The sequence below is a fragment of the Mustelus asterias genome, chromosome 16, assembly GCF_964213995.1.
Source record: "Mustelus asterias chromosome 16, sMusAst1.hap1.1, whole genome shotgun sequence".
Classification (NCBI taxonomy): domain Eukaryota; kingdom Metazoa; phylum Chordata; class Chondrichthyes; order Carcharhiniformes; family Triakidae; genus Mustelus; species Mustelus asterias.
Window position 1 is genome coordinate 31,343,775 of NC_135816.1, and position 72,089 is coordinate 31,415,863.

The 72,089-nt window shown below is 44.9% G+C and overlaps 1 protein-coding gene across 2 annotated transcripts; it reads left to right on the forward strand.

Moving 5' to 3' along the window:
* Positions 1 to 9,062: 9,062 nt before the first annotated feature.
* cyp2u1 (cytochrome P450, family 2, subfamily U, polypeptide 1) lies at positions 9,063 to 35,776 on the forward strand. Of its 2 annotated transcripts, none has more exons than XM_078230836.1 (5): positions 9,063 to 9,779; positions 17,794 to 18,429; positions 22,664 to 22,825; positions 27,674 to 27,841; positions 31,107 to 35,776. In XM_078230836.1, the coding sequence occupies exons 1-5, from the start codon at positions 9,143 to 9,145 to the stop codon at positions 31,295 to 31,297; spliced, it is 1,794 nt and encodes a 597-aa protein (XP_078086962.1). In that variant the 5' UTR covers positions 9,063 to 9,142; the 3' UTR covers positions 31,298 to 35,776. The 2 variants fall into 2 exon arrangements, with proteins under 2 accessions (XP_078086962.1, XP_078086963.1); XM_078230837.1 differs by having other exon boundaries at positions 17,800 to 18,429.
* The last annotated feature ends 36,313 nt before the right edge of the window (positions 35,777 to 72,089 follow it).

Genomic DNA, 72,089 nt, shown 5'->3' on the forward strand with positions numbered 1-72,089 from the left:
AATTACTTAGGTTCATGTAAAGCCCATTGAATAGGGTAGTCATTTTTTGTACTGCTAATAACTTATTGTAAACATTTAAATGAGTGACTTTAAATGACTACATAGCTGATTGGAAGCACATTGCCTTTCCATTCTCCACCTCTTCTTGCCCTGTTTCTAAAGGGAGAGATCTGTGCTGGGGTTTGCTCTGCCATCGTTGACAGCTAGTCCATTCCTCATTCGAACTGCCTCATTCTTTGCATGTGAGCCCTGACAGTAAACGTGGGAGGCCAGTTGCTGACTGGGGGCATAAAGGGCCTGAGTCTGATCTCACTTGATCTCAAACACAAATGCCAGAATCACCATCCAACAATCAGCAGCATGACTTTGCCCGATGATCTTCAGTCGCTTCCCTCAATAAGCCTCCGTCTGTCATCCAGTGAGGGTTAAAATAAAAACAATTCTATGGTGTCTGTTTGAAATAACTCCTCAGAGGCCGGTGTCCGTTTACCAGATTCCCTTTATTTACAAACTCAATTCCACTCCTCAGAGTGCCTCAGGTACACAGTCAGAATCCAAAGTGTCAATAGCCCTGACACTCCTCAACATGCCAATTACCAATCTTTTTGGCTAATCAAATAAACTAAATCGAATTAATGAGGGGACAAATTAAAAGGGGCAGCTCCCAAAAGGAAGGGAACCGCCCAAAACAAAAGACGAAGTGGAAATGAAACTTAGAACATCAAATCAAAATGTGATTAAAGCGGTCAATAATGCACCCCAGTCCCTGCGATGCCCAGCGGGCATGGAAGGTATTAACGGTACCCTTGGATACCACATGCTCCCTCTCCAGGGACACCTGGCTGCGAATATAGCCATGGTAGAGGGGCAAACAGGCAATCATGACCTCATTCAGGGAGCTCATACTCCAAGACGGCAACCTCATGGACCTCGTTGAGGTCATGACACTATTTCCATTCACAACTCTTCCAATAATTGAATGCCCCATGGCAACCTACAGCAGGATCTGAATAAGCTCGAAGACAGAGGGTGGTGGTCGATGGAAAATTTTCGGATTGGAGGCAGGTTGCTAGCGGAGTGCCGCAGGGATCAGTGCTTGGTCCTCTGCTCTTTGTGATTTTTATTAATGACTTAGAGGAGGGGGCTGAAGGGTGGATCAGTAAATTTGCTGATGACACCAAGATTGGTGGAGTAGTGGATGAGGTGGAGGGCTGTTGTAGGCTGCAAAGAGACATAGATAGGATGCAAAGCTGGGCTGAAAAATGGCAAATGGAGTTTAACCCTGATAAATGTGAGGTGATTCATTTTGGTAGGACTAATTTAAATGTGGATTACAGGGTCAAAGGTAGGGTTCTAAAGACTGTGGAGGAACAGAGAGATCTTGGGGTCCATATCCACAGATCTCTAAAGGTTGCCACTCAAGTGGATAGAGCTGTGAAGAAGGCCTATAGTGTGTTAGCTTTTATTAACAGGGGGTTGGAGTTTAAGAGCCGTGGGGTTATGCTGCAACTGTACAGGACCTTGGTGAGACCACATTTGGAGTATTGTGTGCAGTTCTGGTCACCTCACTATAAGAAGGATGTGGAAGCGCTGGAAAGAGTGCAAAGGAGATTTACCAGGATGCTGCCTGGTTTGGAGGGTAGGTCTTATGAGGAAAGGTTGCGGGAGCTAGGGCTGTTCTCTCTGGAGCGGAGGAGGCTGAGAGGAGACTTAATAGAGGTTTATAAAATGATGAAGGGGATAGATAGAGTGAACGTTCAAAGACTATTTCCTCGGGTGGATGGAGCCATTACAAGGGGGCATAACTATAGGGTTCGTGGTGGGAGATACAGGAAGGATATCAGAGGTAGGTTCTTTACGCAGAGAGTGGTTGGGATGCGGAATGGACTGCCTGCAGTGATAGTGGAGTCAGACACTTTAGGAACATTTAAGCGGTTATTGGATAGACACATGGAGCACACCAGGATGATAGGGAGTGGGATAGCTTGATCTTGGTTTCAGATAAAGCTCGGCACAACATCGTGGGCCGAAGGGCCTGTTCTGTGCTGTACTGTTCTATGTTCTATGTTCTAAGCTCCTGTCTTGGGCTCACAAGTGGCAGGTGAAATCATGTCACCCAAATGCAAGACAATAGCCATCTCCAACAGATCATTGCCCAGGGAGATTACTTATACTTTAAATTGAACAAAGAAAACATATTGACAACTCTGATACCTCGTTTTTTTCTTTATTCTGTGAATCAGAGCAGTTGTGGTGCTATTATGATATTTTTTCTTGACAGGTGGCCACCAATCATAAGAGTGATCTAAAGGACCTTTGTTTGCATACTCAATCATTCTAAAATATTAAATTAATCCAATTTAATTAGACAGAGAAGTAAATTCTCAAATTGAATGTATCATCCATGCATTTTAAGACATTTATGTTTCCCTAACACTTTGTTGTGAAGCGACATTTTAAAAAATCTGATACCCATGCACAATTGAGGATTATCGTTCTTGAGTTGCCAACCTTTGACACAAGCAGTTTTCAAGGGTTCATGATTGTTCCCGATTTAGGACGTTGGATGCATTTGCATAGATTTTCCAGGCCCATTGAGCAAATGATGGGACAATGGGTTTTCCACCCGTCCATGTGATCCCACCAAGACCTGACAGTATATTTTTGTAAGCAGGAATCCCACATTTGACTGCTTTTCCACTGCTGCAAGAGAGAGAAATTGAGTTGAAGTGCAGCAGTTCAACACTCGCTACGGATTAAGAGGCCAGAAGCATTAGAGGAGAGAAAAAAACAGCTGGAGCCAGAACTCAACTAACAATTTCAGTGACAGAAGGAGGAACAATTTAAAAGCGATTATAATACATGAAGTCCTGGGCTTTTCTGAAACTGTGATAGATATCACATTAACAGAGAGAAAGACAAGAAAGGAAAGCTCTTTGGCTGCCAGTTTGGTCAATAAAAGTTACGGCTGGAGTGTCCATACTCACTTAAAACCTCAAAGTGCAGTATTTACCTTTTATCCCTACAATAAAAATATGGCCCCCACAGACATCACCCCCACCCCTACAAGAGTGTCCATGCAGATACTGGAAGCATGACTCACATCTGTACCATTCACGATCACACATAAAGAGGGATAGATGGACGACATACACAAACTTGCACATATCTAAAAATGGGCAAACTGCATAGACCTAAAAATGATCAACTTGAACTTTATTGTTGGTCTATGTCAACCCAACCTTTTTTTAATGCAGGCAGCTGACACTCTGACAGAGACTGCACCTGCACACATGGAGGAAGTCTCCCACTAATGTTGCGGTACAAATAAACGCACGGGACAATTAATAACATGAGATAGTCAATAAATACAAAACATTTTACAAGATCTACAAGAGGTGATAGCCGCACGTACCGTTCCTTCTAGTCCATCCCATTGTCACATATCGTATGCCCTTCAGTGATTCAGTGAAAAATGTAAAGGGTAAAAATTGCAAGATTGACTCAACCTGGAAGAGTTATCACAATGGACTGCTTGAAAGTCATGGACACTTTCAGCCTCCATCTTTAATGATGGAATAGTCGTCAACCTTGTACGGGCAGGTACCCTTGTACTTCTAACAATCATCCAGTACTTGCTGACAATTCCAGATAACAAAATAAGCACAGTTGCTTCCTGGGCATGCATGTCACTCACCATCTGCAGAATCTGAGAATGAAATTCCTTTCAGTTTTTGAAGTAGATGGCATTTTCATAGGGGACCTTTATTGCCGCATGGGTGGCATAGACGACACACTGTATCTGGTGAAATACAGCCACTCAAAAGAAGCTGATTGCTGTTGCTCTCTTTCAGCTTTGCTAGGTCCATGGGCAGTTGTCACTCTGCAATATACTGCGCTGATTGACTGAAGTGATTACTTAGAGGCTACTCAGACACACCAGTTGCACAAAAGATTATTACTTTTATGACCAATGTGCTCCTAGTGCTGGAGTCAGCAACTTGTGGCTTTGAAAGCACACGTGGCCCTTTAACATCTGATTTGTGAGTCCCAGACTTCTGCATTTAGATTGCAATTTCATGAAAAAGATCCTAAAAAAATGTTAACTAAGAGCCATATTTTTATTGTAGGGATAAAAGGTAAATACTGCACTTTGAGGTTTTAAGTGAGTATTTAAAAGATACTCAGACACACCAGTTGCACAAAAAATTACTGCAACAGTTACTTTTATGACCAATGTGCTCCTAGTGCTGGGGTCAGCAACTTGTGGCTTTGAAAGCACACGTGGCCCTTTAACATCTGATTTGTGAGTCCCAGACTTCTGCATTTAGATTGCAATTTCATGAAAAAACCCTAAGAAAAATTAACTAAGAGCCATATTTTTATTGTAGGGATAAAAGGTAAATATTGCACTTTAAGGTTTTAAGTGAGTATTTGAACAAAAATGATCAATGTGCTCGAAACCTATTTGAGTAGTATGCCGCATCTTCGTCCTAAATGGGGCCCCTTATTTTTAAACTGTTTCCCCTAGTTTTAGTGTCTCTGATAAAGGGAAAAAAATCCTCTCAGCACCTGTCAAGTCTGCTCAAGACCTTATATTTTTCATTATGATCATCTCTTTTCTTCTAAATCCAATGAATACAAGCCTCACCTTTCTTCATAAGACAACCCCTCCATCCCAGAAATAAATCAAGTTAACCTTCTCTGAACTGCTTCTAAAGCAATTGTACCCTTTCTTAAGGAGACCAAAACTGTATGCAGTGTGGTTCTCATCAATGCCCTGTACAATGGCAGCAAAACTTAACTTTTATTTCATTCCCCTTGCAATAAACAACAACCATTTGCCATTCTAATCACTTCCTTTACCTGCATACTATCTTTTTACGATTCATGTGCCAGGGCATCCAGATCCCTCTGTACCAGAGAGTTCTGCGATTTTACTTCTTGATTGGCAAGTATTTCAGGGATGTTCTTTGTGCCTTCTATAGTGAAGACGGACACAAAATATCTGTTCAATGTTTCTTCCATTTCCTTATTTCCTGTTATTAATTTGCCAAACCCAATCACTAGAGGACCCACATTCACCTTATTACTTTTCCTTTTTTAAATAGTTACATAGAAAAGTTTCTGTTTTTATATTTCAAGCTATCTTTCTCTCACACACTAATTTCTTCCTCTCTTTAGTCATTCTTTGCTGATTCTAAATTCTGTCCAATCTTCTGACACACCACTAACCTTTGCAGAATTGTATGCTTTTTTTTTCAATTTGAAACCATCTTTAATTTCCTTATTTAGCCACGAGTGGTGCATCATTCTCCTAGCCTTTTTTTCTCACTGGAATATATCTTTGCTAAGTGCTATGGAACCTTAAATGTTTGCCGCTGCTCCCGATTGTTTCATCCTTTAAGCTAAGTACCCAGTTCACTTTAGCCAGCTCTGTCTTCAAATTCTGTAATTGCCTTTATTTAAATTTAAAACACCAGACTTAGACCCACTCTGCTCTCTGAATGCAAAATTCAAATCATGTTGTGATCACTACTACTTAAGAGCCTCTTTTACGATGAGGTGGTTAATTAATCTTGCCTCATTGCACACTACCAGATCTAGAATAGCCTGCTCTCTGGGTAATTCTAGAATGTGCTGCTCTAAGAAAGTGGCCGAAAACATACTATGAACTCATCTTCCAGGCTCCCTTTGCCAATCTGATTCATCCAATCTACGTTTGAATTAAAATCCTCCGTGATCAATTACCATACCTTTCTTCAAGCCCCCATTATTTCTTTGCGTATACCCCATCCTACAGTGTAGTTACTATTAGGGGACGTACAAGCCATTCCTTTTCTCTACTCATCACCTTGTAACACCTCCCCCCCCATCCATAAAGCTATAAGAACCTCAAATCTCAAGGGAAAGCCATAACTTTCTTCAATAAAATTTTCTTTTGAATTGCCACCAAAATTCAGGAGATACCTTTCACAAAATTACTGTCTTTAAAGATTGCAAATCATACGCTGTAGCAGAATTACTACACTGTACAACATGACCTTGCCAATTCTTTCCTTCCATTAAGACATTGACTCTGACCCAAACCTGTCAGCAGTGATTTCTAGGGGTATAGATGGTAAATTGTGAATTTCTATGGATAACTTTACACCTGCATACATTGAGACAGGCAGATCAGCTTACCACCTTATTTGCCAGAGGCACCTCTATAACACAAGAAAAACTGAAACTTTAGCGAAGCCAAAGATGTGCAGGTTAGGTTGATTGGCCATTCTAAATTGCCCCTCAGTGTCGAGGGGACTAGCAGGGTAAAGATGTGGGGTTACGCAGATAGGGCCTAGGTGGGATTGTTGTTAGTGCAGACTCGATGGACCGAATGGCCTCCTGTAGGGATTCTATGATTCAAATCCAAGCCATTACGGAAGGATAACAACTGATCAGGCCTGAGTTTAAGATACAGTGGTCTGATACTTAAAAAGTTTTCTTTGATTTGTTTAGTGTGGGTACCTCAAATTATCATGCTGAGTAGTTAACTATATCTTGAACCAGTTTTTGTTTCCACTAGATAATTATCAGTTTTGAATAAATATGCTTTTCTAAATTTTCAAGTTTAATTTAAATTTAATTGTGTTTTTGTTCTGCTAGAACAGCAAACCTTAAAATACTATTCTGGGTTCAGGTACTGGTGATGTGGAGATGCTGGCGTTGGACTGAGGTAAACACAGTAAGAACTCTCACAACACCAGGTTAAAATCCAACAGATTTATTTGGTAGCACAAGCCACTCGCTTTCGGAGCGCTGCCCCTTCATCAGGTGAGTGGGAGTTCTGTTCACAAACAGGGCATATAAAGACACAAACTCAATTTACAAAATAATGGTTGGAATGCGCGTCTTGACAGGTAATCAAGTCTTAAAAGGTAAAGACAATGTGAGTGGAGAGAGGGTTAAGCCATGATGTGGGGATGCCGGCGTTGGACTGGGGTAAACACAGTAAGAAGTCTCACAACACCAGGTTAAAGTCCAACAGGTTTATTTGGTAGCACAAGCCACTAGCTTTCGGTGCGCTGCCCCTTCATCAGGTGAATGGGAGTTCAGTTCACAAACAGGGCATATAAAGACACGAACTCAATTTACAAAATAATGGTTGGAATGCGAGTCTTTACAGGTAATCAAGTCTTAAAGGTACAGACGATGTGAGTGGAGAGAGGGTTAAGCACAGGTTAGAGAGATGTGTATTGTCTCCAGCCAGGACAGTTAGTGAGATTTTGCAATGCCAGGCAAGTCGTGGGGGTTACAGATAGTGTGACATGAACCCAAGATCCTGGTTGGGGCCGTCCTCATGTGTGCAGAACTTGGCTATCAGTCTCTGCTCAGCGACTCTGCGTTGTCGTGTGTCGTGAAGGCCACCTTGGAGAACGCTTAACCGAAGATCAAAGGCCGAATGCCCATGACCTCTGAAGTGTTCCCCAACAGGAAGAGAACACTCTTGCCTGGTGATTGTCGAGCAGTGTTCATTCATCTGTTGTCATAGCGTCTGCATGGTCTCCCCAATGTACCATGCCTCGGGACATCCTTTCCTGCAGCGTATCAGGTAGACAACGTTGGCCGAGTTGCAAGAGTATGTACCGTGTACCTGGTGGATGGTGTTCTCACGTGAGATGATGGCATACATGTCGATGATCCGGCATGTCTTGGAGAGGTTGCTGTGGCAGGGTTGTGTGGTGTCGTGGTCACTGTTCTCCTGAAGGCTCGGTAGTTTGCTGCGGACAATGGTCTGTTTGAGGTTGTGCGGTTGTTTGAAGGCAAGAAGTGGGGGTGTGGGGATGGCCTTGGCGAGATGTTCGTCTTCATCAATGACATGTCGAAGGCTCCGGAGAAGATGTCGTAGCTTCTCTGCTCCGGGGAAGTACTGGACGACGAAGGGTACTCTGTCCGCCGTGTCCCGTGTTTGTCTTCTGAGGAGGTCAGTGCAGTTTTTCGCTGTGGCGCGTCGGAACTGTCGATTGATGAGTCGAGCGCCATATCCTGTTCTTACGAGGGCATCTTTCAGCATCTGGAGGTGTCTGTTGCGATCCTCCTCATCCGAGCAGTTCCTGTATATACGGAGGGCTTGTCCATAGGGGATGGCTTCTTTAACGTGTTTAGGGTGGAAGCTGAAGAAGTGGAGCATCGGGCTCTTATAGAGCCCTGTAAGATAATGAAGGGGCTGGATAGGGTAGAGGTGGAGAGATTCTTTCCACTTAGAAAGGAAGCGAGAACTAGAGGGCACAGCCTCAAAATAAAGGGGGGTCAGTTTAGGACAGAGTTGAGGAGGAACTTCTTCTCTCAGAGGGTGGTGAATCTCTGGAATTCTCTGCCCACTGAAGTGGTGGAGGCTATCTCGTTGAATATGTTTAAATCACGGATAGATGGATTCCTGATTGGTAAGGGAATTAGGGGTTATAGGGATCAGGCGGGTAAGTGGAACTGATCCACTTCAGATCAGCCATGATCTTACTGAATGGTGGGGCAGGCTCGAGGGGCTAGATGGCCTACTCCTGCTCCTATTTCTTATGTTCTTATGATAAATGTGATTTGTTTGGTAGTTGATTTCTTCGCTAATTGTTGACCCCAATTGTCTAGAGGGCAGCATGGTGGCACAGTTGCACTGCTGCCTCACAGCGCCAGGGATCCAGGTTCGACTCCTGTTTGTGCGGAGTCTGCACGTTCGCCCGGTGTCTGCGTGGGTTTCCTCCAGGTGCTCCAGTTTCCTCCCACAGTCCGAAAAGACGTGCTGGTTCGTTGGATTAGTTGTGCTTAAATTCTCTCTGTGTACTCGAACAGGTGCCGGAGTGTGGCGACCCGGGGATTTTCACAGTAACTTCATTGCAGTGTGAATGTAAGCCTACTTGTGACAACAATAAATAAAGTAAACTAATGTGGTTCTTCACTGTTTGTCCTGTCTGGTACACATTAAGGCTCCACTGGTGCGTGGCAGCGAATTATTTGGTAAATGTGATTTGTCTGGTGGTTGAGTTCTTCACTAGTTGTTGAGCCACTTGGCCATTTGCTGTCACTAGGCCAGAGGTGGAGGAAAGACATCTTTGCACTTTGACCCCGGCCGCTGACGTCACGGGCAGAGCCAGTCGGCGGCGACAAAATGGCGGCGATGGGACAGTGTCCGGGAGCCGGTCACTCCCCCGCGGCCGGACGGTGTCCGGGAGCCGGTCACTCCCCCGCGGCCGGACGGTGTCCGGGAGCCGGTCACTCCCCCGCGGCCGAACACTCCCCCACGGCCGAACACTCCCCCACGGCCGAACAGTGTCCGGGAGCCGGTCACTCCCCCGGGGCCGAACACTCCCCCGCGGCAGGACGGTGTCCGGGAGCCGGTCACTCCCCCGCGGCCGGACAGTGTCCGGGAGCCGGTCACTCCCTCGCGGCCGGACACTGGCTGCCGCCTGTCTTGCTGGCGCTCGCCGCCCTCCTGCTGAGCCGCTACCTCCTGAAGCGCTGCCGGACCCGGGCCCGCTGCAGGCTGCCCCCCGGGCCGCCCTGCTGGCCGCTGATCGGCTCGCTGCCCTCCTGCAGGCCGGCCTCCGGAGCGCAACTCCCGCCGCACCTGCAGCTCACCGCCCTGGGCGAGGAGTACGGCGACATTTGCAGCCTGTACCTGGGCAGCCGGCTCCTGGTCGTCCTCAGTGGTTTCCGCATGGTTAGAGATGCGCTGCAGCGCAACGCCGAGGTGTTCTCCGACAGACCTACCATCCCTCTGATCACCATCATAACCCAGCGTAAAGGTTAGAGAGAGAGCACTAACCGATTAAAGAGAATGCTAGTGGCTGACAGAAACCAACTGGTTAAAGAAAGTGCTAGTGGGTGCCTTGTCAGTGGCTTGACACCACCAACCAAGATAAAGTCGCCAACTAAGGAAAGTGCCTAGAGGGTGATAGTAATGACTTGGTTAAAGAAAAAGACTGTCAATGGATGATAGGGTACCCATTGATTAAATAGAAAAAAACAAGCATATGGAAATATGAAATAAGAGCAAGAAAAGATGGACATGCCCAGCAAATCAGGTGGCATTTGTGGAGAGAGAACCAAAGTCATTGTTTCAGGTCAGTGACCTATCATCTCAAACTGGGGGGAAAAAGTAGCTATCTAACAGGTTTTAATCAAGTACAAAGACGGAAAGCAGTGAGGGGAGGAAAGAACAATACAGCAGGTCTGAGAAAGAATGGAAGGCAGGAAAGACTAAGTGATAAAAGGATAATGATGTCTAGCAAAAGGCATGCTATGGGACAAGTAAAGAAAAATAGGTCTCGAGGAGCTGTCAGTGGCAGTGACAGAATGATTTCAAATAGTTGCCATGCAAAGAAAAGTGGGAGTGGTGCTTATGATCTGAAGTGGGCATGGTGGTAACTGCAGTGGCTAGCACTGCTGTCTGGCAAAGCCAGAGACCTAGGTTAAATACAGCCATGGGTAACTGTCTGTGTGAAGTTTGCATGTTCTCTTGTTTGCGTTGGTTTCCTCCCACATTCCAAAGATGTGCAGGTTAAGTTGATTGGCCATGCTAAATTGGCCCTTAGTGTCCAAAGATGTGGAGGCTAGGAGGATTAACAGGGTAAATACATGGGGTTACGAGGATAGAATCGAGGTAAGATGCTCTGTCGGAGAATCAGTGCAGACTTGATGGGCCATATGGCCTCCTTCTTTAGGGATTCTATGAGTTATTCAAAATAAATTATTCAACTCAAACATTGTCTTAATTGGACAACAATGCCCTTTTTCTTGAACTTTACAGGAGAGTAGTAGGCCAATATGCGTAAAACTTGGTACCGATCAAGATGTTAATATGGTGCGGTGAAGTCATCCCTATTGAGGATCTGTTGAATGCTTGATGTTGCTTGTGAATGAAATAAATGCAATGGATTGTACAATATGAGTATATTTAGATGAACATGATATAAAGCGGTGTAATTTCTCAATAAAAACAATACAGTAGTCTATTTTCCTCTGCAATTAATGACTTGATAACACAATTACATTCTCATAAAGCCCACATTGTTAAAGCTGTACAGTTGCCTGATCATGTTAATTGGTCTATAGTTAGAGAAAAATTAACTTAAATAAGAGAATTTCACCCAGTCAATTATGAAATTTTAATAAAAATAGGCATGAATCTCATATTATTCCACATTCCAAATACGGACAAGGGATTGTTTTCTAAATTAACATTTTCATTGTCACCTAACTTCCTGAGTTCTCCCAGATTACTGTGTATTTCTTTTTATATGGTTTGCTATTTAATCATTTGTTCTTTGGGGATTCTTAAGAGAAGTAAGGAAAGGAGTTTATTTTTGTTTTTATTCCAATTCAATCAAGTCAAGTCCAATTCAGAGTCTCAACAAGTTGAGACATTCCCGATCCAAGCTGACAAGACAGGGCTCTCACCGCCTGTCGGGCTTGATCTACATGATCCAAGCTGATTGGAGTAGGCATAGCTCCTCCTCCAAGGCTTGATCTCATTTGCATCTTAGCCAAAAGGCCGAGATGCCGCTTTTTAAAATTGCTTCAAATGAAGCTAAAATGTAACCTAATTACTTCAACCAAGCACAGCATGTCCATACTACATTGATCTTAGCCAAAAGGCCGAGAGTTAAACAGGACAAAAACAAGAAGTGATTTAAAAACAGCAACAAAGAAAGCTGAGAGAGAAACACGAAGTGACAATGTATCACTTGATCTTCCATGCAATATGAGCTTTACATCTTGGTTGCTAAGCTAAGTGGGATGTCAAGGATTTCCTAACTGGGAAAGGAAGAAACTGGAAAGAAGCAATGAAATGAAAGCAGAAAATGCCTGCCAGTTCTGAAAAGACTATAAACAGTTACAGCATTAAATACCATATGCTTTAATTAAATAGAATATTTGAAGCCCTGAAAGGCCAGAATCATGAGCACTGTTCACTTAAAAAGACAGAAAAAGTTGGGAGGTGGAAAGATAATGCAAGGGAAGTTCTTCAAAGGGACAAAATAAACAGCAAAAACCCCTTCCCCCAACCAAAAAACCCAAAATGTAAAAAAAATTAAAAAAAATTCCAGTGGCCTCCCCTCATAAACCTAAAGGGAAATAAAGCTGTCATCACCCACCTCCTGCATCAAAAATATCGACTGGTTCCTGAAAAATCAAAATTGATAAAGAACTAGCACGGTATAAAATCACAGGGTAATTTACAGAATAGATTAGAATCAATTTCTTGTGAAACTAATTCTGTAATGACTTGGTGTAATAATAGTTTGAAGACTACTGTGGGGGCAGATTGCAGTCATAGCTGGAACTCTGCTCCATCCAATAAACGTACAAGTCACGAGCCATGTTACTGTTCAGCCTGGTTGCTGACAAAGATTAGCTCTCCTGTGCTCAGAGGTGGAACGTGATTCATCACACAGTGACTTGGATCAAATGGACAGTTGGGAGAAGGTGAAGGTGTATGGATGGTGCAAAAGCATATTGGAAATAAAGAATGCAATATTGTGCTGTTTGGAGAATTGTTTTGTGTTATTATGGCGGGACAACATAATGTACCAACATGCCCCAGAGTTATGTCATAGTTATAGTTCAGCTAACTCCCAATTTGAACAAACAAAAAGGCTCTTAGATTGATTTGTCTACAAATCAAGGCACTGTGGTTAGCTTTGCTGCCTCACAGCGCCAGGGACCTGGGATCGATTCCTGGCTTGGGTCACTGTCTGTGTGGCGGTTGCATGTTCTCCCTGTGTCTGCGTGGGTTTCCTCCCACAGTCTGAAAGACATGCTGGTTAGGTGCATTGACCCAAACAGGCACCAGAGTGTGGTGACTAGGGGAATTTCACAGTAACTTCATTGCAGTGTTAATGTAAACCTTACTTATGACTAATAAATGAACCTTAACTTTAATATGGATAGCCTGGCATGGAACTTGATTTTGTAATTTTGGTTGAATCTTTTGGGCAGAAATGAGGGAGTCCTACATTTTCAGAGATGCTGTTTTTTGGCTGAACATATCAGCCTGTACATGTTTATTTTTAAAGGTCACGTAGATTTCTTCACAGTGAAGAAGATCAAGGAGCTCTCCTGGTATCTATGCCTATATTTCTCTCAAAACAAGTGGATGCTGAACATCTGAGATATAAATAGAAAATGGTGGAAATACACAGCATGTTAAGCAGCTTCTGTGGCGAGAGTATTAGATTAAAAGTTTCAGATTGGTAATCTTTTATTTGATATATTTTTCAAAATAGGCTTGCAGTATTTAAGTAAGTAAGGTTATTTATTAGTCACAAGTAAGGAGTCAGGAGGGGCACTATTGTTCTTCGTTCTACAGAAACAAAATATAAAGAAGTTAGTTATGTCTAAAAAAGTTAGGCTACCTCCAGCAGTTCCCTTATATTCTGCTGGTTAGACTGCTGTGGGCCCTGAAAAACTGAGTAGCACTGGTCTACCCAGCTGATGATGTTCTTTCAAGCAGAATCCTAAGACAGGCACTAGGACCTTAATTTTCATGTTCACAGTGTGTAATACATAATTTATGCAGATGCCCTGGACATTTAGAAGTTATTGGCTTTCAGTTTGGTACCCAAGAAATATTTTGCTCAGAAAAATGAGTGCAATAGGGACCAATCTCACCCCCACTATTTCCATATATTTTTCCCAACATGCAAGGGACAAATTATAGTATAGAATCCCTGCAGTGCAGAAGGAGGCAATTCAAGTCTGCACCGACTCGCCAACAGAGAATCCCATCCAGGCCCTATCCCTGTAACCCCATGTATTTACCACACTAATCCCCCTAACCTATGCATCTTGGAACACTAAGGGCAATTTAACACAACCGATCAACCTAACCTGCACACCTTTGGACTGTGGGAGGAAACCTGAGCACCCGGAGGAAACCCATGCAAACGTGGGGAGAACATATAAACTCCACAGTGGCAGTGACCCAAGGCCAGGATTTAACCTGGGCCTTAGGTGCTGTGAGGCAGCAGTGCAGTCTCACTGCAGTTGAGACTGTGCCGCCATCATATCCATGAGTATTCTTTTAAAAGATAATCAGTTCATAAAGGTTTAGCAACAATCAACTCACTACCACAGAAAGCAGTTGAGGCCAAAATGTATGTTTTCAAGAAGGAGTTAGATATAGGTCTTAGGGTGGAAGTGGAATCGGGCTGTTGAGTTGGATGATCAGCCATGATCATACTGATTGGTGGAGCAGGCTCGAAGGGCCAAGTAGCCTAGTTCTGCTCCTATTTTCTATGTAACTGATGTCATGGGCTACTTTTCAATGTTGGCACCATATTTGTGGAACACTTTCAATTTCTGTCCATCAATGTGTGAATCACTTGTATCTAAACTTGCACATTGAGATGGACTACACTGAGCTTTAGCTAATTCAGTGAAGATCACCCTACATAGGATCCCCTGATCAAAAACAAACCATAACATAGGCTAGAAATTTGAAATAAAATACAGAAAATGTTTAAAATACTCAGCAAATCAAGGAGCATCTGTGAACTTAAATTGGTACACAAGAGGCTATTACACAGAATTAGGACTGGTGGTATTGGGGATTGTTTTCATGGATTGCGGATTGGTTAATGAGCAGAAACAGATGGAAGGGAAAAAAGGGACATTTTCAGGATGACAGGCTCTTATTATCAGCCTACCACAAGGATTAGTGCTTGGACCTCAGCTATTTATAATCTGCATTTATGGTGCAATCATTCCATCTTGTTGGAGATATTCATTGCTTGGCACTTGTGTGGCATGAATTTTACTTGCTATTTAATCCGCCCAAGCCTGAATGTTATCCAGCTCTTACTACCAGCAGCCACAGACTGCTTCATTATCTGATGAGTTGCAAATGGAACTGAACGCTGTGGAATCATCAGCGAACATTCCCACTATGGAGGGAAAGTCATTGCTGAGTCAGCTGATGATGTCGTAGAAATCATAGAAACCCTACAGTGCAGAAGGAGGCCATTCGGCCCATCGAGTCTGCACTGACCACAATCCCACCCAGGCCCTACCCCCACATATTTACCCGCTAACCTACGCATCTCAGGACTCTCAGGGGCAATTTTTAACCTGGCCAATCAACCTAACCCGCACATCTTTGGACTGTGGGAGGAAACCGGAGCACCCGGAGGAAACCCACGCAGACACGAGGAGAATGTGCAAACTCCACACAGACAGTGACCCGAGCCGGGAATCGAACCCAGGACCCTGGAGCTGTGAAGCAGCAGTGCTAACCACTGTGCTACCGTGCCGCCCCTAAGGGGATGTTGTCGAAGGGGATGTTGCTCTGAGGAACAAGCTTGCATCCATAACACTCTGCTCTGTTGGACAATCCAGCTGCCCCGGCTTGTGCGCCAAGTGGACGGTCGTGTGACTGCTGTTCCTGGTGGCTTCTTTGGGCCGCTCCACCATCTTGACCCTCGTGCTGCTTTAGGAGGCTGGCACCTGCACCTGAGGATAAGAGAGAGCACGGCCAAAGGCGGAGAGAGAATGCACAACTTACTTTCACACTGCTCACTGCTCTTCCATTCACAGCCTGTTTCTCTCCTGCATTTGCTGCTGAGATCAACAGCAATTGTGGGAAAGAACCGGCCTGTGATCAGAGGAGCAGTTCTTTGCAAATCTATCACTTCCACTTATCTGTATTTTGAACAGTGAGTCAGCAGAGCAGGATAGAAAGTCAGATTGTGGGCTGCAGGTCATATCTTGTAAGAAGTTTAACAACACCAGATTAAAGTCCAACAGGTTTATTTGGTCGCAAAAGCCACACAAGCGCTCGGAGCTCTAAGCCCCTTCTTCAGGTGAGTGGTCATATCTTGGACAACCCTGTTCTATGTTTTAGAGATCGAGGGTTTGGAAGGTACTGGTGAAGGAGCTTTGATGAATTGCTGCAGTGCTCTTGCATATGGTGCACTCAAGGGCAACGATTGATGATAGACTGACGAGTTGATAGTTGACTGGATTGGATTTGCCTTGCTTTTTGTGGACAGAACGTAGCTGAGCAGTTTTCCTCATTGTTGTACCAGTGTAGCTGTACTGGAACAAACTAGTTCTAGAGCACAAATCTTCAGCACTACTGCCAGGATGTTGTTTGGGCTGACAACTTTTTCTATATCCTGTGCACTCATTTTGAGATATTATGTGCAGGGAATTGAATTGATTGAAGACTAGCTTCTGTGATGGTGGGGCCCTCAGGAGAAGGCCATGATGATCATCCACTCAGCACTTCTGTCTATTACTGGAATTGTAATGGATCTGGAGCTATAAATGTACCAAAAAGCACTGTACAATGGAAATATTAACTGTTGCATGATGTGATGCTGGAAAATATCATGATTCATGATGTCGGGAAGCTTGTAAATCATTTGTCTTTGTAGCTAGTGAGTTGTCTCTTCCTAAATAATTTGTTAATGTCTTCTCCAGTCCTGTCTGTCAGCAACTATTTAAGTATTAAAGATAAAATATTCAACTAAAAAAAAATACAATCAAATCTTATAAAGGTGCGGTATATACATAATAGACTCGTTCTAAAGATAAACACAAGGGCTGACTAAGTTCTACCATTTTGAGTGGAACATCTCTGCTTTAAAAAAGTGCCACTTAAGTAACTACTTTCAATTGTTGTGAGCAACTTTATTCATAATGTCATAAAAGAAGACCTTTTTCATAAAGCGGCTGAATTTTCATGGAGTCGGGAGACTTAAGGAGGGATGAGAACGGCAGGAGAGAGCCAATTCCGGATTCCTGACCCCATTCCCAAGATTTTCAATTTTCAGTAGAGCGTTTTAAGGGCACGGGCAGGCTCAGGTCGCAAGCTTGCATCCTTCACTCCTGACCTACCTGGTTCCATTGCAGGGATAGCCATGCACTAGGCTTCCTTAATTTTCATGGAACTGGGCCAGCTTTTCAATAAGTAATGGTTCACAGCACCTCGGGAATGTTGCAAACCATAGTGTGAATGAGGGACCCTTTTGAAAGGTAAGTTCAAAAGGCCCCCCCACCACCCACTACGGCCCCTCATGCCCACACCATGCCAGGGCAATGCACTTACGTGCCCACTCACCCACTGTACACTGTACAGAACCAATGAACCATATAGTGACAATAGGATGTATTAAAAAAACTTTTAAAAAGTCACTCATTTATAGCTTTTCACTTTCATCAAAAATAAACCCCTTTATACTACAGGCCAATAAAAATGTCAGTCATCCAGCCCATTTAAAGTATCAATAGCAGACACTATAAGCACTTGAAATCCCTTTATCTTGTGTAAATAAACATTGTAGAATTGACAGAAGAAAGCCAGAGCTGCCAATCAGGCAATGTTTTTTTCCTGGGGCTCAGCTGTTTCAATAGTGTAATGGATTTCTGAACTCTCAGCCAAGCCTCATTATTTTGTCTTGGCTGAGAGCTCAGAAATGTGTTAGACTGTTGAAAGAGCTCAGCAGAGCACCCAGCAATCATTTGCCTCCAAACATTTTCCCAGTTGACTAGCCAGACTGCAGCCAAGCCCAGAATAGAATCCCGTCTTTTCTGAGACATTCTCTCGAGGCGGGCGGTCTGACTCCGCCTTTAGAATGAAAATCCAACACACAATGGTTCCCCTTAAATAGTGGTTTTCAAACAATGTGAAATGCAACCGAAAGATAGTGAGCAGTGCACAAGCATCTGGCTTCAGAACCTTTAGGATGATGTAACCATGTGGGAAATGCAAGTGCTCTTTAAAGTAATAATAAGTACATATGTGATTATTTTCAGGAATAGTCTTTGCACCATATGGCGTGGTCTGGAAGCAACAAAGAAAATTTTCTCTCTCTACACTGAGACATTTTGGCTTCGGGAAACTTGATCTAGAGCCTAAAATCATAGAGGAACTGCAATTTGTGAAGTTGGAGTTTTCCAAAGCACTGGGGACCGCCTTCTCTCCTTTTCATGTCATTAATAATGCTGTGTCTAACATCATTTGCTCAATGTGCTTTGGGAAACGGTTTGAATATGAAGATGAGGAATTTAGAACCATGCTGAGTTTGATTGTCCGAGGGATGAAATTAGCGTCAAACAGCCCTGCAATGCTCATTAATATAATTCCTTTACTTCAGTACTTACCCTTTGGGCCTTTCAAGGAGGTTGCCCAAACAGTAAAAGATGTAACTGCATTCCTGAAAAACATCATAGCTCAGCACCGAGAAACTATGGACCCTGAAAACCCCCGTGATTTTGTTGATTTTTACCTGAAAGAAATAGACTATGAAATACAAAGAAATCAAAGTACAAGCTTCAGTGAAGATTACTTATTTTATATAATTGGAGATCTCTTTGTGGCAGGAACAGACACAACATCTAACACTGTGTTGTGGACTATTCTCTTCATGGCTGCACATCCGGAAGTTCAAGGTACATAACTGATTCAATATGATTAAAACAAGGGATCACTGGAATAGGGCTTGTAAATATTGGGTCAAAAAATCGTATTTATTACGTACAAGTAACACTTCTATGCTTTTCAATACACGTGAAAACTTGTCCAACTCTTTTCTCCCCATTCTTTTTTAACTATAGAAGCATACAAAGGTGGCACAGTGCATTGACACTGCTCTGTGTCATGAGCTGCATGATACACTTGCTGGTTGCCCCACAAAATGTGTTTAAACTCTTGGGCAATGTATCATGGAATGATAGAACAGATAAGGGTGCACTGTTTGGCTCATGGTGCCTGTGTAGGTTCTTTGAAAGATCTTTCCAATTAGACCCATTCCCCTGCATTTTTCCCATAACTCTGCAAAACTTTCCATTTTAATTATTTATCCAATTCCCTTCTGAAAGTTATAATTGAACCTGCTTTCACCACCCCTTCAGGCAGTACATTCCAAATCATAATGCATTCTCCTCATTTTACCTGTACTTTTTCTACCAATTACCTTAAATTTGCATTTTACCCTTCTATCCCTGGAAATAGATCTCCTTATTTGATTCTTACAAAAGCTCATCATAATTTTTAAGACCTCTATTAAATCTCCCTTTAATATTCTTTATTTTAAAATGACAATTAGAACAGTTATAATCAAGAAAATTGCAATTGCTGTTTGCAGCATGTGGGGCTGCGTTTTACCATACCATGCTGGAATAGACTTGTAAAAAGGAAGAGGGAACCTTACGTAGGGATGAGGAAACAAGGTTCAGTTGGCTCGATTGAGGGTTACAAGTTAGCAAGGAATGAGCTGAAAAAGGGGCTTAGGAGAGCTAGGAGGGGGCATGAGAAGTCCTTGGCAGGTCAGATCAAGGAAAACCCCAAGGCTTTTTACTCTTATGTGAGGAACAAAAGAATGACCAGGGTGAGGTTAGGGCCGGTCAAGGACAGTAGTGGGAACTTCTGTATGGAGTCAGTAGAGATAGGAGAGGTGATGAATGAATACTTTTCTTCAGTGTTCACCAAGGAGAGGGACCATGTTTTTGAGGAAGAGAAGGGGTTACAGGCTAATAGGCTGGAGGAAGTAGATGTTCGGCGGGAGGATGTACTAGCAGTTTTGAATAAACCGAAGGTCGATAAGTCCCCTGGGCCTGATGAAATATATCCTAGGATTCTTTGGGAGGCAAGGGATGAGATTGCAGAGCCTTTGGCTTTGATCTTTGGGTCCTCACTGTCCACGGGGATGGTGCCAGAGGACTGGAGAGTGGCGAATGTTGTTCCTCTGTTTAAGAAAGGGAATAGAAATGACACTGGTAATTATAGGCCGGTTAGTCTTACTTCGGTGGTTGGTAAGTTGATGGAAAAGGTCCTTAGGGATGGGATTTACGACCATTTAGAAAGATGTGGATTAATCCGGGATAGTCAGCACGGATTCGTGAAGGGCAAGTCGTGCCTCACAAATTTGATTGAATTTTTTGAGGAGGTAACTAAGTGTGTTGATGAAGGTAGGGCAGTTGATGTCATATACATGGATTTTAGTAAGGCGTTTGATAAGATCCCCCATGGTCGGCTTATGATGAAAGTAAGGAGGTGTGGGATAGAGGGAAAGTTGGCCGATTGGATAGGTAACTGGCTATCTGATCGAAATTATGTGGAGATGCCGGCGTTGGACTGGGGTGAACACAGTAAGAAGTCTCACAACACCAGATTAAAGTCCAACAGGTTTATTTGGTAGCAAATACCATAAGCTTTCGGAGCGCTGCTTCTTCGTCAGATGGAGTGGAAATGTGTTCTCAAACAGTGCACAGAGACACAAAATCAATACTGATTAGAATGCGAATCCCTACAGCCAGCCAGGTCTTAAAGATACAGACAATGTGGGTGGGGGGAGCAATAAGCACAGGTTAAAGAGATGTGTATTGTCTCCAGACAGGACAGCCTGCAAGTCCAGGAGGCAAGCTGTGGGTAACCCCACAGTAACCCCCACAGCTTGCCTCCTGGACTTGCAGAATCTCACTGGCTGTCCTGTCTGGAGACAATACACATCTCTTTAACCTGTGCTTAATGCTCCCCCCACCCACATTGTCTGTACCTTTAAGACATGGCTGGCTGTAGGGATTCGCATTCTAATCAGTATTCTGTAACTTGATTTTGTGTCTCTGTGCATTGTTTGAGAGCACATTTCCACTCCATCTGGCGAAGGAGCAGCGCTCCGAAAGCTTATGGTATTTGCTACCAAATAAACCTGTTGGACTTTAACCTGGTGTTGTGAGACTTCTACCTGATCGAAGACAGAGGGTGGTGGTGGATGGAAAATTTTCGGACTGGAGGCAGGTTGCTAGCGGAGTGCCACAGGGATCAGTGCTTGGTCCTCTGCTATTTGTGATTTTTATTAATGACTTAAAGGAGGGGGCTGAAGGGTGGTTCAGTAAATTTGCTGATGACACCAAGATTGGAAGAGTAGTGGATGAGGTGGAGGGCTGTTGTAGACTGCAAAGAGACATAGATAGGATGCAAAGCTGGGCTGAAAAATGGCAGTTGGAGTTTAACCCTGATAAATGTGAGGTGATTCATTTTGGTAGGACAAATTTAAATGTGGATTACAGGGTCAAAGGTATGGTTCTGAAGACTGTGGAGGAACAGAGAGATCTTGGGGTCCATATCCACAGATCTCTGAAGGTTGCCACTCAAGTGGATAGAGCTGTGAAGAAGGCCTATAGTGTGTTAGCTTTTATTAACGGGGGTTGGAGTTTAAAAGCCGTGGGGTTATGCTGCAACTGTACAGGACCTTGGTGAGACCACATTTGGAATATTGTGTGCAGTTCTGGTCACCTCACTATAAGAAGGATGTGGAAGTGCTGGAAAGAGTGCAGAGGAGATTTACCAGGATGCTGCCTGGTTTGGAGGGTAGGTCTTATGAGGAAAGATTGAGGGAGCTAGGGCTGTTCTCTCTGGAGCGGAGGAGGTTGAGGGGAGACTTAATAGAGGTTTATAAAATGATGAAGGGGATAGATCGAGTGAACGTTCAAAGACTATTTCCTCGGGTGGATGGAGCTATTACAAGGGGGCATAACTATAGGGTTCATGGTGGGAGATATAGGAAGGATGTCCGAGGTAGGTTCTTTACGCAGAGAGTGGTTGGGGTGTGGAATGGACTGCCTGCAGTGATAGTGGAGTCAGACACTTTAGGAACATTTAAGCGGTTATTGGATAGGCACATGGAGCACACCAGGATGATAGGGAGTGGGATAGCTTGATCTTGGTTTCAGATAAAACTCGGCACAACATTATGGGCCGAAGGGCCTGTTCTGTGCTGTACTGTTCTATGTTCTAGACCTCAAGTCATTCACAAACTGAGACAATAAAATCGACTTATCTCCACCTTAAATGGGATGCACCTACTTTTTAAACTGTGTCCCCTAGTTCTAGACTCTCCCACAAGGGAAATATGTCACAGCATCTGCCATGTCAAATCCCTCAGAATGTTCTATATTTTAACAGGATCACCTCTCAGTCTTCCAAGTTCCAATGGGTATAGACCCAACCTGCTCAATTTTTCCTCATACGTTCACCCTTTCATCCCAGGAATCAATCAAATGAACTCTCTCTGAAATGTTTCGAATGCAACTGTATCCTTTCTTAAGTAAGGAGACAATACACAGTATTCGTGATGTGGTCTCACAGAAGCCCTGTGCAGCTGCAGCAACACTTCACAAATTTTATAGTTGATTCCCCTTGCAATAAACTGTTCATTTGATCGATTCCTGAGATGCAAGAGGTATCGTATTAACCTAGAACTTGTCAAGCAATTTTGCCGAATAGCGTTTCACTTATTTTATTGATGTGCACAATCTCTTTTTAGAGGCTTGCATTTTTAAAGAGCAAATATTAATTTTCATGCAGTCTCAAATGTTATGCCCAAAGTAGATAACGAACTCCCTTTGTTGTCCTTATTTAAACTCTAGAATAATTTGTTCAAGCTCTTTTAGCTATTGGAAGCTTTGTGTAGGACTTATTCTTAAATCATTATGATGTTTTGCTCCAGTCAGATCATAATTACAATTTTGCTCTCAATCTACTCCCATTCATTATCTAACTGGAACAGAATTCTTTTGACTTTGTGCATATAATGTTTGCTCCCAGAATGTCTGTAGCCAGATATTCTAGTGCAAGTTCTGATGGAACATTCTGTAAACATGCCCTTAATTCCTTCTTCTGTAGAAAGGGTTCAAAGAGAGATCAGCACTGTTGTTGGTGAGTCCAGACCTCCTTCTCTCAAGGACAAGCATCACATGCCCTTCACTGAAGCAACAATAATGGAAGTTCAGCGGATGACCACGGTGGTTCCACTTGCCATTCCACATATGGCATCAGAAACTGTTGGTAAGGGTGCTGCAGAATTAGCAGTTATTAAGCGGGCAAATTCAAACATATGCTGCTAAAGGTATTCATGACAGATCTGCCAGATCTTACGTTGGAACAGGGTCAGAGTTAACCAATTTATGTTTGACATGCTACAGTCTTACATAATTATGTTCATAGATTCTCACAGATTCTAAATCCCACTCCGGACAAAGTAAATGGGCAGGTGAGCATTGTAAGTGAGGGCAGTGGCTTACCCCCTTTGACCTTTTGATTTGATTTGATTTATTATTATCACACGTATTAGTATACAGTGAAAAGTATTGGTTCTTGCACACTATATAGACAAAGTATACCATACATAGAGAAGGAAATGAGAGAGTGCAGAATGTAGTGTTACAGTCATATCTACGGTGTAGAGAAAGATGAACTTAATCCGAGGTAGGTCCATTCAAAAGTCTGATGGCAGCAGGGAAGAAGCTGTTCTTGAATCGGTTGGTACGTGTCCTCAGACTTTTGTACCCTTTTCCTGACGGAAGAAGATGGAAGAGAGAATGTCCACGGTGCGTGAGGTCCTTAATTATGCTGGCTACCTTTCCGAGGCAGTGTAGACAGAATCAATGGATGGGAGGCTGGTTTGAGTGATGGACTGGGCTACGTTCACGACCTTTTGTAGTTTCTTGTGGTCTTGCCTTATTGCCATGTCCCCATATTTAGATGCTCCTTTGAGTAGGCAGGCAGGAGTCATCTGCTGGAAGGCAGTGGAGTTCTTCTTTAAATATGCAGATTGAATCTAATTATGCCACTGTGTCCTGACCTGCAATTTTAGTTGGAGACCAGATTACAAACTGTGAACAAAAAACGAGTCTAGCAAGGCTAGTTTTGATACCTTGTCGCCGGCCCCATCATGTTGATTGGGACCAGAACACTTCCACAATCACTTGTGATTGGTGGGACTGTTTCATGGCTGTGGTCTCCTGCTGCCAAGTTCCTCCTCCTGCCCATTGGCCAGGTGGTTCTGTCTGGGTTTGCACTGTAGAAAATGTATGGAAGTGGGGCCCAGCTGTTAAAAATTCTTTTGAGGGTCGGAGGGTCGTTGAATAGCAGCAAACCTCAAGTTCACTGTCATTACGGTGGCACAGTAGTTAGCATTGCTGTGTCACAGCGCTAGGGACCCGGGTTCGATTCCCAGCTTGGGTCATTGTCTGTGCAGAGTCTACACGTTCTCCCCATGTCTGCGTGGATATCCTTAGTGTACTCGAACAGGCGTCGGAGTGTGGCAACTAGGGGATTTTCACAGTAACTTCATTGCAGCATTAATGTAAGCCTACTTGTGACACTAATCAATAAACTTTAAACTTTAATCTTTAAAAAACTTTAAAACTTTTTTAAAAATCTATTAATATATTTTAAAAAGAAATGATAGCGCATGGTTCCTGTGTATAGCGCATCATCATGGAGCTTCTTTGGTTGAAATAAGAACAAACCATAACATGATCCAGCTAGATAACAAGGACACCTATGTCAGACTCCTATTTATTGACTACAACTCAGCCTTCAACACTATTATTCCCATGAAACTCATCTCCAAACTCCGTGGCCTGGGCCTCAGCACCTTTCTCTGCAACTGGATCCTGAACTTTCTAACTCACAGACCATAATCAGTCAGGATAGGCAACAACACCTCCTCCACGATCATCCTCAACACTGGTGCCCCACAAGGCTGTGTTCTCAGCCCCCTCCTATACTCCTTGTACACCTATGACTGTGTGGCCAAATTCCCCTCCAATTCGATTTTCAAGTTTGCTGACGACACCACCTTAGTGGGTCGGATCTCAAACAATGACGAGACAGAGTACAGGAATGAGATAGAGAATCTGGTGAACTGGTGCAGCAACAATAATCTCTCCCTCAATGTCAACAAAACAAAGGAGAATGTCATCGACTTCAGGAAGTGTAAAGGAGAACATGCCCCTGTCTACATCATTGGGGACGAAGTAGAAAGGGTTGAGAGCTTCAAGTTTTTAGATGTCCAGATCACCAACAAGCTGTCCTGGTCCCTCCATGCCGGCACTATAGTTAAGAAAGCCCACCAATGCCTCTACTTTCTCAGAAGACTAAGGAAATTTGGCATGTCAGCTACGACTCTCACCAACTTTTTCAAATGCACCATAGAAAGCATTCTTTCTGGTTGTATCACAGCTTGGTATGGCTCGTGCTCTGCCAAGACTGCAAGGAACTACAAAAGGTTGTGAATGTAGCCCAATGCATCACGTAAACCAGCCTCCTATCCATTGACTCTGTCTACACTTCCCATTGCCTCGGAAAGGCAGCCAGCATAATTAAGGACCCCACGCCCCCAGACATTCTCTCTTCCACCTTCTTTCTTCGGGAAAAAGATACAAAAGTCTGAGGTCACGTACCAACCAACTCAAGAACAGCTTCTTCCTTGCTGCTGTCAGACTTCTGAATGGACTTACCTTGCACTAAGTTGATCTTTCTCTACACCCTAGCTTTGACTGTAACACTACATTCTGCACCCTCTCATTTCCTTCTCGATGAACAGTATGTTTTGTCTGTATAGCGCACAAGAAACAATACTTTTCACTGTATGTTAATGCATGTGACAATAATAAATCAAATCAAATCAAATTTAGTTGTTGCTATGAGGTCCAGAAATATCTACCAAACAAGCCATAAGCCTTTCAGGTTGATTAAAATATTTTCAGTGTTGAGACGGCCACTTTTTCCCTCGGGGACTGGAGTTTCTAATGTCCAAAATAAAATGTTTTACAGTATGAAAACACATACTTCAGAATAAATAACTTACTACATGTGTATTTTGAGTATTTTCCACTTGCATTGTATAAGTATGGACGTAAGTTATCTTGCTACCTTTTTGACATCAATGAGACTAGAAATGTAAATCGTGATCCAATTTAAAAATCCATTTCCCAGAAGCCAATGGTAATGGTTCCAAATTTAATATTGCTGAGAATAGCTTTTTAAAATTTATTCTTTCACAAAATGTGGACATCACTGGCTAGGCCAGTATTTGTTGCCTGACCCTAATTATTTTCTGAATGGGGCGGCACAGTGGCACAGTGGTTAACATTGCTGCCTCACAGCGCCAGGGACCCGGGTTCGATTCCTGGCTTGGGTCACTATCTGTGAGGAGTCTGAACGTTCTCCCTGTGTCTGTGTGGGTTTCCTCCGGGTGCTCTGGTGTCCTCCTACAATCTGAAAGAAGTGCTGGTTAGGTGCATTGGCCATGCTAAATTCTCTCTCGAAGTGTACCCGAACAGGGGCCGGAATGCGGCAACTAGGGGATTTTCACAGTAACTTCATTGCTGAAGTTAGCCTACTTGTGACTAATAAATAAACTTTACTTTGTAGTTCTTTTCTTTTCAGCTTGTTTGCTTCTCTCAAAAACTCAGGCTTGATGTTAATATTTTGCCCCAGATGATCAGCTTCAGGGAGTTGGCAGGCTGAGCATGCTCCATCATATGTCAGAGGGATAGCTAGCTTTCTGTCTGCTTCCAAATAAGTTTTCTCAGTGCAGGAAAGAATTTTCAGTTTCCTTCTGAATTACTTGGAAAGCTCGCTGTAGAATTTTTCAGGTAAATTTTCAGTTGTTTGTTTAGCTGAAAGAGACAGAAAGAAGCTGTCGTAAACTTTGTTGCCTTAATGTTTGTTTCTCCAAACAAGAACGCATTAACTTATTTCAATTAGTCCATTTTAAAATCTTCCTGGCTTTAATTACAACAACCTGCGTTTCCTTGATAGATAATGTGAGCAGTTCAATTAATTTTTACCTATACTAAATATTTTTCAGCATGCAGTGGGCTAACAAAAATGATCTGCATCTTGTAGTCCTCAGCATTTTATTTTCCCAAATGCTGATTTCCAAACCTTCATATTTCCAACTGTCAACTGCTTTGCATGTATTCACCCTTTACGTTACTTAGTCAGCTCTCAACTGTCCCATAGTATCTACGCTTCTCAATTATTTATTACCCCCATAGCCATTAACTTCCTCCCAAACACTTCACCCGTTCAGTTAATGTCGACACCACAAACGTTTACTTGCCACAGCCATGAACCCAAATTCACCATCCCTCACCCAATCTAAAGTGCTCACCAGATCAACACCTTCCCCACTTCCTCTTCGCCCCCACATTCAAATTTACAAATCAGCCCCATTTTCCTAAGCATTTATTGTAATGCTATAGAAGACATTTCCATATAAACAGTACCCTCCAGTTTCTGAAGTGCAATGTCAGAGGAGAGTAATTAGTAATATGTTAAAACCATACCTCAACACCCTCTATGTCACATATTGCTACAATCTTAAAATCCTGTGCATTTGTCAGAAGCAAAAGGGAAGTGGCCTGCAGATTCTAGTCTCTACATTTCCCAGGCAACAGTTAAACTTGTTCTGCTCATATGTGGCCAGGATGAGACTCAAAGGGCTGATGTGATTTTGTTGCTGATTTGTGGTGTCATTAATGAGAGCCATGCTTTTAAACCATTTGGGCCAGTCCTCCCAGTAAGCTTCAACAGTCATTGAACTGTTTGGAACCACTCCAGGATGCATGTGGCTATGTTCTAACCAATATTACAGGAATAGCCAACAAGGATAAAATGGAGATGGGGAAAAGAATAAAATCTAAAAGCCCTCAAATATCTTTGAGAAAATATAAATGCACTGAAACCAAAAATTACCAATTTTAATTTATAAGTATATAAAATGTTAAACAGACAGGGAAGATGGAACTAAAATAAATAAAAATCAGATTGAATTCAAGTTCTGCTACTAATCCCTCCCCCTCATGTATGATGCTAATTCATATTTTGCTTTCTTTCCAGACTTTAAAGATTACACTATACCCAAGGGAAGTATAGTGGTTGCAAATCTGTGGTCAGTACATAGAGACCCAAGCATGTGGGAACATCCTGATGAATTTAATCCTTCTCGCTTCTTGGATGCAGATGGAAACATTGTGAAAAATGAAGCATTTATGCCATTTGGAATAGGTAGAGCTTACTTATTTGTCAAATGTTCCCCTTTAAACTTTCTTTTCATATTTCTGCGATTTGAGCACACTGCTATTTGTCAGCTGATAAGCGGACAGCCCGTTTGTGAGTGCCACTCCCATGTTCAATGCTCAACCGGCTGAGCAGGTGTCCCAGAAAAGCCCAGTGAATCCTGTACTTTTTCAGCTCACTTGTCTTCATCTGTAGCAAATGCAGCAGAGACTGCCGTACACAGTGGGATTCCTGCAAGGAAATACAGAGAGAGGCAAAAATTATAGAGTCGTTACAATAGAGACTTCAATTATTTGAATATTGACTGGGATAGTAATAGTGTAAAAGGCAGAAAAGGGCAAGAGTCCCTCGTACGGCAGTGTTGTTTCCAATCCAACAAGAATGGAGGCACCTGGTCCTTGGGAATGAGGTGGGCCAAGTGGATAAAATGTCAGTATCACCTGCAAAGTGCCCTCCAAGCTACACACCATCCTGACCTGGAACTACAACGCTGTTCCTTCATTGCAACTGGGTCAAAATTCTGGAACTCCCTCTCTGACTGTACCTACACAACATGGACTGCAGCAGCTCAAGAAGGTAGTTCCATCTCAAGGGAAATTAAGGATGGGCAATAAATGCTGACCTAACCATCCTATGAAAGGATCAAAAAAAAGTAGGGGAACACTTGGGGGGCAGTGATCATTGTTTCATAAGGTTTAGGCTGGCTATAGAAAAGGACAAGGAACAACCTAGAATAAGAATAACCAACTGGAGGAGAACCAACTTCAGTGGGATAAGAATGGCTCTGACCCAAATAAATTGGAACCAAAGGTTGACAGGTAAAACTGTACCTGAAGAATGGGCTACCTGTAAAGAGATATTTCAAAAGGCAGGGCAAACAAATTCAGAGCTCCCTGGATGAGAAAAGAGATAGAGATTTTCATGGAGAAGGAAAAAGTGCTTACGACAGATGTCAGGTGGTTAATACAATTGAGAACCAGGCTAAATATACAAGGCACAGCGGGGAAGTGAAAAAGGAAATAAGAGAAATAAAGAGAGTATAAGAGAAGAGACCAACAGATAATACAAAAAAAGTTAAAGTTTATTAGTCACAAGTAGGCTTACATTAACACCAGGCGGCACGGTGGCACAGTGGTTAGCACTGCTGTCTCACAGCCCCAGGGACCCGGATTCGATTCCCGACTTGGGTCACTGACTGGGTGGAGTCTGCATGTTCTCCCTGTGTCTGCATGGGTTTCCTCCGGCTGCTCCGGTTTCCTACCACAGTCCAAAGATGTGCGAGTTAGGTGGATTGGTCATGGTAAATTGCCGCCTAGTGTCAGGGGGACTAGCTAGGGTAAATGCACGGGGTAATGGGGATGGGGACTAGGTGGGATTATGGTCGGTACAGACTCGGTGGACCGAATGGCCTCCTTCTGCACTGTAGGATTCTATAAGAGAACACTGCATTGAAGTTACGGTGAAAATCCCCTCGTCAACACACTCTGGCGCCAGTTCAGGTACACTGAGGGAGAATTTAGCATGGCCAATGAACCTAATCAGCGCGTCTTTTGGACTGTGGAAGGAAACCGGAGTACTCGGTGGAAATCCACGCAGACATGGGGGGAATGTGCAGACTTCGCACATACAGTGACCCAAGCCGGGATTCAAACCCAGGTCCCTGGCACTGAGAGGCAGCAGCGATAAACGCTATGCCACAGTGCTGCCATTTCCAAAAGGGAATCCCAAAACCTTCTATGGGCATATAAATAGTTCAAATTCGGTAAAATGCAATAAAAGGAGGAGTGAGGTCTATCAGGGACCAAGAAGGGGATTATGCATGGAGGCAAGGGACATGGTTAAGGTATTAATACTTTTCAACTGTCTTTATTGAGGAGAAAATGCTGTGTAGGCCATGATGCAAGGGCATCAAGTTCAGACACTTGAACGGTTTTAAAATTGATAAGGAGAAGATATTAGACTGTACTTCAAATTGATAACGCACCAGAAACAGATGAGATGTATCCAAGGATTCTGAGGGATGTGAGAGTGGAAATTGTAGAGCCTGTGGCCACAATTTTCTGGTCTTCTTTAGACTCAGAGCTGATTCCAGAGAGCTGGAGAATTGCAAAGGTTACACCCTTGTTCAAAAAGGTTGTAAAGGTAAACCCAGCATATACAGCCAGTTTAATCTTGATGGGAAAGTTTTTATAAATGATAAATTTGGACAAAATTAATAGTTACTGGTGCAAATGTTTAGGAGCACCAGCATGGATTTGTTAAAGGAAAATTGGGTTTCACTAATTTGCTTAAGTTTTTTGAAGGGGTAGCAGAGAGGGTTGATGAGGGTAATGTTGTTGATGTGGTATACATAGACTTCCAGAAGGCATTTGATAAAGTGTTGCACAACTGCCTTGTGAGCAAAGTTAGAGCTCCTTGAATAAAAGGGACTGGAGCAACATGGGGCAGAATGTTACAATCCTTCCTGCCTATAGGCAGGGTTTTCCGGTCTCCTGAAGTTGATAGGCGTTTGACTAACTCACTGCATTTTACGGCCCCGCCACTGTCGTGACAGGACCATAAAATTCCACTCATGGGTACAAAATTGGCTGAGTGACAGGAAATGGAAAGAAATGAATAATAGGTGTTTTTTGAACTGGAGGAGGGTTTATTGTGGAATTCCCCAGGCATCTGTGTTCGGACCCATGCTCCTAATAATAAATGACCTAGACCTTGGTGTAGGAATGAGGCACCCACACTTATAAATTTAATTTTCAGTGCCAGTGAAGTTGTTTGGCAGCAATTAAAAGTAAAGTACACAGTAGGACAGGCTGCTCGGTGGAGAAGGATGGGGAGAAGGTCTCTCAGCAGGGGTCCATATCGGCAGAAGCTCTTTCGGGAGCAGATGTGTTAGAGAACAGATTTCAGGAGTGTTGTGACATTCTGAAAGCTCCTTTGCACACTTGTACCCACAGCCATGAAGGCATCACTTTAAACTTCCGCTGCAGCACACAGATGCTGAGTACATGTTGCTTGTGCTGCTGTGGAATTAAAAATTCACTTACATTAGAATAGTCAAGAACCTTTTCTCTGATGTGTTTAGTTCTGTGTCTGCACAATATAGAGGGCAGTATGCATTATGAAAGAAATTTGGTGCATTTCAGCAGAGATGGAAATGGAGCCATGTTTTAGTGTATGTGTGACCAGGAATGATGTTATGCTATGTTACAATCCCAGTGTGTTTTATACTGATCAACTCTGTTCCTTTGATTAGGAAAACGGATCTGCATGGGAGAGCAGATGGCAAAGATGGAACTTTTCCTGATCTTCAGCACCCTCCTGCAATCATTCTGCTTCAAACTTCCTGAAGGCAATGAAGCACCAAACATGACTGGCCGGTTTGGTCTAACGCTGTCTCCTCATCCTTTTGAAATCATCCCTGTCAGGCGTCAAACTACTTGTTGAAATGAGTCACAGTCTAGCAAGGTTTTAGAATCTACAATACAGACAAAGGAAGGCTTCATCTGTCAGACACTCCCTGAGTATTATACCCATTATAACTCACTAACTGCCCTTACTATGTTGACAGTTACTTTGCCTAATGTGCCAGTTTCTAACTTTGTCTCCTTTATTTGTGGTGCAATATGAATAACTCCGATGTGTAACCTGTGACGTTACATTGCTGCTACTTTCTACTAACAAAACAGCTCCAATCAATACCAACCTCATTCCTTGAATATCTTGAAGATATTCCTGTATAGAATGTGATCAAATGCTTGAAAATTTCCCATTTTCTTTGTCAGCCTGGATTTAAGACAATCCAGGGCTTAAGACAATCAAGATTATTTTATTTTACATATTTAACTTCTCAAGATTGTCTACCATATACAGTGAACATATGGAACACTGCAAACAGTTCAGTGGAAATAACCTCTTGGCCTTTGTGAATGTGATTCTTTTACACCATTCAACATTCATTCAAGAAAATGCACAAGCCTTGGAAATTAGGATCACGGGGCTGAAGGGTGAAGTGTATTCTCTCGTATTTGGATTTCACAGAAGGAACTAAATGACAATTAGCCATAGAAAAAGGTTGCAGCAGCTGATTCATTTGAAAAATACTTCTTTGCGAGCTAAGTGGCTTACTATCATGGCACAAGAAGCCTCATATTCTGCAAAAGGTGTGCAATATGCACATCTTCGGGGGCAAAATTGTACTCAGCAACACCTTTTCCAAAACTTCCCTGTAAATCCCAGAATGGCATCCACAGTCATCAGTCACACACTGATGCAAAGTGAGCCGAATACCATGTTGGTAAAGGGAAGGCACCTGCACTAAAGTACGCAGAGCAATCAGATCATTATTCTGATTAGCTCGCAACACTGCTTTTTTTAAAATACTTTTCCAATTCAATCAAATCAAATCCAATTCAGAGTCTCAACAAGTTGAGACATTTCCGATCCAGGCTGACAAGACAGGGCGAGCGACCAAATCACCCTGTCCTGGGCCTGATCTACATGAGCCAAGTTGATTGGAGGAGCAAAGCAACACCTCCTCCAAGACTTGAGCTCATTTGCATCTTAGCTTTGGCACCAAGAGCTTCAGCTTACACTCTTTTAGCCATCTACAGCTGAACATGCATTGGGTGGTGTGAGACAGCTTGTGCTACATTAGGACATCATCAGCTACTTCCACATTGGTAGCTGAATTAGTTCTTCTGGTTGTTGCAGTTTTCCACACTTTACCGTCCTTGTTCGAAGTTTCAGTAATGTACAGGTTGGTCTGGTTAATGTTCAGGTTGGTCTGGTTAATGTTCTAGGTTGGTCTGGTTAATGTTGAAGTACTTTTTTCACGACTTAACTGCTCGTGCACAAATCAGTTGCTTCCAGAGATGGGTGGCCTCACAGGCTTTCCCCTTGCATCAGCAGAACTGGAAGAATGAGCAGAGGCCGTACGCCGTATGATAAGCGGAGAAGGATGGGGAGAAAGGCTCTCAGCAGGAGACCCATACCGGCAGCTCTTTAACAGGCAGATAAGTTGGGGAACAGATTTCATGAGTGTTATGACGCTCTGGAAGCTCCTTTACAAACGTACCCACAGATGTGAGGGCAGCAGTCTGAGCCTGCACTCACAACATGCCTTGATGCAAAATCTGCTGGTTATTGTCTCCGCTATTGAGTATATACTGCTTGTGCTGCTGTGGAAACAGCAGCTCTGCCTGAGCTGACACCTTTGTTAACTTGTGCCTGGTGTTCTCACCTCTAACCTATCCTCTAAATTATGCACCGTGTCAGTCAGTATCTGAGCTGGGTGACTATGATTGGAATAGAGCGATGGTGTGTTCTCATCTTCAATGACTTCATGCCCTTCCTTCACGACCTGGGTAGGTTGTATTTCTTGTGAAAGGAAAAAGGGACTAGGGTAGAGTTGAGGGGAGAAAGTAAGAAGTACTTCTTACATCATTAGCAGCTTCTCAATCAGAAGAAATTGTGGAGTGGGGGTGGGACATGTGGAGAATCAAGTCTGCAGAAACTCTCACCCTCAACATCTTCTGCCTCACTATTGGCTAAGTCCTCAGCAATTGCCCTTCCCATAATGGCAAATACCATCTCTTCCATGGGGACTAGGATATGCAAGTGTGCCTTTCTCTCTCTGTTTAGTTCCTGCCAACTCAGGTTGTGTGTCACCATCTGCAAGAGAAAAGGAGAGTGTCATAAAATGTACCTGGCTGTTGTAGCAGTTGGACTAGCTGTCAGTGTTTGCAAACTTTGAGATGTGGGTTTGAGGTTTGCAGCACAGGTAAGTGTGTGAGGATGAGGTGAACTGAGCAGTAGTTGAAGCTGGTGGTGTGAGGTGATTGAACCTTTTGTAACACTGCATCCAGGGCCTTCGATCTCTACTTTTGACATTGACCTTCATAATCATCTCTTCCAACTCCTCTTGCATCTGAAAAAACAAGATGGGCGGGATTCTCCAGTCGTGCTCGCCATAATACCAGAGAATCCCACTCGAGGTCAATGGACCTTTGCTTGGTCCGGAGGGAGAATTCCACCCGACATCTCTCCTTTCCACCTGCTCAGAAAGCTCTCCAGTGTTACATCCAAAACCCTGATGGCACGGTTTCTCCTTCAGTCAAACATTGATCTCTCTTTCCCAGGTCGGAGACAGCTGCAGATTGTCTTATGAGAAGAGACTAAATCGGTTAGGATTGTATTTATTGGAGTTTGGAAGAGTGAGAAGGGATCTCATAGAAAATTCTAACAGGATTAGACAGGGTGGGTTCAGAAAGAATGTTCCCAATGGTGGAGGAGTCCAGAACAAGGGGTCATAGTTTAAGGATAAGGGGTAAACCTTTTAGGATTGATGTGAGGAGAAATTTCTTCACCCGGAGTGCGGCGAATGTGTGGAATTCACGATCACAGCAAGTAGTTGAGGCCAAAACATTGTGTGATTTCAAGAAGAAATTTGATATAGCTCATACGGTAAATGGATCCAGAGATATTGGGGGAAGGCAGGATCAGGATATTGAATTTCATGATCAAAATGAATGGTGGAGCAGGCTCGAAGGGCCAAATGGCCTACTCCTGCTTCTAGTTTCTATGTAAACTTCTTTTAAAAAATGAATCTTAAAAGAGACCATTCTTTAAAAGAAAACTTTAGGTGAGTTAGATTTCCCCTAACTTCATATAGGTGCCATTACAATATTTTATTTCTGGATGTGTTTTTCTGCTTGGAATTAATTTAATGTTGGAACATTTTTGACCATTAAATTTTAATGGATCATTGTTAGAATTTTCTATTTTGTATTCTGTTAAATAATGGAAGATTTCCTGTACACACAGTTAATGGTCCTTGTCATTTTTGATGCATATGTATTATTTTTGACCCTTTTTCTCACAAATATTTTACTAAGTCATGTGGTGAAAATTAGGCCCTTTGCTTCCTTAAATACTGCAGTTATTTAATTATTCTGAATCGTCATCTCTAATTGTGGTGCAATTTTCCCTTGAACAAGATTACTAAGTATTTCAATCGTGATTATCATGGTCACCTTACGGAAGCTAAAAACCTATTTCTAAATAAAGATCTAGAATTAGCCTCCCTAAGAAATAATTTTTCCCACCAGATCCCTCAAAGGGGTCTCACCAACAGGAACAGTTTTCTTATATAGAATGGATCATATCCTGGCTCTTTCTAAAAAACAAAGTTTTCCTAGCAAAACATCTTTCAATTCATCATCATAGAATCTCTACAGTGCAGAAGGAGGCCATTTGGGCCATCAAGTCTGCACAAACCGCAGTCCCACCCAGGCCCTACCCCCACAACCCCATGCATTTACCCTAGCTAGTCCCCCTGACACTAAGGGGCAATTTAGCCAATCCACCTAACCAGCACATCTTTAGAGTGTGGGAGGAAATCGGAGCACCCAGAGGAAATCCACGCCGACACGAGGAGAACGTGCAAACTCCACGCAGACAGTGACCCAAGCCGGGAATCGAACCCGGGTCCTTGGCGCTGTGGGGCAGCAGTGCTAACCACTGTGCCACGGTGCCACCCAAGTGTCGAAGCGCCCTCAACTATCATGGCTAGAAGCAGAAGGAACAGGTCTTGATTGTTTTTGTAAGAGTTTAAGTGTCTCAATGCTTTTTAAAAAGATAGCATCAAAGACATAATTGCACGTTCGGGAGTTTTTACCACCATTCAAAACTGGATTATGAGCTAGAAAATCACAAGTTCAGAGCCTCCCTGGATTCTTCGCTTCTGTATATCCGAAAATTTCCCAACATGTGCCATCTTGCACAATTAATGAGACCTTTGTTGTGAGTCACTATTAACATCAATAAGTAAAATTGAGCAGCCATCAAAATTCCTGTTTCCTTGCCCGTTCTTCAAGGCAGTCATTTCACCAATTTAAAATTAACATTTGAGACCTTTCAGGAAGGACCCCGTGAAGCCGCTACGTAAAGAGACGAGATTCAACATTCAACATTCGTTCTTGCCTTACTGTGAAGCTGGGATGAATAAGAGTCAAAGGCAGTTAAATTCCCTTCTCCATTGCAATCAACAAGCTGCCTAGGGCAGACCTGGGCACGAGCAGCTCACCAGTAATAAAAGAAATGAGGCTAGCAGACCAATTTGACATGGCCCTGCCAGCATCTTCATTGAGTGTGCTGGGGGTGGGGTGGGGGGGCGGGGGGTGGGAAATCGTGCCCTGTTTCAGTATTTTTCTCTCCCAAGAGTTCTTTTACTTTTAGTTTTGGCTGCTGGCTAGTTCGAAGCTGTTGGACTCCAGACTGAAAAACAGTGTCTCTCCCTGGTATTAGAAATTCTGCGGGCTAGCTGGAAGCAGGTTTTCTTGCCTTCCCGGAGTGAAAATTTTGCCGTTGGTGGTTTGCTAGCAAGAGGTCAGCATCGGCATTATCTGTACCTCGAGGTGTTGAGACTTCCAGAACGGAGAAGCCAAAGTTTCAATTCTTTGTTCAAAAGACTAATTCACACCCGGTAGTGAGTGCATAGCTGCAAAACAACATGAGCATCCTTGTTTTCTGTGTTAAACCTGGGATGGATGTATGTTTGTAAGGCTTGTTTGGTTGGAACAATGCATTTAGTTGTTAAGGTTTATACAATATCATGGTTGTTGTTTTTTCTTGTTTGTAATTGGTAAAAGTTATTCCTAATTTTCTCCCTACATGTTAACTTTATTGCAAAGAACAAGGAAAATTATAGCACAGGAACAGGCCCTTCGGCCCTCCAAGCCTGCACCGACCGTGCTACCCGACTAAACTAAAACCCCCTACCCTTCCGGGGACCATATCCCTCTATTCCTATCCAAATTCATGTACTTATCAAGATGTCCCTTAAGAGTCACTACCGTATCCGCTTCCACTATCCCAGCAACGGGTTCCAGGCACCCACTACTCTCTGTGTAAAAAATCTGCTTCGTATATCTCCTTTAAACCTTGCCCCTCGCACCTTAAACCTATGCGCCCTAGTGATTGACTCTTCCACCCTGGGAAAAAGCTTCTGACTATCCACTCTGTCCATGCCTCTCATAATCTTGTACACTTCTATCAGGTCTCCCCTCAACCTCCGTCGCTCCAGTGAAAACAAACCAAGTTTCTCCAACCTCTCCTCATAGCTAATGCCCTCCATACCAGGCAACATCCTGGTAAATCTTTTCTGTACTCTCTCCAAAGCCTCCACATCCTTCTGGTAGTGTGCGACCAGAATTGAACACTATATTCCAAGTGCGGTCTAACTAAGGTTCTATAAAGCTGCAACATGACTTGCCAATTTCTAAACTCAGTATCCCGGCCGATGAAGGCAAGCATGCCGTATGTCTTCTTGACTATCTTCTCCACCTGGCATTACCACTTTCAGTGACCTGTGTACCTGTACACCCAGATCCCATTGCCTATCAATACTCTTAAGGGTTCTACCATTTACTGTATATTTCCTGTCTGTATTAGACCTTCCAAAATGCATTACCTCACATTTGTCCGGATTAAATTCCAGCTGCCATCGCTCCGCCCAAGTCTCCAACTGATCTATATCCTGCTGTATCCTCTGATGGTCCTCATCGCTATCCGCAAATCCACCAACCTTTGTGTCGTTCGCAAACTTACTAATCAATCCAGTTACATTTTCCTCCAAATCATTTATATATATTACAAACAGCAAAGGTCCCAGCACTGATCCCTGAGGAACACCACTTGTCACAGCTCTCCATTCAGAAACGCACCCTTCCACTGCTACCCTCTGTTTTCTTTGACCGAGCCAGTTTTGTATCCACCTTGCCAGCTCATCTCTGATCCCATGCGACTTCACCTTCTGTACCAGTCTGCCATGAGGGACCTTGTCAAAGGCCTTACTGAAGTCCATGTAGACAACATCCACTGCCCTACCCTCATCAATCATCTTCGTCACTTCCTCGAAAAACTCGATCAAGTTAGTGAGACACGACCTCCTCTTCACAAAACCATGTTGCCTCTCACTAATACGTCCACTTATTTCTAAGTGGGAATAAAGCCTGTCTCGAAGAATCCTCTCCAATAATTTCCGTACCACTGATGTAAGGCTCACCGGCCTGTAATTACCTGGATTATTCTTGCTACCCTTCTTAAACAAAGGAACAACATTGGCTATTCTCCGATTCGCATTCCAACCATTATTCATGTAAATTGAGTCTGTGTCTTTATATGCCCTGTTTGTGAACAGAATTCCCACTCACCTGAAGAAGGGGCTTGGAGCTCCGAAAGCTTGTGTGGCTTTTGCTACCAAATAAATCTGTTGGACTTTAACCTGGTGTTGTTAAACTTCTTACTGTGTTGACCTCCCCTGTAGCCAGTGAGGATACAAAGATTTCTCTCAAGGCCCCAGCAATTTCCTCCCTTGCCTCTCTCAGTATTCTGGGGTATATCCCATCAGGCCCTGGGGACTTGTCTACCTTAATGTTTCTCAAGAACCCCAATACCTCCTCCTTTTTGATCTCAACATGACTCAAACTATCTACACGTCCTTTCCCAGACTCATCATCCACCAAGTCCTTCTCTTTGGTGAATACTGACGCAAAGTACTCATTTAATACCTCGCCCATTTCCTCTGGCTCCACGCATAGATTCCATCCCTTGTCCTTGAGTGGGCCAACCCTCTCCCTGGCTGCCCTCTTGCTCTTTATATATGTATAAAAAGCCTTGGGATTTTCCTTAATCCTGCTTTTTCATGACCCCTTTTAGCCCTTCTTACACCTTGCTTAAGTTTCTTTCTACTTTCCTTGTATTCCACACTTGCTTTGTGTGTTCCTAGCTTCCTAGCTTTGACAAATGCTTCCTTTTTCTCTTTGACTAGGCTCACAATATCTCTCGTTATCCAAGGTTCCCAAAACTTGCCATCCTTATCCTTCATCCTTACAGGAATGTGCCGGTCCTGAATCCCTATCAACCTACACTTGAAAGCCTCCTACATGCCAGATGTTGATTTGCCCTCAAACATCTGCCCCCAATCTACACTCTTCAGTTCCTGTCTAATATTGTTGTAATTAGCCTTTCCCCAATTTAGCACCTTAACTTGAGGACTTAACTTATTCCTAAATAAACTTTGATAAAAGCTCCCTGGTGGTCATTTGAATCATATCTGGAGTGAAACATATTGTGCTTACCTGCGGCAAATTCAAAGTGCAAAGCTTATGGTCTAGATTGACTTCATAAAATATCTTGAAGTTTCTGACCTGGATTATAACATGATTATATGAAGAAGAATGGTGTTAGTGTCAGCTTGGTTCAGTTGATATACTGTTCGTCTCTGCCTCAGGACGCTGTGGATTCAGAACTTTCACACATAACCTTGGCTGATACTCTGTGCAACTTTAGTGCAGTAGTGAAAGAAGTGCTACATTTCTAGAGGTGGCACCTTTCGGTTGAGATGTTGAACTGAGGTCCCGACTGCTGCCCAGATGAATCTCACGGTATGATCTGAAAAGCAGGGAATAAATCTGGGATTCAGCCAATGTGCCTCCCTCACCAAACAATATTAAAACCTTCCCTCCTCCTTCGGGGTTCCTGTAGACCTCTGGGTCACTCCATGGGATGGTGGCAGCAAGGATCAGGCATGCGAGGGCAGCAAGGGAAGCCCTCATCACCACGCACTTTGGTAACCAGGGACCTGTGTTGTCACACATGGGTTCCATTTCCTGCCCCCCTCCCCCCTCTCTTGGAGCCCGACAATCTCCTGCAACATTGTAGCACCAGAGTGGTGGGCCTGGGTACGCTGTTTCTTTGGCAGACAGGAGGGTGATGACGACTCGCTATGCGCCATTGTGATGATGCCCTTGTGCAAACTAGTCTGACTCCTACCTGAGCTCCGCATGGCACCTGGGCCCACATCTAGGTGGTGGGTAAGGGAGCACTAAACGCCCATGCAGGGCCCGGGGGCAGGTGGGGTGGGAGGGTGGAGGGAATCTCTTGTGGGTTCTGGAGATGCCTTGGCAGATGCTGTAAGTTGCTGCCAATGCATGCCACCCGCTGTAGCCAGTGAATTATTTGCGCGCCTTGATTTTCTCAGTAAGAGTGCATTGAGGGGCCTCCCCCACTGACATCAACATGCAGGGTCCCTCCAGCAACCGTCAGGGTAAGTATATCCCTGTCAGAGGCTAATTAGAGACAGGTTAGCCACACGTGTGGGGTGAAATAACATTTATTGTTGCCAATAATAGTGCTGTCATAATAAGTGAGAATGTAAAAACGTGAATGCGACACTTTAAAGTGCCTAAATGTTCTAAAAATATCATGTTGCCCTTCACCCGTGCCATCTTAGTGCCGCTACAACTTCTTAACCTTACATGGCCTACCATTATGTCTCGATGTCCCCCCAGGATGTACATTGGAGGTGAAGGTAGACCAGCTGCCTACCATGCCCTGTGGCCTGTGATTGCCTTGGCGAGTGTCCTCTGGAGGACCTGGACCTTGAGGGCCCAGGCTGGCTTCCAGGTGTCTGGGACGTATCCAAGACACCCTCTTCATCCCGCTGCCCCAGAGATGTCCCAGTGTCAGGAAGGGGGGAGTCAGAAGGTGTAACCACAGCCGCAATCTCTTGAGTGGAAGGCCCGAGCACAGGCTCGAGCCCTCCCTCCTCCCTCGGGGCTCCTGCGGGCCCCAGGGTCACTCCATGGGACGGTGGTTCTTCTGCAATGAGCTCCAGCATCACCTGTCCCTGCCAGTCCTGGAGGACCACCTGATTTCTTGCCATGGTGGTTGAGCCCTCTGCGATGGACCTCTAAGTTGGGGGGCACCTGTCAATGGCAACAGCAAGTGCCCTCTGAGACTGAGTCACGCTCTGCAGCCCATCAGCCATGACTCTCTGTGACTGGGCCACATTCTCAAGGGTTGCTGCCATAGCCCGCTGTGTCTCAGTGCTGTCCTGCTGGGTCTCCTGCAAGATCTTGAACCTCTCAGCCATGGGCTGCAGAAACTCGATAAGCCTGTTGAGGCCCTCAGCTGTGGCTTGCTGTGACTTGACCATCGTTGGAACCTACCACTCATGGTGTGAATCTCCTGCCCCATGCTTTCCACCACAGACGCTACCCTTGCAGTGTTGGCCTGGGAATCATGCAAGATAGGCAATAGCTGGCCCACCTGTAAGCTTTGGGACTCCTCCCAACAGCCTCACAGTCAGTCCTGTGTTGCTGTCAGCCCCTCCTGCATTCCCAGCAGCTGAGGGAGAAGTGATCTGAGAGGCCCAGCCTGGGGCCAGCTGAGTCCTCGCTTCCGGCAGTTCCCTTCTCCACCCAACGTACATCAGCAGATGTATCGAGTGCACCAGAGAGTGACCCAGATCCTTGCCACTAACTTGACCCTCTGGATGATGAGTTGCAAGGTGGAAGCTGGCGCAAAACTGGTGCTGACCTTGGAGGTCCCTTCATCCGCATCCTCCAAGGCACCTTCAGAGCTGTCAGGGGCAGGATGGGCGGGAGCAGCAGTGGGGGCCACGATGCCAGATGGCCTGGGCGTGTCAGGGTCCTTTCCTGCAACACAGGACACAAGGTTAAGTGCAAGAGAGAGTGAGGAATCTGGGCTGCATGCAACTTACTTGAAATTTCCCCAACAAGTGAAGGATCGGCAGGTGCTCACTTCTATGCTCCAGCCCAACCATGCTGTCGTCAATGGACCGCATGCCCTCCTCTCCCGCAAGCTCCAGAATAAAGGACGCTGTGAATTTGTCTTCTTCATGGCGGAGAGAGAGAAACCATTTTGAACAAACAAGGCAATCTACCGGGGGCGGGGGGTGGGGGGGGGGGGCGGGGTTGTCGGGGGGAGCTAAAAGGGCAAAATAAATGAGAGGATCCATTTTGTGTACTTCACCACCCAGATCTTGACACAAGTAGTACAATCTGTGTAAAACTGAATCATCACTCACGTTTGCTGGCATTATGGCCACATCTTAACTCCTCGCCATGCCCGTCGATCGCGCATCCCTGAGGTGTCTTGCGATGCTAAAAATCAGATTGGTGCCTGACGCAAATGGTTTGATATCTTCCCAGCCCCGTTTTCATGGCGTGAACCACTTTGTGAAGTTTATCAACATGGATTTGACTGGATTTCAGTATCATTAGCGAGTTCGGCATGCAAGCTTCCCCCCTCTCGGATGCTTCCCACCTCTTCAACACCCGCCAGTGTGAATCACTGCTGCTCTATAAACGACTGGGCCAGGTCCAGCAGCAGCCAGGAGGTGAGCACCACTGAGCACCAATCCTCGGGGTGCAGGGGATGGGGTCTCAGCTGCAACCATGTTGCGGGGTGGAATGGGGGGCTTGCATGAGTGAGTGGTCTTGGGGGGGCTCAGGCCAGTCCGGGGGTCCTTGGGTTGGGGGTTGCCACTGGCTTGGAACCTGTGCTGTGCGCATTCCGCTGGCCACTGAACAACCCCCGAGGGGTAGCTTATGTAGACAGGTGCCAACCCCACCAACATCGCTATGGTTACCCTGCCATCCATCTGCTGGACAGGCTCTGTGGTTTCTGCTGATATTTCCCCTCAGGCCCCACTAACAGTAACAAAAACCAGGCTCGGCAGCTGTTGCCCCAGTCAAGGGAGCTCGACAGGTATTAACATGGTACCTCAATGCAGCATAGACTCTGCAGTGCTCCTTGCGATGGAAACCCGTTGCACGAAAGCCATCAGGGTGCTTCCCCATCGCCTGGCTGAACTTCAAGCCCTTCCTGGAAGCCAGTGTACCAGTCGTTCAGGTGGGTAAACTCATGTCCATGCTTGAAGGCTTCCCAATGGGGACCCCCTCACAGACATCCTTATGATCCACGTGCCCAACAGTCAACAGCCCATTGAGGTGGCGCTTGGCACCGGGGATGGTGTCGGGTTGTCAGCGTGCAGACTCATGGGGACACGGGTTGCTAGGAGGGAGGGTGTGGTCCGGCATGGATAACCTTACAGACTGTCTCTCTCTCTCTTTCCCCTCCTCCCACACCTCCCACCCCCTTTGCCCCACACACACACATACCCCGCAGAGCCGTGATGGATTTCGCATTGGAGCCCAATAAACCAGTGATTCTCGTGGATGCTGAGGAGGAGGATGGAGACATCTGTCCACTTCAAGGCCAGCCGAGCCCAGCCCTGGCCACAGGCCGCAGCAGGAGAACAGGGGCAAGGCCACGGCTGCTTGAGGGGGGGAGAGGGGCAGAGGATGTTGGAGATGGAGACCCAGGGTGTACAGGAGCTGTGTTTTTCGATGGGCTGCAGGACACTGTGTGCCGCCGCAGACTTGTCTCACTAAGGAGACAGTGCGGCACCTGTGCCAGGCCCTCCACAAGTGCAGCCATGAGGTGACGGATGCCCTGTATGCCTAGGCAGACCCCCACTACATCAACTTCAATGTGGGCCAGGCCCAACAGGAAGTCCGGGCTGCAGGCTTCACTTCCATCACTGGGATGGCCCATGTGCAGGGGGCTATAGATGGATCCACATCGTCCTGCGGGCCCCCATGTGATCAAGGGCTGTCCTTTATTAATTGGAAGGGGTTCCACTCCCTTTTCGTTCATATTGTGTGCGACCACTGGAGGAACATCATACAGGTGTGTGCACAGCACCCAGAGAACATGTATGATAGTTACATCTTGCACAGCTCAGACATCCCCGGGCTCTTCGAGGATCACCTAGGCTTTCGAGATGGCTCATGGGGACAAGGGCTACTCGCTGCAGTCAAGGCTGATGGCACCAGTGCAGAGGCCCGAGATCAAGGCAGAGTCCCGCAATAGGGAGGCCCACACTGCCACCCGGTCCATTGTCGAGCAGTGCATTGGGCTCCTGAAGATGCCATGGGTCCCATTGATGTCACACCAGGGTGGTGGGCCTGGGACTGCCGTGTCAGCGAGTTTCCTGTCCAGGCAGGAGGGTGATGATGACTCGCTATGAGGCACAGTGTGATGCTGCCCTGGGTGCAACACAAGTCTGACTCCTACCTGTTCTCTGACTGTACACTGGCGCGTCTGGGACCACATCTGCGGGGGTCTGGGGCACCACCATGTGGCCCAATGCCCCAGGGGTGGGGGGGCGGTGCTGTGCGAGCCGGTTCTAGGGTCCGGTGGGTGTATAAGATGCCATCCCAGGCTGTCTGTCACTGTGGGTCTACAGGGCTCCCAATGCTGGGACTGTTTGGGAGGTTGGTTGTGTCTGGAGCAGAGGAGTCAGACCGCTGGGTCACCCATCAACGGTGGGGGCCGGTGACGCTGTGGCCCTCACGCGTTTTCAGATAAGCATTTGGAGTACCACAGCAGTCAGCGGTCTGGCACAAGTGCTGGGAACTGGCAGACTCAGTGGGCCGAAGGACCTCTCTCACGGACAGCGACAGGTTGAGCCTCTATACGGTCGGGGTACGGTCATCCCTGTGGGAGGCAGACTACAGACAGAGGAGTCACAGCTGTGGGATGCAATAACATTTATTAGTGATCGTTTGCAGTGCATATTACCCTGTTCTTTTTGGGATTCTTCCATCCCGAAGTAATCTGGTTCATGCTCAGTGAGGGGGTGAACCATATTAGCATATTTAAAGAATCATTTAAATACGCAGGGTTGGTTCGGAGCTGGATTCTCCCAGCTCCTGCAATTCTCCGACCCTCAGCACAGCGGGAACCCGGCACAAACCACTCCTGGCTTCCACAAATGGAGACCAGTGGTGATGGACACATGGGGGGGAGGGCACAAAGGCAATTGAAGTCACGGATGGTTGGAGAAATGGTTGGGTAGCAATGTGGCACTGTGCTTGGCACCCTGGCATTCCCAACTTGGCATTCCCAACCTGGCAGTGTCAAATAAAGCCAGCTGATTTTTTTAGTTCAAACTTTCAGCTCCTTTAGGATTCCTGCTGATTTGATTTGCCTTCTTTTGATGATCTTCCCAGCCAGATCGGCCATTGTGTGCTAACCTCACCAACCTCCTCACCTCACTCACTCATTCTGCCTGCAGATAAGCAACCAGTGACCCTTTCTGCATGTCTCACCAGAATGCCTGTTCATTTAGAACCAACCCTTGCTATCCATGACCTTATTGTGGACGGTTATTTTTTCATTTCCTAGCTTTGACTGAAGTTTTGCGTGGAGCTGATTACAGCTCACATCTTACTGAATTCTCCCCAACTGCCCTACCTATACTGCCCCATAAACTGTCACCAAACCATCACTTCATTCCTGTCAATGATCCTTTGTTGTTTCTCCTCCTGCCCTTGCCCCAGGCACTTCCATCGCACGCCCTCCCCATTAAAATCTACATTGTCTACCACACCCAAATTCCACCTGAGTCTAGCCTCTACTTGCATGGGTATCACTCTGCATGAGATTGTCCACATTTGTGTTTCCTCAGTCAGTTTTGGTGCTGGACACTTCTGTTGCATGACTGTCAGTAAGAATGCGACAGCAATGAGAGCTTTAAACCCCTGCCTCAGAATACCTTCAATCTGATTCCTTCACATGCTGAAATTGGACAATAGAGCCTCTTGCAGACTGGAGTCTGAGGCTTCTACGTTGGCAGTGTGAGCATTTGTGAGAGATCCTCCCTCCCGCTGTGCCTACGATCTGGTTAACAGATGACTCTTCCAAGATTAATGTGAACGTGGGATTTCATAATTGAAAAAATTGATGCAGAATTGTGACGGCTGCGTACAAAAAAAGAATTGTAATTTTTTTCTGAGTAATCTTTTGATTTGTCTGCTGCATCTGAGCTAACTAGCCTCTCCTAAATATTTTGCTTTAAAAATTTGAATATACATACGTTTTAAATTTGCCCTTCATGGATTTTTGTGGACGGTGATGATATACAGAAGTGACACAGTGAATTTGTTAACCTCACCGTTACCACTTATGAAGGATTGGATTTCATCTGACTGTATTTGACTTTCTTTGTTGACTACGTTAGAGTTACTGCCAAAACCAGAAAATTCATTATCATGGCGGCACGGTGGCACAGTGGTTAGCACTACTGCCTCACAGTGCCAGGGATCCAGGTTCGATTCCCGGCTTGGGTGACTGTCTGTGTGGAGTTTGCACATTCTCCCCGTGTCTGCACAGGTTTCCTCCGGGTGTCCTGGTTTCCTCTCACAGTCCAAAGATGTGCGGGTTAGGTTGATTGGCCATGCTAAATTGCCCCTTATGGGGATTAATAGGGTAAATAAGTAGGGTTATGGGAGATAGGGCCTGGGTGGGATTGTGGTCGGTGCAGACTAGATGGCCGAATGGCCTCCTTCTGTAGGGATTGTATGAGAGGTTTGTAATTAACTTTCTTCAATATGATTCTGCTGTGTCGGACTATAATTTAGACTGAAAACGCCATGAAGCGGGTGATGTAAGTCAGCCCGCTCAGGAGAGGAAAGAATACGTTAGACTGATTTCAGAAACAACGGCCGCAATCTTTGTTCACGCCGGCAGGATTTTCCCATCCCCCTGCAGTGACTAGAAATTTGTCTGGGTGCCAGATTATCCGACCTTGCTGCCAATAAGATCGTGTCCCACATATTTAACTGTTAAGGATTTGACTCAGTCCACAAGCGGGTTAAAAATTTAACAGATAAACATCCTTAGCAAAAAGCAGAGGGAGACAACACTAATCTCAATAAACGGAGGCCTGAATTTTGTACTCGTCCTGCATGCTTGACCAGCAGGTCTGGAAGTGGCCGTATTGTCCACTTGCACCCGCAAACAAAGAAATGACCCAGTTTCGCGCTGTCTGGCCAATTCAGGGCTGGCCAGCGGGAACTGTCGCCGGACACTGGTGCAACACTGCCAGCGGGGGTGGGTGCTAGGTCCAATGGTGAGCTGGAGGGGTTTAAAAATGAGCCCAGGCTACTCCCGGTCGGCTGCCTGGAGTTGCGGAGGAGAAAGCTCCCAATTTTGCAGAAATGATCGTCTCAGCAGCCGGTGGGCACAGCAGGCGGGAGGGCAGTGTCACTGGGTGTACCGCACCATCTTTCTCTGACGACTGTCTGTGTGCTCTGGTGGAGGCAGTGAGTGCCCGGCGTTAAATACTAATGCTGCAAGAGGGGGGCCACCCCACCAGATGAAGAAGGCCTTGGATGGAGGTGGCCCAGGTGAGCCGGCATGATGTGGTGCGCCGAATTTGGATCCAGTGAGAGAAATAGCTCAATGATCTTCTGCATTCCGCAAGGGTGAGTGCCAACTTGGCATGGAACTGAGCATAGATGTCTTGGAGGGTGGACAGCAAGTCTGAGAGACGTGCTGGTTAGGTGTACTGACCCAAACAGGCGCCAGACTGTGGCGGCTGTGGGAAATTTCACAGTAACTTCATTGCAGTGTTAATGTAAACCTTACTTGTGACTAATAAATAAACTTTAACTTTTAATTTCAGTGCTCAGGGGTGAGAGATGCTTAGTCCCAAAAGGCACATATCCCTGTTCATGCCAATGGTACGAGATTCAGCCAATCACCTGTGTATGGAAGGGCAAGGAGTCCCAACCTGATGGGCACTTGAAACTGGCACTTGTGGGGAGGTCTGCGAGGCTGGATTGGTGCAGCAGGTAAAAGCTGGGTCAATGAATGCATTTGTCCGTGATCAGGGGAAGAGAAACCATTACGTGCCGAAGCGCACATGGATGGGTGATGGAACGTCGAACATTGTGATCCTGTCTAGGTTTGAGATAGACACATTGGACATGGAAGGCAAGTGAGGAGCACGGTCATCATGTATTAGAGAGGCAGGGATGTCAGAGGATGGTGAGAGTTCAGTGGACAGATAAGAGAATGCAGAAAGAGCTGGGTTGTGGCATCTCCAGTGAGAAGGGAAAATCCAGAATTCCCATCGATTGGCCACTCGCAGTGCCTCAGTGAGGCACTCAGTGCTTGCACAGACACTGAGTGAGGATGTTCCTAATTACATAATCTCCCTTAGAAGCATCATCCTCAGGATGCACCGCTGACCCCAGTGGAACCTGAGGAGGAACGATCGAACACTCATGTCATGGTAGCACAGTGGTTAGGACTGCTGCCTCACAGCGCCAGGGACTCGGATTCAATTCCAGCCTTGGATCACTGTCTGTATGGAGTTTGCACTTCTCCCTGTGTCTGCGTGGATTCCCTACAGGTGCTCTGGTTTCCTCCCGCAGTTCAAAGATGCACAGGTTAGATGGATTGGCCAGGATCAATGTGGGGGTTACGGCAGAAGATGGGGGAGTAGGCCTAGGTAGATCGCTCTTTCAGAAATTTGGTGCAGATTCAATGGGCTGAATGGCCTTCTTCTGCACTCTAGGGATTCTATGAATTCTGTCCTCTCTCCGCACCAAGCACCAACACAGCTACAGGCATGTTGATGGGCTATAGTGTGTCAGTTCAGTTTGGAGTGCACTGTGGTGAGGGTACATCACCCTCATTGGAGGAGCTGGCGAAGGCAGAGAGTGCCGAGGGCACCAGCAGTTAGAGGATTGCTGGAGACCTGGACCATGCTGAGTCTGAGGCAGATGCCGAACCTCTGGAGTCAGACGACAGATGTTGGATGTCTAGTGGGATGTGTGGGAAGATCTGGCAGAGATCCCTGAGGGTCTGCGTGTCATGGTATCTGTCATGGAGGAGTCCATGTGGAGCTTGAGTGCTGCATGGACCCTGAGCACACAGCCTCCTCCATTTGGCAGACAGCTCCAGGGCAGAATCAGGGCTTCCTGAGATTGCTTTCTGACCTGTAAGCCCTCACAAAGACAACGGCCCCAGGAGGTCACTGCCAGTCTGAGAGATGGATGAGACACCTAATCTCTCTCTGCAAGATGCCCATTTAACATTGGCGAGCAGGGAGGTCCAGACATGCCTCGCGCTGGCAGACGAGCTGCCATTCATCTCCGTATGCTCCAGCTACCGTGCTCCGGATTAGGGTCACAGCTCCTCTGCCCCTCTGCCAGTAACAATGGCACCTTAGACAGTGACAACTGAGGAGTGCCCAGCATGTTGCTGGTTGCACCGTCCCAGGCAGAGGCTGCTCAGGCCCCACCAGCCAGAGGACAGCTGCCAAGGTCAACACAACAGCAGAATCAGCAATCTGCCTCCAGTACCTATGCCAGCGAGCGAGGGGGACACCAAAATGTAGCACTCGCAAGTGTATGCTTAAGACACTGTGAGCACAGGATAGGGTTTTCACAGGTGACCTTTGTTCATTTAATCAAAGTAATGTTTTGTTCCTGTGTAACTGTGTCAACCATTTTATGTTCTGTTCTTTGTTTGCAAGCCTGCTAAAGATATAAATAAGTATCGTGTCTCAATGAGCTGTGTGTCCTTTATAGGTGCAGGCCTCATCACTGCCTTATGTTGAACATCAGAGACAGCAAACTTTATTACAGAAGTTGTGAGCTGACACTGAGGTCATGGCCTTGCCATCTCAGGAATGTGTGTGTAGGAGGTGGTGCCCTTGAGATGGAAGCCAAGCCGTGGCACCTGAGCTGAAAGAGCATAGAATCGAAGCCTCCCTGGTGCCCCTTTCTCACTGAATGTTAATCAAGTCTTCCTCCTCGTCCTTCTGTACATGCCCAGCCCCCTCTTCAGGTTCGTCAGTGGAGTCTGTCCTCTGAGGCACGTGGAGCTGTCTTGGTGTCCTCATCCTCGAGTGGGTTGCCCCTTGCCAGTGCCAGATTGTGCAGAGCGCAGCACACCACAACGGATAAACCACATACAGTCTGGAAGACATGGCAGGGAGCCCCGGAACAGTCCAGGCAGCAGAACTTAGTCAGCAGTGGCCCTAATGCCTCTTGACCACTGCTGCTCTTGTGAAGGCAAGACTCTGATTTATCTCTCTTCCATCTCTGCCCATATCTGGCAAAATAGTCCTCAGAACAAGGTTAACAATGCAGATACCTAACAAGAGCAAAAGGTCTGAGACCTCAACAGTAACAGTAAGCATTACTGTTAGCAAACTCTAACCTGAACTCTCAACAGCTCACATAGCCAGTGCTCCACCCCCCTTTTATCCTGTAAAAAAAATAGCGATGGCTGCCTGTTCATACTGCCTGCACGCCGAACTAAAAATCGCACGGGCAACATAAAATTCCAGTCAATTGGACTGTTAATCCCCTTAACCTGCTAATTAATTATCAGCGGACGTGCATAATTTCAAGCACTTCCGAGTCAGGCACGTGCCTACTTGTGATGCAATTCTGATCACAGTAAGTAGTCTCACAACACCAGGTTAAAGTCCAACAGGCTTATTTAAAGCACGAGCTTTCGGAGCGCTGCTCCTTCATCAGGTGAGTGCAATTCTGATCACATAACATATTGCAAACCAACGAAATGATTCATCAATTTATCATGAGATGGGGGTCCTTTATAATATTAAATTAACACATTATTAATTACCCACAGGACCATATTTCCCCAAATTTCATTTGAGCTTTTGGAAATCCCAGTCTTAAAGTACGTTCGCCAGTGGGTGGACAAAGACAGGAATCAGAGAGTTTACATTTCAGCAAAAAAGAGTTGGATAACTTCAGACATCAAACACAGGCAGCATAAAAGGAGCAGCATTGATACCTAATTTTAACATATAATCTTTTTCAATAAGTATATGTCTTCCACATGGCTCTTCAAAGAAGAACATTTAAATTGGTTATGCGGTAATTATAACTCATATCTCATGTTTATATATGCTTTGTAGGTTAAACATCTTTTATGTGCAAAACACTATGATCAGTCTGAAGCAACAAATAGATACTAGGGATGAAAGTTGGTTGATTTCATTTAATTATTTAATGAAACATAGCTTCTTGAGTTCTAAAACTTTCATTCCCCCTCAGGAAACAGACTCAAACTGTCAAGTTTTTTTGATAGTGATATTCAAGAAAGTGTAGCACTCGGTTAAGTCCCATCAGAGTTTGCATACAATGCTCGGGATGTAGTGAATTATAGGCTGAAATATTGACAAATTATCTGACTTCTTTTGATGTGGACTTAGGAAATATGCAGTAAACAAACAAGACCTAAGGGAACCACAATGGCTCAGTCGTGTTTTTATTTGTGGCTAATGTTGATGCAGCCCATTTCCAGGAGGGGTTGCTGTTTACAGTTCTCCTGCATCCTCAGCGTTTCTCTGGTCTAGTTTGAGAGACTAGCATGTGTTACTGTGTCCACACTCACTTCTCCAAAGGAAATGGAATACTTGTAACAGGTTTTTTTCTCTAGATCCCCCCCCCCACCAGTGTGACTGTACAGCACAATCCAACATCAGGTTTCCAGACCCCTTTTTTAAAATTCCCTGGTGGAACCTCTGAGCAGCCTGATAGACAAAAAGGGCCAAAAGAAAGTGAGAAAAGGGTGGTGTGAAATTCTGATTCGCACAACAGCATTTTGCTTTGCTGATTTCTTTAATTGAAGCAATCAAAAAATAAAACAGAAAAGGAGACTCGAAGGGTAGTGATTAGGTAATGGTAAGCTTGAGCTCTAAAGGCCTGTAGGAAGATCAACAACTGGAGGAGAAATGGAGGCAAGTTTTAACTTTGTTGCCCAGGTGCTAACATGGTAGATGGGATCACTTGCCTGTTACAGAACTCATCTGATTTCACCCCATATCAATAAGAAGTCTCACAACACCAGGTTAAAGTCCCACAGGTTTATTTGGTATCACGAGCTTTCGGAGCGCAGCTCCTTCACCAGGTGAGCACCTTCATCAGGTGTTGCTCCTTCATCAGCACGCACATGATGAAGGAGCAACGCTCCAAAAGCTCATGATACCAAATAAACCTGTTGGACTTTAACCTGGTGTTGTGAGATTTCTTACTGTGCCCACCCCAGTCCAACGCCGGCATCCCCACACCCCATATCAATGGTATGATAATTGGATAGATTTGCAACAGGCAGACAATCTTTTTCATCACATTAATGTCTGGGTGGCGACCTTGAAAATTACTCAGAAAGTTAACCCCACGCAGACTCATATTTCGCCAAATGTGTGGAAGCCCTGATGCCAACGTTGTTTCTGGGTTATTTGGCTGCATAGATGGATGGCGGGCCTTCCTTGGTGATCTTCTAATCTTGAAGTGGAGATGCCGGCGTTGGACTGGGGTAAGAACAGTAAGAAGTCTCACAACACCAGGTTAAAGTCCAACAGGTTTATTTGGTAGCAAATACCATAAGCTTTCGGAGCAGAGACTCCATCTGACGAAGGAGCTCTGCTCCGAAAGCTTATGGTATTTGCTACCAAATAAACCTGTTGGACTTTAACCTGGTGTTGTGAGACTTCTTACTGATCTTCTAATCTGGCAGGTTGGGGGTGCTGGCCAATTGCAGGTGGCACGCAGGGCGTACTGCAATCAGGTCAATGAAAAGTACTATTTTTAAAGGCCTGGCAACCACCTCCACACAGGCTGCACATAGATGGTGTTGGAAAGGGTACAGAAAAGGGCAACCTGTGGAGGAATGGGTGAAGTCTAGAGGAAGGGAGGCCCCATTGTTCAGTGACATCTCTCTGTAAATGCTGCCACAGGCAATAAGAGAGGGATTCTTTCCAATGGATGGGAAGAGCAACCTCACAAAGTAGAAGGCATGGCCGGAGGTGGCTGAGGAGGTCGCTGGAAAGTCGTGCAAACTTTGGTGCAGTGCTGGAAGCGATTCAGTGATATCGTACTGTCTTGAAAGGTTGTTGGAATTCACAATTGCAAATTCGTACATATACAGGTGCTAAATGGCACCCATGAGATATGTGATGAGGTGGTTGACCTATGCATCAGGCATCTGGCACCAGTGTCCACAGTGAGATGCAGATTGGCCTCATAGCCGAGGCTCTTAGTTAGAACCAATAGCTGCCTCAATAAAGCTGAGTGGTCACTTGCAACAGGGCTTGCAGTAATATGATGGTTGGATATATAACATGGCACAGACTGATGACCACAGCTAGGCCACGAGGCACAATGTTTTTTGTCATTCATTCATGGGATGTGGGCATCATTGGCTGGGCCAGCATTTATTGCCCATCCATAATTGCCCTTCAATGGAGCGATTTGATAGGCCATTTCAGTGGATATTTAAGATCACATTACTGTGGATCTGGAGTAACATGTGAGCAGACTAGGTAAGGACAGCAGATTCCCTTTCCAATTAGGCATTAATGAATCATATGAGTTTTTAAGATAATCGACGATGGTTTCATGGTCATCGTTAGACTTTTAATTCCAAATTTATTTTTATTGAATTCAAATTTCACCCATCTGCCATGGTGGAATTCGAACCTGGTTCCCCAGAGCAGTACGTTGGATCTCTGGATTACTAGTCCAGTGTCAATACCATCTCCCCAATGTATCTGGCTTGCAAGGGAAGTGCACTCGCAATCCAAGAGAGCAGAGACAAACGGGAGGTGGTATATCCTTCATGGCTATGGTGACACTGATGGAGGAACAGGCAATGGAGATAGAATGGATTACAACTGGGTAGCCTGTCGCTGAGAGTGAGATGCATGTGAGAATTCCACATAAAGTGAGTAAAGCAATGGAGGTGGCCATCAAATGTTCAGTCTCTCCTGCAGACTCAATATCAGATGAGGTGACAGCAATGACTGCAGAACCATGTGAGACCTCAGGGCAGGATCTGTCATCTGAGGAGATAGCACCAATCAGTCCAGCACATCGACCACCAGCACAAATTGGCAGGCATTGACATGCATTGAGCCACCCACTGGCTGGCAAGCCTGGCAGAGTCACAAAAGTAGGGAGGGGGCTTGACAGGTAGATGCTGAGAGTTTGTTTCCTCTCATGGGACAGTCTAGGACCAGAGGGCATAATCTCAGAGTGAAGGGTTGCCCATTTCAGGTAGAGATGAAGGGGAATTTCTTCTCTCATTGTGTAGTAAATCTGTGGAATTCTTTACCACAAAGGGCTGTAGAGGCTGGGTCATGAAACATATTCATGGCGGCCATAGACAGATTGTTCATCATTAAGGGAATCAAGGATTATGGGGATAAAATGGGAAAGTGGATGATGCGCGATTAAATCACTCAGGAGGCTAGATTGTACCCGGGAAATAAAGGCTTTTATTACTGACAAGAATGGAGCACACTATATACAATACAATCCCAGACTAAAGGGTCACCAGGCAGTGCAGTGACCTTTATACTTCTCCTGGTAGGCAGAGCCAACTGGAGTGTACCACAGAACAATATCAACAGGTAGAACAGCCCAACCCTAACACCAACAGTAACTACAGTAACATATCTACAAACACCCATAGTGCTGACCATCCATGGCTCAGCACTCATAGTGGTAACCAACTATGGTTCACCACAGTGGAGTTGAGGATTATCACACAGATCAGCCATGATCTCATTGAGCAGACTCGATGGGCCGAATGGTCTATTTCTGCTCCTATATCTTATGGTCTTATGGAAGCAGGGACAGCTGTGCCCACAGCCCATCAGAAGACAGAGGAAGGACCCAGCAATGTTCAACTTGCTGCAATGGGCAAGCGTAAGGAGATTTCAGGAAAGCTCCAGGTACTGAAACAGCGGCATGATATTTGTGAATATCTGTCAGTGTTCCTAAAGGCTGGTTGTACCCATGCACATACAATGGAACTAAGTTTCTGCCATGTGAGCATGTGGCTTCCTCCTTTGAGAAAGTGCTGTCCCCCCCATGGCGATCCACATGCAGCATACAACTTGGTGGATTCAGGAAATTCACACCCACTGCACACCCACCTCCACAGTATGGCCTTATCCATGAGTTGTGTTGGGCAGTGGGTAGGTCAGGTGGCTCCAGTACACATGGATCCGTTGCCAGGTAATCAGCCACTTCAGTTAAGCAGGGGAGGGAAGGTACACCTTGAGAAGGTCAAAGAGCAGCTGCCTCAAGATGATGGGGTTATCCTCATGGTGTCCCTTGCATTGACAGCTGATCCTCAAGACTTTTAACGGTGACATGAGAACTGAATGAAGCGCCAGTGAGAGGCAAGCGACCCTGAATCTGCCAGGTCCCCTGGAGATCAGGCACACAGAAGCTATCCATCATGGCTGGAACAGAAAAGGCTATTCAACTGCATGTGCTGGGAGAGCGCAACTCGGGAGTACCCTGAAGTTTTTGTAAATACACCGAGTGGCTTCTCGTTGTTTATTTGGTGAATGCAAACATCAGAGCTATGTGCAGCTTTAAAGTTCTTGTAATGCATATTTTAATAGTTCATCTGTTCATTTCTGCACCAGTGAACCATTACCTGGTGTTGAGTGAGGTTTGCTCAGAATGAGGGTGAATGACAAATGTAACCCTTGAAATCTTGTGACAGTGGGGCCACTGAGATGGTAGTTGTGTTCAGTGAAAGATCACCAAAAGACCTTCCTCAGGGAGAAAACGGAATCATTTCTGGGGCATTTAACAGTATCCCAGGAGAAATTTATGCTTGTAAGTGAATTGCGCATCTCCGGACACACCAATGTCACTGTCATCGGACCCATGAATGCATTTCCATTGACCAAGTCTTAAACCTTCTTCAACTCATCCTTCCCATAGAAGGAGGCAGCAGTATGCTCAATATGGTTGCCTGCCTCCAATGAAACATCCCTCTAGAGAGTCAGATTCTGCAGGATGCAGCAAATGACCACCTTATCTGAGACCTTTGATTTGGCAGATTGCAGGTCTCCATCAGATCTATCAAGTTACCTGAACCTCATCTTTCAGAAGACCAATAGCCTATTTAATGGTCTCCCTTATAGTCACATGGCAGCAGTTGTACGTGTCCTATGGCTTGGCTGTGGAATCCCACAGAGCTTTGTTTTTAATGTGTACTCCTTGTCATCAATCCACAAAGGTGTTCAGATGGGCCGGACAACTGAGGCACCCGAGACTGTCTCAGCATTTACCAGTCATGGCAGCTTCCTGGCAACTATGGATGCATCAACAGCATCCTCTGACATTGTTCTCAGATTAATCAATGAGTGCAAACTTCCTGTTGATGAAGGCTGCTGCCTCCTCTGAGGGAGCCTTGATGACCATGAGTGCAGTCGATTATCCCAGTATCTGAGGGAATCCAGCCATGGCCCTGAATCCAATCACTTTCTCAGCCTTACTGATGGTGCAATGCCTGCAGTATTGTCCTGCCCGCTGCTACATGATGTCCTTCACCTGAAGTGGAAACAGGTTTAATGTAATTGGCTGAAGAACCAAGTGGGATGAGGGGCTTGTTGTCTCCCAACAGCAAGCTGCCGTGATTTGGAAAAATGGTGGCAGCAGATACAACAGGGAGCATAGAATCCCTACAGTGCAGAAGGAGGGTATTCGGCCCATTGAGTCTGCACCGACCACAATCCCACCCAGGCCCTGTCCCCATAACCCCATACGTTTACCCTAGCTCGGCCCCCTGACACTAAGGGACAATTTAACACGGCCAATCCACCCAACCAGCACATCTTTGGACTGTGGGAGGAAACCGGAGCACCCAGAGGAAACCCACGCAGACACAGGGAGAATGTGCAAACTCCACACAGAGAGTGACCCGAGGCCGGAATCGAACCTGAGTCCCTGGTGCTGTGAGGCAGCAGTGCTAACCACTGTGCCACTGTGCCACTCCTAGCACCCATGAGGGAATTATACAAATACTCTGAGGAAAAATTGCAGGGCACTATAGCAAGAGCAGGATAAGGGGCCTGAGGCGCGTCTGATGAATAGACAAGGCTGATGTTGCCAGGAACAGAAGGCTTTTATTCGCTAAAAGGAACGATGTGGAACAGACAATAAACAGAACAATACTGGGCATGAGGATCTCCCGACTGAGGCCGGAGGGGGAGGGCTGCAGCCTTTATACCCTGAGGGCAGAGCCTCCAGTTAAAGGTGCAGCCGAATTAAAGGTGTCAGAGAGTGTCTCATATACGAACAGTAGTGGCAACAATATATACAGCTCAACCGTGCCGAAGGCACGACAGTGGTTTACCACAGGGCCTAATTAGATAACTCTTTCAAAGTGCCAGCACAGGCAAAATGGGCTGAATAGCTTCCTTCAATGTTGTGTCATTGAATTTCATACACAAAATCACCTGATGCTTAAAGAGTTATTTTTCATACATTGTAATCACCAGTTATGTTATTTTTTTCTGAAATGGTGTATCTGTTGTGAAGAAGGAAGTGTCGATTCATGAAGGAACATCCTTGACAGTGGCAGTTATGTGAATTTTAAAAAATATTGTTTGTAAAATTTGGCATCATCTGTTTCTACATAAAGTACTCTCTGGCTACTTGGTAGCCTGGTGGCACAGTGGTTAGCACTGCTGCCCAGGGACCTGGGTTCAATTCCAGACTTGGGTGTGTGGAGTTTGCACGTTCTCCCCATATCTGCGTGGGTTTTTTCTGGGTGGCCCGGTTTCCTCCCACAGTCCAAAGATGTGCAAATTAGGTTGATTGACAATGTTAAATTGACCCTAGTGTCAGGGGGTTTGGCAGGGTAAATACATAGGGTTATGGGGATAGGGCCTGGGCTGTTGTTGGTGCAGGCTCGATGGGCCGAATGACCTCCTTCTGTGCTGTAGGGATTCTATGATTTTACTTTTGACCACCAGTTTTTATGGAGCAAAACTGGGAAAAGATTGAGAACCACTGACAATGTATAGATATCTCTTTCTCTATTTTGTTCTTCTTATTTCCCTTTGGTACCCTCTCCTAGGCCTCTCCCAGTGGCACATAGATTGGCATATGGTCCTACAGAAACAAGCAGTCCTCTGAAACCTCTTGAAGTAAACCAACAGGGCTGCTGTACTATTTGACTGTCACTGGATTATCAGAAGACCCTTGCCTGTTTTCCCTGCCCTCTTTAACCTGGGGAACACTGAATCTACTGTAGTGCCTGCACCTATAGCTTAAGGTTGACATTGGTGAATTCAGACCTTAATAGCCCTTCCTGGTTGAGTATTATGACTCCCAGTATTGTTAGCCTGTGGCTGTTTACCGACAATATCTTCAGATCAGAATTCTGTGTTTGCCATGGATGACATCATTGCACAGGAGTTGGAGATAAAATGAATGTGATTTACTTTGTTGTTAGCTATTATAGTTTTATTTAAGGTGTGAAAATTTAAAACTGAGAACTGCAATTCACTCAGATGTACCCAGGGCATATTAACACACACACACCTGCAGACTGTTGAAATATTCATGATGTGATTTGCATAGCAAGCACAAAGACACATTTTTATTAAATTATGGCGATTATTGGTTTGTGCTTGACAATGTCAGATACCAAAATTATCCTAGGCATGGTAGCCCCTCAACGTTGACTCATTATTTTACTTGTTATTTGATTTGATTTATTATTGTCACATGTATTAATATACAGTGAAAAATATTGTTTCTTGTGCGCTATACAGACAAAGAATACCGTTCATAGAGAAGGAAAAGAGAGGGTGCAGAATGTAGTGTTACAGTTATAGCTAGGGTGTAGAGAAAGATCAACTTAATGCAAGGTAGGTGCATTCAAAAGTCTGGGAAGAAGCTGTTCTTGAGTCGGTTGGTGTGTGTCCTCAGACTTTTGTAGCTTTTTCCCAACGGGAGAAGGTGGAACAGAGTTTATCCAGGGTGCGTGGGGTCCTTAATTATGCTGGCTGCTTTTCTGAGGCAGCGGGAAGTGTAGACAGAATCAATGGATGGGAGGCTGGTTTGCATGATGGATTGGGCTACATTCACAACCTTTTTTTAGTTTCTTACGGTCTTGGGCAGAGCAGGAGCCATGCCAAGCTGTGATACAATCAGAAAGAATGCTTTCTATGGTGCATCTATAAAAGTTGGTATGAGTCGTAGCTGACATGCCAAATTTCCTTAGTCTTCTGGGAAAGTAGAGGCGTTGGTGGGCTTTCTTAACTATAGTGTCAGCATGGAGGGACCAGGACAGATTGTTGGTGATCTGGAGTTCTTGACCATTTCTACTTCTGTTATGTTCAGATCAACACATATTTGACAAAATTAAGGATATGATTGTTCTGCCACCCATTCCTGATGTTACCCTAAAGAGCAGGATGACAAAGTTGTGTCACACTTAGAAATTTATGTTTTGATGCTCAGTGGCAACATATATTTATACTATAAGCACAGCTGGAGTTGGAAAGATGTCCTAGAACATTTTACAGATCAGACAATGAAGTGCTCACATTGGGAGAGGCAGAAACAGATGGATTGGAGTTAAGGGACGGTGCTGAAAAGCAGTCAAAGGGAAAAATATTTAATCTGCTTTTGATAAGAGGAGAAATGGTGTAATCTGACAGAGTGTGGAGTTCTAGAGGACAGGGGCTGAAACAGAAACCACAACTGATTGTGTGAAAAAGCAGATCAGTGTCAGTGGAGTGAAAGGTGTGAGTTCGGATATGAGTTTAAAGGAAGTTGTTGAAGTTAGAGTGGGCAATGCCATGGAGGAGATTGAAGGGGAAACTTTGGAATCCTCTACCCCAGAGGGTTGTGGAGGCTCGGTCATTTAGTATGTTCAAGACAGAGATCCATGATGTGGATGTGAAGTGTCCCCTCTCACCTGATGAAGGAGCAGCGCTCCGAAAGCTCGTGATACCAAACTGTTGGACTTTAGCCTGGTTAAAGGTTACAAGATGAAGGCATATAAAATTGCTGGCAAAAATGCACCCCGCCCTGATGAGCTCAATACATTCTATGCCCGTTTTGAGCAAGAGATCAGCGAGAGCAAGACCTCCACACCTGGAGCCTTGGATGAACCCGTATACAAGGTCACCATTGCTCATGTCAGAGCAGCTTTCCCGAAGGTCAATGCAGGGAAAGTGACTGGCCCGGATGGGGTACCCAGACAGGCTCTCAGATCCTGCACAGACCAGCTGGCGGGGGTATTCGCAGACATCTTCAACCTCTCTTTACAATAATCTGAGGTCCCTATCTGCTTCAAGAAGATGACCATCATTCCAGTACCAAAGAAAAGCCAAGCAGCGTGCCTTAATGATTATTATCCAGTGGCTCTGACATCCATCATTGTGAAGTGCTTCAAAAGGTTAGTCGTGGCACAAATCAATTCCAACCTCCCAGATTGCCTGGATCCACCACAGTTCACCTACCGTCACAACAGGTCCACAGCAGGCGCCATCTTCCTGGCCCTGCACTCAACCCTGGAACACCTAGATAACAAAGACACCTATGTCAGACTCCTATTTATCGACTACAGCTCAGACTTCAACACCATTATTCCCACGAAACCCATCTCCAAACTCTGTGGCCTGGGGCTCGGCTCCTCCCTCTGTGACTAGATCCTGAACTTCCTAACCCATAGGCTGCAATCAGTAAGGATAGGCAACAACATCTCCCCCTCATCAAGCTCAACACCAGTGCCCCACAAGGCTGGGTCCTCAGCCCCCTACTATACTCCTTATACAACTATGACTGTGTGGCCGAATTCCCCTCCAACTCGATTTTCAGGTTTCTGATGACACCACCATAGTTGGTCGGATCTCAAACAATGACGAGACGGAGTACCGGAATGAGATAGAGAATCTGGTGAACTCATGTAACGACAATGATCTCTCCCTCAATGTTAACAAAATGAAAGAGATTGTCATCAACTTCAGGAAGCGTAGTGGAGGAAATGCCCCTATCTACATCAACGGGATGAAGTAGAAATGGTCGAGAGCTTCAAGTTTTTAGGTGTCCAGATCACCAACAACCTGTCCTGGTCCCTCCATGCCCGACGCGATGGTTAAGAAAGCCCAGCAATACCTCTACTTTCTCAGAAGACTAAGGAAATTTATAGCACAAGAAACAATACTTTTCACTGCATACTAATACATGTGACAATAATAAATCAAATCAAACCAGATCAAGGTTGGAAAAACTGTTCTCCTCTGAGGAAATTAAGGGGAGATTTGATAGAGGTGTACAAGATTGTGACAAGTTGACAAAGAAAAGCTGTTTCTTTTAGCCAATCATACAAAGACTAGCTAACACAGATTTAGATTTTTTGCAAAAGCTGCAGGGTGGATGTGTGGAAGTACCTTTTTGCACATAGACTGGTAATGACCTGGAACTCGCTGTCTACAAGTCAGGTGGAAGTAGTGATGTTCAATGATTTCAAAAGGAAACTGAATGGATACTTGAGGGAAATAACTGGCAAGACTGCGGGGTTAGAGTGGGCTGATTCTACAGAGAACCAGCGTGGGCTCAGTGGGCTGAATAGCTTCCTCCTGTGCCACAACGATTCTATCACTCCATAAGTATGGAGCGGTAAGAATAGAGACAGCAACAATATCCATAATCTGCAGTTTGTCGAAGTGGATGCCAGTAGACTAGCAGAGCATTAGAGAAGTGAAGTAGGAAGATAGTAAAGGTGGGGATTAGAGTGTCAGTGGTAATTGGAACAGTAAGTGTAGAGGCAGACAAAATTGCAATGGTTGCAGAAGACTTTCTTGGTGATGGATTAGCTTACCCAGTTTGCATTGAAGCTGAGATGGATGGTAGGGAGGTTGATGGTGTTAAAAGTGAAGACACTAACAGAAACCAAATAAAGGTAACTTTGCCTGGAGAAATTTTGACTCATCCAAAACTTAATATACAATCTACAGTTGGAAAGTTGAACAAAGGATGTTGTCAATGGCTGGTGAATGGAACATTTTTTTCACAATTTGTTTCCACTTCCAACATAAAGTGTTCCAACACAGTGATTAGATGTTGGATAAATGACTCTGGTTCATGATTCAACAACCTACCATAACTCCAAATGCGTGTCTAATATTGTACACTCTCATACCATTCTTTTTTATTTGCCTCACTGATGTCATCAATTTGTGCTGAATTGCTGTTAGCTTTCGTTGTACAGCAGCTGTAACTATCCAAACATATTCTAAAGTAGATAAAAATAAATCTCATATCTTATTTGTATGGGGCTGAATTTCACCTAAGTCACAGCTGTGAACAATGTTTATGCTAAGCCACTGTTCCATCCAGTCCTCCCTCATCTATTCAATAGGTTCGGACAGTGGAATTTTCAGATCAATGATATTGCTGTTTGCAGACATGAGCTAGGGCCCTCGCTGTACCGATGTCATGTTCAAACGGTAAGATTTTGGTTTAAATATGAGTACTCGGTGAGAAACAGAAGATCAGAGTATCAATGCAATAGACTTCCTTCAAAGCTGGATGTTGTATATAATTAACTTTTCTATTTTATTCTGTCAAATTAGTCAATCCACAAATCCATTATTTATTTGAAAAATATGCTGTTAATATTCTATGATACAGATTTAAAATTATATTACATGCATGATGTCACATTAGTAGTCAAACTATGAATGAAGACCAATTACAAGGAATACAAATTTCCAATCTTACTGAACAAAGAGTTTCAGTTAAAACATCCTTTACTGATTATCTATTTTATTAGCCATTCTAACCGTTTCTGTGACAACTCTTTCACTTTCTTTTCTTTCTTGCCTGAAGACACCAGTGATGCTATTTACCTCTTAACAGCTACCAGCTACTTAGCTGCACCTCACCAATTAATTAAGAATCGGATGTATTACTAATCGGATGTGTGATGACTTCAGCCAGGCTAATGAGGCTGGCTTGCTCGGGTATGAGCTACCTGATGAATCTTAATTGACGGTTAAGTCGGGGAGGCTCATGCTTCCTATTTAAAGCAGGTGTGTCAGACTCCCAGCCTGCATTCAGCAGGGAGCAACTGGAAAGCTGCCTGTGTACAGATGTATGGTGTAAATAAAGTAACTTGGTGATGGGACTTTCGCCTCCGTGGAGTTATTACAGGATGTATTATTAATCGGATGTCTTACCATTACTGGTGAATGTGCGGTATTCACTACTGTAGAAAGTAGTTGAAGCCAAAATGTTGTCTGATTTCAAGAAGGAATAAGACATGGCTCTTGGCGCTAAAGGGATCAAGGGATATGGAAGGAAGGAGCGATCAGGATATTGAATTTGATGATCAGCCATGATCGAAATGAATGGCAAAGCAGGCTCAAAGGGCTGAATGGCCTACTCCTGCTTCTAGTTTTGATGTTTCTATGTTCATCACAATGGTTTGATCATTCCAGGATATATAGCAAACTACACAAGAGAACCACCAAAAATAATAGAAAAACAACTAGAATCTAACCAGCCTCATTTGTTTTCCAGTATTGGAGGTGTTTATTGGAAAAACTGAACTGCTTCATCGCCATTGCATTACTTCCTTTTGTATTCAGTTTTCGCGTTTTTGAGGGGGTCATGTTTCTTCGATTTGCCTGTATCCACCCCTTACCCCTCCTCCACCCCCAGCCTTTGCCTGGATTGCTATAGTTATCGCTGTATCCACTTCGGTCTCATGTTTTTCTTATTTTTTTCTGCGTTGCTCCATCTCTCTCATGCATTCCTTCCTTTCTTCTCACTTCTTGTTCCCTCTCACTCTGTTGTCTGCTGCTTCTCTCTCTTTCCTACTCCACCGTTTTACATTTTAGCCACATTTGGGATCTCAGTGCTTTTCACTGACTTGAAATCTTGATAGATTTATTAAAGTAGATTTAGATCCTTAAAATATAAAAGATGGCATGTTAGATTGGTGGCAATAAACAACGAATTGTCTCTGGGAGTCATTTTCCTATCTGACAAAAAAATTCAGTAGCATTTTTTCTTTTTATCATTCAGTCATTTTTTTTTTCATTTATTTTTCTATCTATTGCTTTAGCACTCCCATACTCACCCGATGAAGGAGCAGCGCTCAGAAAGCTCATGATTCCAAATAAACCTGTTGGACTTTAACCTGGTGTTGTGAGACTTCTTACTGTGTCCACCCCAGTCCAACACCGGTATCTCCACATCATGACTCCCATACTCATCAGAGATGACACCTGTCTATATTTAGACATGTTTTGCATCCAAATTGAAAATCCCCTACGAATTTTGTCAAAGCACGTGGGCAGTTGCATCCTCAAATAGAAGTTTTTTTTTAACTTGGTTACATTATTAGTTAAAACATTTAGCCATATGACTCAGTAGTGTTCTTAATATCTTTTTAAAAACTTGAAAAGTTTTCTATATTTTACTGTAAAAGACAGACACCTTGAATGCAGCAGTATCATGGGTATCCAGGGAATGTACTGCTTGCATCACTTGCTTAAATATTGATCTTTTTAAAAAAAAGGTTCCTTTACTCTCAATAGCCATGTATATCAGTACTCCCTGTTGCCAGTGATGCTTCTGTTGGATGTGGGAAATCTAACCCATATACAGGGATATATACAGTTACAGCTCCAAATAGATAGTCACGGGGTTAGACAGAATCTTTTGCTCAAGACTCAGTAATACTATTAATGTTTTGTTGAAATGGTGCTTACAAATACTTGTGATAGCCCTACATGCTGAAATTTGTACCTCTGCCATGAGACTGCGTTGGAAGCTTCCCCAACAGGAGGAAAATCTGAAAGTCAAATCCAAGCTACTTAACTATACCTGCTAGCAGTTAACTTCAGATCGGTACGAAGCTGAGAGGTAAGCTGCCCACGCAACCATGGGTCTTGAAGCAAAGAGACAGGCACAGTGATTAGCACTGCTACCTCACAGCGCCAGGGACTCAGGTTCGACTCCTGCCTTGGGTCACTGTCTGTGCAGAGTCTGCACGTCCTCTCCGTGTCTGCGTGGGTTTCCTCCAGGTGCTCCGGTTTCCTCCCACAGTCCGAAAGATGTGCTAGTTAGATGTATTGGCCATGCTAAATTCACCCTTAGTGTACCCAAACAAGTGCCGAAAGGCAGCGACTAGGGGATTTTCACAGTAACTTCATTGCAGTGTTAATGTAAGCATACTGGTAACAATAAATAAACTTAAAAAGCAAGAAAGAGGAAGAAATTGAAATACTTTCAAAAGAGGAAGTTTTACCCTGATGTAGAAAAAACTGTATGTGGGCAAAGTAATAAAATTGATTTTAAGAAAACATTGGGATGGTATCTTATATATTCGTTATTGTGTGCTGCACTGCCCCTTTAAGGGTATGGTCACATGGTCCATCAGTGCTGTCATTGGCTAGTTTATAGGCTTTGTTTAGTCTGGATGGAGTCACTGTGGAGTGAACGGTTACCTAATAGACCTGTTCTGTTTTTACACCCAAAACCCACTTGCTATCACTTTCTATTCTTTGATCCTGCAACAAGCCCTACAAATATAACAGCATCATTTAGTTCTGGAACTAAACGTTTTAATTAAAATTGCCATGTTCATAAATCTAAATTTTTTTTTGATCGGAAATGCTAAGAAGGAACCCAAACCAAACACTTTCACAGCGATGCTTGAAAAAAGGCAAGTAATGTACTTGTTTTCACAGGTGTCCAAAATAAGTTCACTTTTTTTTTAATTCAGAAAATTACCGCAACTTCCTTGTTAGTGTAGAGGTCAGTATCCCTGCCTGTCACACGGGAGACCAGGGTTCAATTCTCTGACGGGCAGTTGCCAAGATCCATGACAGTGTGGCGGCAGTGTCTGATTTGGGTGGCACAGTGTCACAGTGGTTAGCACTGCTGCCTCACAGCGCCAGGGACCCGAGTTCGATTCCCGCCTTGGGTCACTGTCTATGTGGAGTCTGAACAATCTCCCCGTGTCTGTGTGGGTTTCCTCCGGGTGCTCCGGTTTCCTCCCACAGTCCAAAGATATGCGGGTTAGCTGGATTGGCCATGTTAAATTGCCCCTTAGTGTCAGGGGGGCTACCTAGGGTAAATGCATGTGGTTATGGGGGTAGGGCCTGGGTGGGATTGTGGTCGGTGCAGAATAGCCTCCTTCTGCACTGTAGGACTCTGATTCTAGAACTTTCAAAGCTACAGGAGGGGTAGAGATTTTCTTTTCTTTATTCTTTCATGGGATGTTAGCATCACCGGCAGGGTCAACATTTGATGCACATTTCTAATTGCTCTTAAGCCAGATTGCTGGGAGACCATCTGATTGTCAACCACATTGTTCTGGGTCTGTGACCAAGCCAGGTAAGGAGAGGACATTGGTGAATCAGATGGGTGTTTATGATATCAATTATAGTTCCATGATTAACGTCATATCCTAGATTTTATTAATTGAATTCAAAATCCACAAGCTGCCATGGTTGGATTGAATCTATTTCCCTCGAACCAGGGATATGTCTGTAGTTTTTTCAAAAGATGTTCCATCTAACATTGTGAGCATTCAGAGAATACATGTGCATAAGTTGTTTAAGTGTGGTGCTGTGGGTAATTTCTAAAGACATTTTGTAAAGGTCACAGTGGGGCTGGAGTTCCTACCTTTTCTAATTTTAGAAAATACATAGACTGCTTTTGTGTCTTTTTATTCACATACATGGACCTCTGGATCATTAGTCCAGTGACATTGCCACAAGGCCACTGACACAAGCAATGCTAAAACAATAAGACCATGAGTGAGTCATAATTAAGTTCAGCTCATGGAAACAAAAGTCTTATTTGCATGAAGGAGGGGAGGAAAACTTTCATTGTCTCACACTATTTACTCTTTCTAACTGGATGATGCCATTAAAAACCACGATGATATTGCTGCGAATAATTCCTCGCTGCCAACCAACATGACTGAGGCAACTTGCAATTATTTTGCTCATTGAACGTAGCAAAACATTCCCACGTTCTTCACAGGCATGTTAGAAACAAAGGGGGGAATTCTCTCGTCCTGCCCGCCGCGGGAATATTAGTGGGCGGGGGGTAGACCACAGAAAGGTCCATTGACCTTGGACGGGATTCTCTAGTTTTGGGACAAGTGTGGCTGGAGAATCTCACCCAAAATGTGACAAGCAGATATCAAGAGAGCTGACCAAAACCTTGGTCGAAGAGGTCAGTTTCAAGGAGTGTCTTAAAGAAGGGAGAGAAGTAGAGGGGTGGAGAGGTTCAGAGGCGGTGGGGAGGGGAGGGGTGGGGCGGAAAGGGGTGGGGGGGGGTGGGGGCAGTTCCGGAAGATAGAGTCTAGGGCATTAAATTCATGGTTACCAATGGTGGATTGATTAAAATTGGGAATGTGCAAGAATGATGTGGAGATGCCGGTGTTGGACTGGGGTGAACACAGTAAGAAGTCTCACAACACCAGGTTAAAGTCCAACAGGTTTATTTGGTAGCAAAAGCCACGAGCTTTCGGAACAGGCTGTCCCTTTGTCAGGTGGGTGGGAGTTCTGATTACAAACAAGGCACAAAGGCATAAACTCAATTTACATGAATAATGATTGGAATGTGAGCCTTTACAGCTAATCAAGTCTTAAAGGTACAGACAATGTCAGTGGAGGGAGCATTAAGCACAGGTTAAAGAGATGTGTATTGTCTCCAGACAGGACAGCTGGTGATATTTTGCACATCCAGGCAGGTTGTGGGGTTAGAGATAGTGTGCCATGAACCCAATATCCCGGTTGAGGCCGTTCTCATGTGTGCGGAACCTGGCTATCAGTCTCTCCTCAGCGACTCTGCGCTATCGTGTGTCGTGAAGGCCGCCTTGGAGAACGCTTACCCGGAGATCAGAGGGTGAATGCCCGTGACTGCTGAAGTGCTCCCCAACAGGAAGAGAACAGTCTTGCCTGGTGATTGTCGAGTGGTGTTCATTCATCCGTTGTCGTAGCGTCTGCATGGTCTCCCCAATGTACCATGCCTCGGGACATCCTTTCCTGCAGTGTAACAGGTAGACAACGTTGGCCGAGTTGCAAGAGTATGTACCGTGTACCTGGTGGATGGTGTTCTCACGTGAGATGATGGCATCCGTGTCGATGATCCGGCACGCCTTGCAGAGGTTGTGGCAGGGTTGTGTGGTGTCATGGTCACTGTTCTCCTGAAGGCTGGTAGTTTGCTGCGGACAATGGTCTGTTTGAGGTTGTGCGGTTGCGCCATCCCCACACCCCCACTTCTTGCTTTCAAACCTGTGATGCTGTGGGTAATTTCTGAAAACATTTTGTAAAGGTCACAGTGGGGCTGGAGTTCCTACCTTTTCTAATTTTAGAAAATACATAGACTGCTTTTGTGTCTTTTTACTCACATACATACCTTTTTATCAAAATTAACAACAGGAATTTCAACCTTCTGCACCTTAAGAGAGTCAGTTCCAATCAGTTCTGAGTCATATTTGTTTAAGAGGTGGTTTTTTGACATATTGCGGTATTCTGATAGAGAAAGGAATTTTTGATGTGCATTTCAACACCAACATTGAAGACAGAATTATGTCACACTGGAGAAGTTTGGTGGAATGTTAGTGTACTGTAAATACCACTGGATTATAATCCAAAACCCAACCTCAGGTTCTGGGGACGTGGAATTAAACCTCTCCATGGTAGCTTGTAGAATTTACAGTCAGTTTTAAAAAATAATCTGGAATCGAAGGCGAGTCTCACTGATGGTTATTGTAAAAACCCACCTGGTTCATTAATGTCTTTTAGGGAAGGAAATCTTCTGACCTTACCTGGTCTGGTCTCCACGTGACTCCAGACCTACAGCAATTTGGTTGATTCTTAAATCCCCTCTGAAATGGCCCAGCAAACCAGTCAGTTGAAGGGCAATTGGCTATCCTTGCCAATGGCATTCACATCTCATGAAAGAATAAAGAAAAAAGAAAGTTTGTAAACAAAGTTTAAGGGCAGCAACAGCTAGTGGCACGGTGTTGAGCACTGCTGCCTCACAGCACCAGGAACCCAGGTTGGATTCCTGGCTTGGGTCACTGTCTGTGTGGAGTCTGCACGTTCTCCCCATGTCTGAGTGGGTTTCCTTTGGGTGCTCCAGTTTCCTCCCACAGTGTTGGTTAGGTGCATTTACTCGAACAGGAGCCGGAGTGTACAACAAGGGGAATTTCACAATAACTTCATTGCAGTGTAAATGTAAGTCTTACTTGCGACTAATAAATAAACTTTAACTTTAGCTACTTCCAATGCTCTTCCAGATTATATGACTGACCTATTTTCCCAGTCTCAAAGCTTCCAATTCCTCAGAGGTTCTTAGTGTACTAAGCTACTTCAATTTAAGTGATGATTGAGATTTGAGTTATGAGATTGCTGAATAATGTTTTGTTTCTGTGACATATCTTGTGCTGAAATCCCACTCCAGACATTCGAGCACAAAATCCAGGGTCCTATGCAGTACTGAGGGAGCGCTGTACTGTTGGAGGTGCTTTCTTTTAGATGAGCTTTTGAACCGAATTTCCACTGCTGTCGCAACTAGATGTAAGAGATGACATGACACAAGTTCCACAAGGACCAGTGAATTACCCCTGAAGTTGTAGCCTGTATTTATCCCTCGATCAACATCGGAAAAGCAGATTAGCTGATCATGATCACATTTCTCTTTGTGTATCTATTGTCACGAGGCTAAGCCCCCTTAAGTTTGAAAATATGGGCTGGAATTCTCCAGCCATTCACGCCTTGCTGCCATTGCCAGTGAGGATGGAGAATTTGGCTCTCGGCCAAATCTCCGTTCACAGAGAATGCCGCCAGCATGAACGGCTAGAGAATCCCACCCATCATTTTCAAGCTTCCAACAGAGTGGAAATTGTGCAATTTGAAAAGAGACAGAACAAACGACTAAAATGCAAGTCCACCTTCCAAGGTGAAGGTGAAAAAGCAAACAAGTCACCCTCAGAGGAGTGCAAAGGGAAAGACATTTCCTGTCATTCAGACCCATCAAAACTCGTCACTGTCTAAAGAAGGGACATTAAAATGCAAAGTGCTGGATATTGGAACAATGGCTGCCACAACAGACTCATCCAAAACCCCTTGGAAATATACAATGGTTGAAGCATACCAGGCTCGGTTGCAGCCACTGCACAGAGATTGCAAGAAAGACGTCAGCAGAAGAGACAGACTGAAACCTCTCTCTTTCTCTCTCCCTCCTAACTTGGTTTGGAGGACAAATTTATCAGAAATCTACCGGCGAACTGAGATATCATAATCATTGCAGCATCCTCTACACCTGACCGCATCCACAAAACCAACAAATCCAAACTGGCTGCAACATTTAAAAATCTACACTCAAGAACAATCAAAGGACACAACCATGGCTGGAAATCTCCAGCCGTTCATGCCGGCGGGATTCTCCGGTCTGGCCGGCAGCACACCCCCGCCTATGGGTTTCCCGCCAGCACGGGGTGAAGTCATTGGGAATTCCCATTGACAGTGGCAAGACCAGAGAATCCCCCCGCTAGCAAACAACGCGCCACTTCCTGCTGGCGGGAAACTTGTGCCTGGGAGGCCGGAGAATCTTGGCCCATGTATTCTTTTAACTTTTAAAAATTGGATTCTAACTTCCCTCATTTCTGATACCTGTGTGTGTGACGTCACATTTTCATTATTCTTTTCTCGGGTTTAAAGTTTAACATTTATTTATTAGTCTCACAAGTAGGCTTACATTAACACTGCAATGAAGGTACTGTGAAAATCGCCTAGTCACCACACTCTGGCACCTGTTTGGGTAACACTGAGGGAGAATTTAGCATGGCCAATGCACCTAACCAGCACGTCTTTCAGACTGTGGGAGGAAACTGGAGCACCCGGAGGAAACCCATGCAGACACGAGGAGAACATGTAGACTCCACACAGACATTGACCCAAGACGAGAATTGAACCCGGGTCCCTGGTGCTGTGAGGCAGAAGTGCTAACCACTGTGCCACCTTGCCGCCCATCTTTGACTGAAGAAAGTCTTGTTTAATTGTCGCCTTATTGTTTACAGCTTAAATTGGATTCAGAAAATGCATACCATCTTGCAAAAGAAATGTAAACATTCGCTGTAACCAATCGGGGACGCTGAATAGATGGGAGCCTGGTCAAAGAACAAAGAACAATACAGCACAGGAACAGGCCCTTCGGCCCTCCAAGCCCGCGCCGCTCCCTGGTCCAAAACTAGACCATTCTTTTGTATTCCTCCATTCCCACTCTGTTCATGTGGCTATCCAGATAAGTCTTAAACGTTCCCAGTGTGTCTGCCTCCACCACCTTGCCCGGCAGTGCATTCCAGGCCCCCACCACCCTCTGTGTAAAATACGTCCTTCTGATATCCGTGTTAAACCTCCCCCCCCCTCACCTTGAATCTATGACCCCTCGTGAACGTCACCACCAACCTGGGAAAAAGCTTCCCACCGTTCACCCTATCTATGCCTTTCATAATTTTATACACCTCTATTAGGTCACCCCTCATCCTCCATCTTTCCAGTGAGAACAACCCCAGTTTACCCAATCTCTCCTCATAACTAAGCCCTTCCATACCAGGCAACATCCTGGTAAACCTCCTCTGCACTCTCTCTAAAGCCTCCACGTCCTTCTGGTAGTGTGGCGACCAGAACTGGGCGCAGTATTCCAAATGCGGCCGAACCAACGTTCTATATAACTGCAACATCAGATCCCAACTTTTATACTCTATGCCCCGTCCTATAAAGGCAAGCATGCCATATGCCTTATTCACCACCTTCTCCACCTGTGACATCACCTTCAAGGATCTGTGGACTTGCACACCCAGGCACACTTCAGTATCTACACCCTTTATGGTTCTGCCATTTATCATATAGCTCCCCGTACGTTAGTTCTCCCAAAATGCATCACTTCGCATTTATCTGGATTGAACTCCATCTGCCATTTCTTTGCCCAAATTTCCAGCCTATCTATATCCTTCTGTAGCCTCTGACAATGTTCCTCACTATCTGCAAGTCCAGCCATTTTCGTGTCGCCCGCAAACTTACTGATCACCCCAGTTACACCTTCTTCCAGATCGTTTATATAGATCACAAACAGCAGAGGTCCCAAAACAGAGCCCTGCGGAACACCACTAGTCACAGGCATCCAGCCGGAAAAAGACCCTTCCACTACCACCCTCTGTCTTCTGTGACCAAGCCAGTTCTCCACCCATCTAGCCACCTCCCCTTTTATCCCATGAGATCCAGCCTTTTGCACCAATCTACCATGAGGGACTTTGTCAAACGCTTTACTAAAGTCCATATATTCGACATCCACGGCCCTTCCCTCGTCAACCATTCTGGTCACTTCTTCAAAAAACTCCATCAGGTTAGTGAGGCATGACCTCCCTCTCACAAAACCATGCTGACTATCATTAATGAGTTTATTCCTTTCTAAATGCGCATACATCCTATCACTAAGAATCCTCTCCAACAACTTCCCGACCACAGACGTCAAGCTCACCGGCCTATAATTTCCTGGGTTATCCTTCCTACCCTTCTTAAATAACGGGACCACATTAGCTATCCTCCAATCCTCCGGGACCTCACCTGCGTCCAGTGACGAGACAAAGATTTGCGTCAGAGGCCCAGCGATTTCATCTCTCGACTCCCTGAGCAGCCTGGGATAGATTCCATCAGGCCCTGGGGATTTGT

What these genes read in the sequence shown, in the direction of transcription:
- cyp2u1 (XM_078230836.1), top strand. Translation starts at nt 9,143, where the DNA reads ATGGCGGCGATGGGACAGTGTCCGGGAGCCGGTCACTCCCCCGCGGCC. An exon ending in CATCATAACCCAGCGTAAAG is followed by an intron (nt 9,780 to 17,793) that starts GTTAGAGAGAGA and finishes GATTATTTTCAG; the next exon opens with GAATAGTCTTTGCACCATAT. An exon ending in TATGGCATCAGAAACTGTTG is followed by an intron (nt 22,826 to 27,673) that starts GTAAGGGTGCTG and finishes CTTTCTTTCCAG; the next exon opens with ACTTTAAAGATTACACTATA.